Source organism: Cynocephalus volans, chromosome 4, assembly GCF_027409185.1.
Source record: "Cynocephalus volans isolate mCynVol1 chromosome 4, mCynVol1.pri, whole genome shotgun sequence".
Lineage (NCBI taxonomy): Eukaryota > Metazoa > Chordata > Mammalia > Dermoptera > Cynocephalidae > Cynocephalus > Cynocephalus volans.
In genome coordinates, this window is record NC_084463.1 from 131333550 (window position 1) to 131405638 (window position 72089).

Consider the following 72089-nt stretch of genomic DNA (forward strand, 5'->3'; position numbering starts at 1 on the left):
AAAAGGTAACATGAGACATCACCTGCCTGATAATGACTGGTTACGAATGTTAAGAGCCCTGGAGTTCATGATTTCCTAATTCCTCTAAATTGGTTATATCTATGAACCAAATGGTTGTGTTTACCCAAAATTCATGTCAAAATCCTAACTCCCAACATGATAGCATTAGGAGGTGAGGGCTTTGGGAGGAAATTAGGTCCTGAGGGTGGAGCCCTCATGAATAAGATTAGTGCCCTTATAAAAGAGACCCCAGAGAGGTTTCTCCTCCTTCTTCTGCTGTGTAAGGACACAACACAAAGTCATGAGTCTGAAAGATGGCCTTCACCAGAACCTGATCATGCTGCCACCCTGATCTTGGACTTCCAGCCTCCAGAACTGTGCAAAATAAATTTCTTTTGTTTGTAAGCATCCTAATCTATGATACTTTGTTATAGCAGCCCAAACAGACGAAGACAGTCATGATTATCAAAAAAATGATGGGCCATAAATATAGTTTAATTAGCAACCCCAATCATTGGCCCTATGAAGAGCTTCTCCTTGAAATGCTCTGAGGTTGCCTTTTGAGCTGGGACCTGAGGGAAGATTGGCCTGGTTTAGCTGCCCTGGATGGGCCTCACAGTGTTCAGGGGGCTAGATATAAAGGACTTTCTGGAGATGGCAGTAGGAATGTTATTGCTGGCATAGGACCCTGGGCCCACGTTTATAGCACTGAGTCCTGATGAAAACCCCAGGTTCTCATGGCCTTCAGGAAGGACAGAGTTGACAGCTGGCCTAGTTTAGGAAGGAGAGGCTCTTACCAGAATCCCTGAGTACAAGGAAATCATGCCTTGGGGGGGAAAATTCACACCTAGGACTGGTGACCAAGAGAAGTGCTCTTAGAATCTTCAGGATTTTTTTTTTCATCATTATAAAGATTCATATGTCTTTAGGATTATGGAAAGTTGTCCTAATTTGGTTTTACCAACATCCTTCATCCCATGTGCTAGTAGAGAACATTATTGTCCTTGCCGCAAAATCACCTAGTTGAACTCCTTATTTTACAATGAAGAAACTGGAGCCCAGAGTCACACAGCAATATAGAAATAAAGGCCCAGAATCCAAGACCCCTGACTTCAGTCCCATTCTCTGCCATCTAAGCCACATTGCCAAAAGACAATTTTTTTTTTTTTTAACGATGACCAGTAAGGGGATCTTAACCCTTGACTTGGTGTTGTCAGCACCACGCTCTCCCAAGTGAGCCAACCGGCCATCCCTATGTAGGGATCTGAACCGGTGGCCTTGGTGTTATCAGCACCACACTCTCCCAAGTGAGCCACGGGCCAGCCCTCAAAAGACAATTGTTAAAATGTCTTCCTAAACAGATCATTCCTCTCTTTTACAAGGGCAGTGGGTCACCTGTCTGTAGATAATTCTATCCACAAACTAATTCAGAACACTCTGAAGCACGTATTGCCATGAACTAGAGCTTCTGCTAGGATGGGGAGGGAGGAATCAGTGTTGGTTTTGGGTCCCGAACTGATAAAAAGTTTTACTCAAACAATCCTGCTGATTCAGAATGACTCAAATGGTTGTTCTGAAGTATCTAATGCTTCTGCTCATGTTTATTGAAGAATGAATACATGGAACATTGAAATATAATACCAGAAATTCTATTAAATTTAATTCGTAATGAGTACGGATCACCACTTTGGAGAATTCAGTTAATGGAGAACAGGAGTTAGCAATCTTTCCTTTACCATATTTTTGGTAATTCACTTACCCTAATATAGAAATTCAGGGTGTCCAAACTTCTAGTAACCTGAGTCTCTGGTTGACTGGACAGTAGTTACCCAATCAGTAGGACCATCACACAGAGGATTACATCTTAAACATTTGCCCTGAATTCCCTGTTAACAAGGATGAGGACATGCTATGGGGCACTTGATTATTCTTACTTCATTTAGGAGCTTGAGTACTGAGGCCACAAAGCAGAAACTAGCCCACTGACACATCTAGCAACTAGACACAGAACAACTTGGTTCTGGGTTCAGGAAAAATGAAGCAAATTTTTAAAAATAATTTTAAAAACTTCAATGGCCAGTTATGCTCTAAACTATCATGTGTTTTGAACAGGCAATGAATTAAAACAAAATGAATAGAAATCAGAGAAGTATGTTCAGTAAATTAAATAACAGGGGCTTACAATGAAATCATTTTTGAACTTACTGATTCTCAACTTAAGTTTAATGTTTTTAAAAATTTCACTTATTTTTAAAGTCACAAATCGAGATTTATCTACATTCAAGTAGGTTCTGCTGGCTCATGTCCAAAAGTCTTGGTCCTCTTGAGATTAGTACTCTTTGTTCTTTTTTCACATACTTATTAACACCTTTTCGTTGTCGGGAATTATGCCACGTACTGAGGCCACCAAGTGGCATGAGACACAACTCCTGCCCTGTGGGGACAGGCATGGAGATTAAATTCTCAAATGTTTTCTCATCCTTACCATCATTTTCCTCCTTACAGTGCCATCAGTCTGAGTTTTGTAGATAATCTTCCTTACACATGAGATGGCTTCTCTGTAGAGTTTCTACACACTTGGTAATGACCCTCACCTAGTTCTCTTTAAGATGCCCATATAGTTCAGTTTATCCAGCCTCTCAAAATTTCTGCTGTGCCTTTTTTTTCTTTTTTCTTTAACTTGTTTTTTTCTTGGGTTCTTTCTTTGGTGCTAGCCAATAGTCTGACATAATGTGGAGCTAAACCAAGAAAAATTTTCTCATCTCTGATTCTTTACACTGTGCTCAGTGGTGAGGATTTTTTTTATATACCATCTTTCCCAAATTTGCTCTAGTCCATTTATCCCTAGATTGTTTTCTTCCATATTAATAAATTATCATTATTATCCACTGAAGTATTATTTTTAATAGTTAAATAATACACGGAAGTAACTTATATCTACATCTGTAAGGAGTTAGTTAAATAAACTGTGGTATATCCAGGCAATGGAACCCTCACCAGTCTTTAAAAAGAATGAGAGATCTGTATGAGCAAGTATCTATGATACAGTCAAGTTAAGAAAAAAAAAGAGAAGAAAAGTAACTTGCAGAACAGTCGTATATGTTATGTGACCCCATTTAAGAATACATATGTGAATCTGTATAACATGTACATCTGAATATGTATGTATACATATACATACAATGCTACTACAAAAAGTTTGCAGAAAAGTAAGAGAATACAAATCTTTCCATGAACTTTTGGAAGTTCCCTTGTATATATATATACATACATACATACTCATATATGTATATAGTTATATTGTATCTGAATGCAAAACGTTTTAGAAGACACAGTGTTTGAACAGTGAGGAGTGTAGCAAGTGAGTTGGAGAGGGGCAGATGAATGTCACTCATTCTATACTATTGACTGTGAATGTTTTGACAATGAATAGATACTCCTTTCATAAAAATTAATTAATTTCATAAATAAAACGGAAAATTGTATACTTATTTTCTTAGACATCTCAAGACTATAGGTCTAGAGTTGCATAGCTATGGAGTTTTCATTCATTTTTATTATGCACTTACTGCCTCTTTCATAGCTTTAGGGAATTAAGGCCCCAGACTGACAAGTGCGTGCCCCTTCTTCCCTAACTGCCACTTCTCCAGATTCCCTGCCCCTGGGATATTGAGCTATTCACAATTACTTCTAGCCCCCAGGCCACCTGTCAGCTTTGTAACCATTCTGCACTTGTCTGCTGTAAACAGTGTCATTGCAAATCATCTCCTGCATCTCCTGCAGTGCTCTGTCTGAAACATTCCTGCCGTGGACATGGTGTTAGCAGTGCTTCACTGGGCTCTGCAGAGTATATGTCATTCAGATTCATCATACAGTATTCTTGAAAATCTTGGTCACATGATAGATAGACTTGGCCCTGGAAAAGTTATCTACCACCCCCTGAAAAAAACCCAGAGAGGTATTATTCCAATCTCATAGACTGGGAAACTGAGGCACCAAAGCTTAAACTGATGGAGTTGTATGGAAAAGGTATTGGGATCAAAACCTAGAATTCCAAGTTCAAGTTCTTGCCATATTACATTTTCTTTAAGCAAAAATCTTTTTTGGTTAAATTCCCTGAACCCCAGTTTCCCTGTCAGTAAAATGAGGATTATACTACCTATCTGTCTCCCAGAGTAGCTATTACATGAGAGTACATAAATTTTTTGCATATTGTAAAGAACTATATATATATATATGTGATAGGAGCATCAACAACCAGGAAATTAAATATTAATATGTATATTATTATGGCTGCATATATGACTAGATTTGTGTTTGCTTAATTTTCTTATACACCAGACAAAACTTAAAATGTCTTTCAAGCCTTTTAGAAACCATCCGTTCACTCTGAATAGTCTTGTTCTTTTAATTCGAGTTTTATATTTTTCTGTACCCTAAATATTTCCCCAAATGGGGTTTCAAAAGGGCACAAAGTATCAGTTCCACAGAGAAAGCAACAATATTTTACCAGAACGCCTTGCCAAACTGGATAGTGCTCCGAAAGCAGATTAAAGTTGTTTCAAACACTTCAAAGAGGAAGAAAAATTTAATTCCCCAAGGCTTCCTTTAAATCCGTATTCCTTAATTTCAGAAAATTTTCCAAGTCTTCTAAAAGGCCCAAATATCATTTTACAGTTTGGAAGTAGTAATGGAGAATATTTCCAACTTTTTAGAACATTCTTCCTTCCTTATAAAAGAGTTCAGTAAAGCTGGGTTTCCTTTGTAAAAAAACTGGACCAAATGGATGATGGCCCTCCTGTCCTAGGGATGGAGTGGGGCAGCCATCCCTGGGGCCCTGCGCCTGGAATCCATGGCTAATAGCTACCTGGAGAATCCCTTAAAGGAGCAGAGTCAGGCATTTTCCCTGTTATTTCTGGGTGAGATTTGCATGTCTGTCATTGTGTGGAAGAACGCCCAGTCCCTCAAAGAAAGTTTCCAAACGAGAAGAAAAACAAGGCCAGTTGCAATAGAGACAAGTGGGACTGTTTTCACTGCTTCAGAAAACTGCTCTTCTGAAGCTGCCTTCCCCTGCTCAGAGATGCAAACTCTTTTATGATTCTTCTCTTGCTGCCACATGGAAACACAGTTCTAACAGCCCCAATTATAGTAACAAATATTTATTGACACTAAAAATGTGCCCAGCACTGTGCCAAAGGTCCTACAAGCAGGATCTCTTTAAATCCTCTCAACAGCCTGGAGGCAGATACTATTATTAGCCCTATTTTAGAGATGAGGTATAGATGACTAATTAAGCGGTTCAGTCTCAGTTAGTGCTTGAGCAGGACTTGAACACAGATCTTTCTGACTCTGAATATGCTTAAGCAGAATGATGCACAGCCGAAATACAGTCCCACGGCAGTGCAGGGGGAGGGCGCATGTTGAACACGTCTGTGTGCCTATGCTCTGGGGTTTCATTATAATTAACAATAGCTGCCTGTGTCCCAGCTCAGGGTGCTAAGTGGTTTACAAGCAAGCTCTCATTTAATGCTTTCCAGCAGGTTTAAATGATATAAACTACTCTGACCCTGGAAACACTTTGCCTCCTCTGTCAGCCTCCTCTTTTTTCCTTCTTCTCCTATTTCCCTTCCCCTCCTTCTGCAGCTCGGAGATGCTGAGTGTATTCTGTTTGCGTTTTGCCTGGCCTTCAGCCTGGCCTAAAATGCAAACCTTATTGTCAAGGAAGGTAGGTTAATCTTTTTGGGTGTTTTCTGTTTTAGTTTGAAGAGAAGTTACAAGTGTCCCTCTCTGCTCTCTGTCTTCAGGACATCTCCCTGTAGACACAATGCCAGAACAGTGACCTCAGACCACAGCTTGCACGCTGATTACAAGTAATCCAGCTCCAGAGGTGATAGAGTGTCCTTTCTTTAAAAAGGAGATAAAAATAGCTAAGAAACAACACTTTCCTTAGTTCTCTGAAAGGTTGGCACCCTTCCAGAGTAGGCTTATGTACTTTTTGTACTTGGAAGAAAAAAAGAGATGGGATTTAGTCCAAGAATGGTCCTGCGAACGAGAGAAATATGGAGCAGGCAGCTGGAGCAGAGCAGCCAAGTGGTACCACCAGCTGCAGGCCCATTAATTAACGTTCCCTGGTATGTAGTGGTTCCTGTGACCTTGATTCTTGTTGAATTCACAGAGATAATTTTTACAGAGCCTCTACTTTTCTCGTTGCGGTATATTTATCCAAGGAGTACCTTGCATATTTCCCCCCATCTCTCCAAGCAGTAAATTTATTCTAATTGCAAAGAGATATAGTAAAAGCCTGATTGAATGCTTGGCAGTTTATAGAGATTTATTTCTGGGGCTTAGGGGGTTTTTAGAGTGTGACTAGAGCAGGGTTGAGGGGAGCTGGGGAAAAGAGCCCAAGAGAAAATGTAGATTTAATGGATCTATAAAATGACCCCGCTATAGATAAATGCTTGTTCCCAAGAAGTTTAAACAGCCTGACCCAAACCAGGGCCTGTGACAGCCAGTCCAACACGAGGTATCTGTAACATTGCATATTTCTCTTTGGGTTTTTGGGTTTCCATATGAAATGTGTTATTCTCTAGGCAGAGGTTGGGGGGAGGTGGAATCCATCTCCAGTGGGAAGAAAGCGTATTAACTACACATTTCTAAGTACTAAAAGCTATGAAACACTTCCAGCACCTGCCCTTAAACTCACTCTGCCTTTTCTCTAACTCCTTTAAAGATGAATTCTTAATTTTAAGACTAGGATCCTGGAAGGAGGATCATGAGAACCTGCCCTTTGTATGAGGATTTCTGAAAAAGAATGGTGAGCCTTCTGAAGCCCAGTTATCCCAGGCACTTCCAGCTGATGATGAGACAGACAGACACTCTATCCCCTAACGGGCCTTCTGCTCAGAGCAGGCTTTGCATGTGCACACTACTGAACTTTCCCCCGAAAATCTTCTAGGCTTTTGATCCCACGAGTGACATTCATCTTTTTTGCAGCTGCTTTGCAAGTTCTGCCGAAGATGAACTTTCCGACTTTCAATGTTAAATTTGTTATACTGTAAATCTAATCACTGGACTAAAATAGAGAGATTCATTCTGGAGGAAGAGGGAAAACAGAAAAGGGTCTGAAGTGGATGGTAGTGGGGAGGAAGTCCAGAGAGGGAATGCACCAGTCTCTTTATCCAGAGGCCAATTGAGGATTGGTGAGCAGTTTGTGTGGTTCCCTGCACTTTTGTTTTTTTTCAGGAATTGGCATAAGGAGAACTTGGGGAAAATTTTTAAACTTTTTGATTGTGAAGTATAATGCTCATACAGGAAAATGCAGTTTAACAAGTTGTTATAAAGTGAACACCCATGTCAAGAAGTTTAATATGGACTAACTCTCCCCCAGAGCTTCTCCCACATTCCTGGAGATAAACCCTGTCATGGTTTTTTTGGGAATCATGTCTTTTTTCTTTTTTTCTTTTTTTGGTTTTTTTTAAAACAATTATTTAGCACCTAAGTGCGCATCTATGTAGAACATGGTTTAATTTGATCTGGTTTTGAACTTTATATAAATGGAATTAATGCATTGTTCTTTCATGTCTGGCTTCTTTTGCTCAAACTTGTGTTTGTAAGAATCACCCACCTTGTATGTAACTGTGTAGTTCATATTCATTGCAGCACGGTGTTTTTATTTGTCCATGTGCTGTTGATGGACATTCAGGTTCTTTCCAGTTTGGGGATGTTACTAACGGAGCTGCTGGGAGCATTCTTGTGCATGTATGCTGATGCACTGAGAATATGCTCAGCCTGCCTTGTTGAGGCCAAACGATCCTGCTTAACAGGAGCTGGAAGAGTAATTGCCAGTGTACAAAGCCTGGGTCACATCTTTGTGGGGACTATGCCAGGTGGGCTCTTGTGAGCTGCTGCTAAAGAGAGTGCATGCGATGGCCTGGCCTCTGCTCTGTCTCTGTGATTCTATGATCTGTCCTTTCTGGTTCTCCTGCTTCTCTATTGAATTTTCCTCTTGGAAGATCAACCTCCTCTGCAAGGCTCCTGTCTTGCCATCCTATACCGTGGACTTCAGTTTGCCTTTGGGTTACTGTAGCAGGTGTCATTGATGTCCTGCCCAGATTCTCTGGGGCACCTTAGAGTTTACGTTAGTAAACTAATAATATAATAGCAATAGTGATAGTTTCCCACAGATCAGCAACTTCCCACCACCAGCATCCACATCTCTCTGCCTCTCAATGAGCTTTCTTCTGCACCAGGGGAGCTTGCTGGGACACAGGCTGGTGTAGCTGCAACCAGTGAAGGTTGGGAGTCATTGAATAAATGTCCCAGTCTTCCTGTTCCCCAGTGGTTGTGTCCCACGTGGTTTCTCAGAGGCCTCAAGAGGGATTAAGCCACAATTTCCCAAGGTGATAACCTGCTCTTTAATGCACCTTTTATTGGCTTTTCTCCTTTCCCTGTCTCACTTTCCTGGGACCACTCTCAAATAAATTTCCTGCACTCACATTCTTGTCTCAAAGTCAGCTTTTAGGGGTCGCTTTTATGCGACCTTCCAGCGGCCACATTTTCTGACTCCTAGTCCCTATGACTTTCAGTTCAAACTTTGTTTTTTGTCAGTCAAGGGTCATGGGTGCATCTCTGATTCACTTAGCTCTACCCCAGGGGCAGGCTTAGTGTTATGTAGGACATGATTGACATCTCTAGCACACCTGACTTCTCTATGCCAGGTGTTATTCTGGGCAATGGGGCACACAGAGAACAAGACCCAATTCCTGCCCTTAGGGAATTTTGGTGGGAAATAGATTTGTAAATAATACTTACATTACAAAATGATAATTTCATTCTGTACAAGAGTACACATGTCATGAAAGCAGAAAAACCATAGGTTTGGGCATTAGAGGGCAAGTGGAAGCTTGCCAGGGGAAAGACTGCAAAGAGGACTTTCTAGGTGGAGGAAACAGTATAGGCAAAAGTACAAAGAGGTGAGAGGACGCACGCTACTCCTTGGTTGCTGACTATGTCTTAGCTCAGCACTTTCTCTCTATGTTTGGCTTTCTACCAAGGAGGCACCAAGAGAGAACCTCAGATGCTCTGGGTTCAAGCCTCCTGTTCTTATTTTCCATATTGATGAGGAAGGTGTCTGCATGTTTTGAAGGCAGGGAAAATACTACTTTATAGTAAAGGGAGAAAAGATTTAGAGGAGGTTAGAAAACGGAAAATTGGAGCACAGAGCCAGTGATAAGAAGTCAGTTTTATGTTGCACAAAGCAATTGCTCCTAGAGTCATCGGGAAAATATGTATAATCAGGATAAATCAATGCTTTGGACGAATTTCTGTGATTCTTCTGTTGCTGGAAAGCCAATTACTCTGTCTTCTGAAGATCTGCAAGAGACCTGTCCTCATGTGGAAGAGACCTGAGGGTAGGTAATATTCAAAATATTTAACCACTGAACAGTGGATGCCTGACCAATCAAAAATGACACAATCCAGAGACATTGGGGATGGCCAGACCAAGTGTGTTCAGGCTGAATCTCAAACCTGTTGAAGAGACCATCAAATTCAACCCCTTGTTTTGCAGAAGATCCCCCAAGTCTCCTGAGTTCGCCCTCCAGCCCTGTCCACTGCAACCCATGGCCTCTAAGTCCATGTAAGACAAGTGTAGGATTCTACTGGGAGTCCAAATAGTGTTGGACTTGGGTTCTTGACTCACACCCAAGTGTGCCCCTGGGGAGGATGTGTGATTCTTCAAGTGTCTCTGGATTCTTGGCTGCGGTGAATCCAGGGGGCTCCCAAGGGAAACCAGCTTTTGTGCCTCCACTCTGAGAATTATAGCTCTCACCCTGCTCATGAGTTAAGTGTTGAAAACGCTTTATCCACTGGTAAATAAATACCTACTATTTGTTTGCAAGACTGGATTATATAATGTATTCTAAGGGATGCAGGGAAATAGTCAGTGAAAAAAAAAAAAGGCTGTCAGTTGTGTAAGAAATGTCATTATTATATTCCACAAACCAACCTGAGTCTGATCCGAGTCCCCATCCTGCCTGGCTTTTGAGATAATTTTCTCACATTTCTCCTCCCGCCAGCCCACAGGCTAGTGCAGAAGTCCAGAGGTTGTACACAACATCAAGGCCCTGCCTTATCAACATCATTCATTTATTTAACAAATATTTACAGGACACTTACCACATGCCAGGCCCTGCTCTAGGAGCTGATTAGTAGCGATGTACAAAAAGAGGTGAAATCCCTGCCCTCTGTTCCAGGCTGAGCAGGCACTTCTGTACCTCGCCTGGGGCCAGGAGGGACTCTTTGGTGAGACTGGGAGCACAGGCAGCCCCTCCTCGCTAGGTACTGCCCATCTAGGCACTGACAAGAAGCAAGGGGAAGATTCCATGTAGATGATTCTGCACTCTTCCCCGATGGGGCATCTCTTCTCCTAGACTCATCACTTCCTCGGCCCGCCCTTTCCAGAACACCCTTTATGGTCCCTCAAGGTGCAAAGCTTTTCTCAGCAAAATAATAAATTCTGTTTATTTCTTGTTGTAACATATGTCAGAATCCTCACAACAAAATTATTTTGTATTTAATTCTAATTTTTTAATTATGGTACAATACGCATAACATAAAACTTATCATTTAGACCACTTTTAAGTATTCAGTGGCATTAAATACCCTGGGGCAAAACTTTTACCAGAAGAGGCTGCATCCAATTTTTTGCTCTGCTTAAATTTTCCAGGCAAAGCCTTACAAAGCCTAGATGCCTGTTTGAAATGAAAGGAAAGGGAACCAATTAAATATTTCAGTCAATCATTCCTGCCACATAAATGTCATATCTGTCAAACCAAGTAACAGTGCTGACTTGTCCATGTTGAGTTTTTATTTCAAATTAACACTATACAGATTTAGTAAAGACTTGTATGTGTGCATGTTCTGTGGCTGGGTCTCAGGACATCCTTAAAGCCCTCAATAGTTTGGTCTGCTACCAGACCCCCTTTTTCTAATTTCCTGAATAACCCTCAACCCCCAACACATCCCACCCTGATGCCTCCTCTGGGTTCCACCTCTGTCAGTTAGTGAGGCCATTCTCTGATAAGCCCAAGGTGGAGAAGGTATTGTCTGATCAAGTCCCAAGGATTATTTGGAGGTATCTGTATTGTAACTGAGGACACTGGAGACTAAAAAGCCTACAAGACGTAGAAGAATGGATCTGTAAGGATGGAGTTTCATTCGTTCACTGTGACAGGGCAAGACTTTGGATGCAGGAGTAATTTTATGCTTCACTCTCTTATTAGAACAATCCTGCGATTTTCACATGTTTATCCTGAAATTTTAAAAAAATATGACTTGGCAGCACTTTCTCCCTCAGCAATCTTGTACCAGTGGTGCAAGCCGTTACTGCTGTGCCAGGGATTCTGATTTCTGACTTCTCCTCTGAGTTCTGTTTTCATATACCCAACTCGCTGCTTGTTACTTCCACCAGGATATACTCATGGAATCTCAAATTCAACATGTATACAACCAGAGTTATCATCTTTCCCCTGAAACATGCACTCTTCCTGATATTTCTTTTTTTAAAAAAAAATTTTTTAACATTTATTTGTCTTCCTGATATTTCTGTTTCTATTAATGGTATTATTCTTCCTGTCCCTCATGTTTACAACCTTCAGATGATCTCTGGGTCTTTTCTTTCCCTTGTTCTCCATATTTGGGTAATTGGAACATTCTACAGATTCGACCTCCATGAGGCCTCTCAATCTACTCCTTCCGGTCGAATCTTCCTAGGTATATTTTCAATCATGTTACTAGATGGCAAGCTACTTGAAGGCATGGACGATGTTTTATCTTTTAACCCTAGTGCCTAACACAGGTACTCCTGGTAGACAGTAGGTACATTATTTTTCTGCTGAAACTTTTTCACTGGCTTTCTATTCCCTACTGAATGAAGTTCACTCTGGCATTCAGAGCCCTCTGTGCTATGGTAGCCATTTAAATTTCTGTGCTCATTTGTCATTAGTACCTCATACGCTGGCAAAACAGAACTACCTGCTTTTCTGCAAACATTCTCTATACTTTTATACCTCACTATCTTTGCTGGTACTTTCCTTCTTCTTTGGAATGCACATCTCTTAAAATTCTAGTCATTCTTAATTTTTTTCCATATTAAAGAATTTTTAATGATATGTATATATATTACCTTTACAATAAAAAAGCTCTTGACATTTTAGCTTTAGTATTTATGAAATATTTAATGATAAAATTTGTTTGAATCTTCCCTATCTAGGTTACTAGGCAGGCATTTAAAATTATAGTTATGGGTGTTTATTATATTATTGTTTTACATTTTATATGTTTGTGATTTCCTTAATAAAACTTTAAAAAAATATATAGTTACTAATTCTACATAAGAACCTAAAAATGTTTATCACGTTAGGTGAAAAAAGCATGTGGTAATTGTTAGTGATTTCACGGACATTTCCAGTTCTCCTTCCTGAGCATATTCCCCTAACTCTTTGGAAGTAGACATGGCTCTGTGACTTGCTTTCATCAATTAAAACTGAGCAGAAATAATGCATTCTACTTCTGGATGGAAGCCTATAAAAACCAAGGTATGAATTTACCATGTTTCATGGACCAATGATGTTCCAGATGTTCAAAACTCCATCAGTCTGAGTCCCCAAGTGAGGTTAACATGGAGCAGAGGTCCCCCTGATGGACATAGACATGTAGCATGAGTGGGAGATAAACTTTTGTTTCTCTAAGCCACCAAAGTTTTGGGGTAGTTCGTTGCTGCAGCTTCAAGTTGCCCATCCTGACTAACACAAAGCAGGGGGTAGCTTCTGCCAGTATTAATAATTAGATACTCTGAAGGCCTTCCCACTTTTAAATGCATTGCTGGGCTTGTAAGCAGTAAGAAAGTTGTCTAAAGCCAGCCCTTCTCCCAAAAAGTGAGCTGAAACAAGAGCTGGGAGCCAGTAATGCTAAGAAAATTGAGTTGTCCTGAGGGCTGGTGTCATTAGTAGCACTGTCTGAAGCCCTGAAACATCAGAAGGATGAGGAAGCCAAGATTGTGAGACTTCTGCATTAGGACAGGACACTCTAAAAGGGCTAAAGGGTCTCAGGTTGTTATATTCCCCCTGCCTGTCAACAGAAGCAAATGCAAATCCTCACAGTAGGAAAGCCATTACAATCCACCAGGTTTGACTCGAATGAAAATCACCAAGCACAGAAGGAGGCAAGCCACTGAAAGATAAAGCGAGCCAGTGGGAAAACTACCATCCAGTTTAAACTCCAAGAACTTTAGATATTTGAATTCTCGATATAGAATTGTTTTTTAAATTTATGAAAGTATATAGAACAATTATTATGTGCTAGGCACCACTGTAAAGCCTTTAAAATTTTTTAAACTTATTGAAGTCTCATAACTCTATGAAGCAAGTACTATTATTACCCCCATTTTGTAAATGCAAAGGTTGAAGCACAGAGAGATTAAGTAATTTGTCCTAGGTCAACTTCTCTTAAACAGTAGAGTTACAATTTGGATTTGCACTCTTCACCACTACACTTTGCTGCCCTTCTAACAAAGAATGGTTCCATATGAAAAATTTAAAGAAATAAGGAGTGAAATCCCAAAGGTAAGTAAGCAAAAAAAGACCCTCAGGAATCAATTGGAAAAAATGAAAAAACTAAAAATGAAAACTAGAATTGTTGAAATTAACATTTAATGAACATTTAATGAGCACTTAATTTCAATATCTGAAGAGATAATTAGTGAACTGAAGAAATATTAAGGAGAATATCCATAATGTGGCACAGAGAAAAAAAAAGGAAATGAGAAGTATGAAATATGAAGCAGAAGGTTAAAGATATGGAAGACAGAATGAGAAGTTCTAATTTACATTTAATTGGAGTTTTGGAAGGAGAGGATAAAAAGAATGGAGATGTATTTGAAGCAACAGTAGCTGAGAATTTTTCAGAACTCCTGAAAAGACCTAAGTCCACAGATTTAAGAAGTACAACATATCCCTAGCGAGATAAATATAAAGCAGTTTATGCCTTAAACATGTTGTATGAAAAGTAAAGAACACCAAAGACAATGAGAAAATCTTATCAGCACCACACTCTCCCAAGTGAGCCACAGGCGGCCCAAGACAATGAGAAAATCTTAAAAGCAGCCTGAGAGAAAAGAAAGATTGCCTACAAAGCACTGACAATTAGACTGTCAGCAGACTACGCAAAGCAATGATGGATGAAAGGAGACAGTGGAATTATATACTCAACATGTGGGAGGGAAATAATTGTCAATTGCATGTCCAGAAAAGCTATAGTTCATGAATGAGAGTAAAATAAGTAATATTTTCAGATAAACAAAGACTATCATACCCATCTTTTAAGATTTATCTCAAATGCTGTTTCTTCCATGGAACTCTGGCTTGATTCCCCTCTTTAGAACCCCAATAGGATTTTATTTGAGCCTTTCTCATAATACACATCAAATTCAGGCATAAACTGAAGTTCTATGTACCTTTTCCTAACAACCCCCCACCCCCACCCACCACCTCTACCACTACTCTTACTCCTCTCTCGTTAAAGGCCCCAGAAGCACTTTTGTGTCTAGCTCACCACAACTTTATTTACCTATTTTTTTTTTTTTTGGCAGCTGTCCAGTACAGTACAGGGATCCAAACTCTTGGCCTTGATGTTATCACACCACACTCTAACCAACTGAGCTAACTGGCCAGCCCCACCATAACTTTTTGTTCAGTCCCTATCATAATATTTGCATGGATTAGGTGCTTAATAAATATTTGTTGAAGCCAATTGGTCAGTCTTTTCCCATGTGTTTCACAGACCATCAATCCCAAAAGATACTCCCTTCAAAAAGGGTTTTATGGTTAAACTCTGTTCAGAAATGCTGCTTATAGGCATACAGTACCATATCTTCTTCTTGGAGATCCACTGTTTATTTAATTCAGCATTTTCCAAAATTATTTGACCACAGAATAACTCCTTCCACTCTCTACTGCATGAATATCCCAATATCTTAGAAACCTTACTCCATGAATATTCCAATATCTTAATATCCAACATCTTAGAAATGTGTTTCTAAGAACACATTTTGGAAAAATACTACAGAAGGCAGTAACTTATTTGAAAGTGCTCAAGCCTGGGAGCTGACTTCTTGGATCCTGGATCTAGTAACAGCTGACCACATAATTAGTTTTGTCATTTATCCTCAGGTTCCTTATTTGCGACATGAGCAGACAACCCCTTCCAACTATAAAATTCTGTGAATTAAAGAGCCTTCCTTCTTATATTCAATCATTCAGTCACTTCACAAATATTAAATTCCTACTGTGTGGCAATGTGCAGAATGCTGGTCATATAATGGTGAGCAAGACTGGCATAGTCACTGCTTTTATGGAGCTACCAGTTGAGAATGGTTTTCTAGAGCTCACTGTCAGAACATTATCTTTGATTCCCAGAATCAAATTTCTTTGGTTAAAAATTGGTAATTTACTCCTTCATTCACTATGTGTTTCAGGCTATGGAATGAATCTTTAGAATCTAAACTTAGTCTATCTAGGCTTATGATTCTGTTTCACCAAAGAGTTGCATTGTAAGAACAAAAAATTTAACGTGATCACTCAGGTGTATCCAGTTTTTAAATTTTCATCTTTAACTTTCTTTATAAAAGTTCAGTCCTTTAAAAAGCAAATTCTAATGATATGGCATCAACTGAGCATTCCTGAGTGCAGGCACCGTTCTAAGCACTTTGCATGTAGGACCTCATTTAATCCTTATGATAACCACAAGAGCCAAGTACTAATACCATTCCCATTTTATACATGTTACTTTAGTCACACAGCTGGTGAAGCTGGCCTTTGACCCCAGGCACTATGGCTCCTGAGTCTGTGCTCTGAACTCTAATATTAAACTGCCACCATTATTAATAGACAGATATTGTCCAATAGATTCTATACTGAAAATTTAAGGGTTAACATCTCTGAAGAGATGAACAATCATATGGGATTTTTAAATGTCTAACTCCAGCCAGGAGGTGTATTAAGGAGGCAATGAAAAATTAAAAGCTTTTTTTTTTTTTTTTTGGCTGAGCACTAATCTTCATGGTTATGGATATATCTATATGCCAGAGAATATTGAACTTTAGATAATAAGTTAACCTGAAATTGGTGGTACTGTTTAAAACCCAACAGCTCTATATGTCTGGCATGTTTTCTGAAAGTATTTCAAAGATAAGACTTTACTCTCAAGTATGAAATAGGTTCTTTATAAGGATTTCCAGCATCATATAGTGTTTAAGTAGTTGTATCAAGCATATGGGGAAAAACTACAGTGCTAGGAGTAGAGAAGTATTTTAATCATAAAATATTGTATTGTCAGAAGAGAAACAAAATACAGTCAAAAAAATGCAAACCACCCACACCATGTCAGTGAGAATTCTTGGCACTGAGTTTTAGAAGCCATTTTGCATGGAAATGAATAAAATATAAACACAGTACTTTATCTTCGATTTGACAAGAAACTTCAAGATTGTAATGTGCATTAAGATAACATTCCAAACCTATCCTTTCAAGTTTTCAGCCAAGAATTTGTTTTTATAATTTCCTTGCAGTTGGCAAACAACTAACCTCTACTCAAGATATCAATTTTCATGCTTATGGTCCCAATCCCATTGTGTGTAACTATTAACTTGCTGTGTGACCTTGACTAAAACACTCCCCTCCACCCCAACCCAGTGAAGGGGTTGGATTGCTCAGCCTCCTTCCAGTTTTAAAATTCTGTGGTTCTCACCTATGGATTATGACATACACTACAAAAAGTATTTGCTAAAGGGACTGGATTTTTTAAAACTTGGGCTATTTAAGCGTTTTGTGAATGATCCATATAACCAGCTATACAGAGAACATAAACTGTGGTGGCCAGGGCCTATTGGTGATTTACTGGTTTCTGGTGTTGGTTAGCAGCTGCTGTGTTGTTTCAAGTCACCAAGCACTTTCTGTAGCTCACAGAAACAGCAGTCCACCCATGAGCTTTCTCGACTTCTTGACATGAATGAGGTCTGGGAGATTCTGGACAAAAAGAGCAGTGATCCCAACCCCCATGGTCCGAAACTTGACCTTGAATACCCTCCTCCTAAGCTGCAGGGAGGTGTGACCCTGTGATACACTGCCCAGTTCCCCCTTGAGATTGAGGTGCTTATGCCCCCAGCTGCTGGGGGCTGCCCAGGACAGTTTTTAGCTGAGACCTTCTCTGGAGCTAGCCCTTGGCTAAAGGGAGCTGCTTTACCCAAAGCCACACACCCTACATCTAAGGCCTGGGTCAGTGAAAGAGCTGGCTAATGGCGGTCCCTTGCCCCAATGCGTTCAACTCTGAAAGGCCATGCCAGTGCCAGAGGTCCTTCAGGGTGAGCAGAGGCTTTTGCTGTCACTACCTCTACTGCATCGCAGGTCAGCTTCTCCCTCAGCCCATACATGTCACCCCTGAGTACTCCCCAATAAACTTCCTGCACTGGGATCTCTGCCTCAGAATCTGCTTTCTGGGGATCCAGACCTGCCACAGAGACATACAGACCTGTCTGAGTTCCAGATGGAGCTCTGCTTATTCCTAGCTGTGAGACCTGAAGTAATTTCCTCTTCAGGAAAATGGGAAATAACAATAACTATCTCATAGAATTGTTTATTATAAGGAAATAAGGAAATGAATCCAAAGCACATAGTAATTGATTAGTAACAATAACTTAATGTGTATTGTGTACTTATTGTGTGTCAGGTGCTATTTTACGTACTTTACCACACAAGAACTCTGTGAGGAAGATAATATTCCTACTTTACAGATGAGAATACTGAGGCACAGAGAAGTTAAGTAACTTCTCCAAAGTCTAACAGTTAATAAAACGAAGTCAAGAATTCTAACCCACGTGGCTGACTGCAAAACGAGCATTCTTCACTAAAACCCTACTGCTTCCCATTAATAAAGAAAATTTTAAAAATTTGGATGATGATAAGCAAAAGCCCAACAATGTCACCTGATTCTAGAAGTAGCTTTAAAACAAGGAAGTCACTAAAAAATTTTTTTTACAAAGAATTTCTGTCCTCCTATAATTTATATTTGAATTGCTGTGGTTTATGTTTATTTTTGCTACAGATCAACCCTTTTTCATTCAAGAGGGTAAGTTGAAATAGTGGAAAGTAGTTGGCCACTCCATGAGATCCAACTAGATTTATACCATAATTTTTCTCTTAGGGGAAGATGCGATAACAATGCTTGTTTAGACCCTTACTATACTTTTAAAGACAGAGAGGTCTCCTTTACTCTCTAAGGCTTGACAAGTCTGTGAAAGTTGTTATGATTTGCAAATGAAGTGGGGTTTTTCATCTTCTGTTACTAGACAGCTAAGGTATAAGAGAGTGCCTTCTACACCAAATAAATTAAGCATCTAAATAATTTACAGCTCCAGATACGTTTGCCAGACTAGCATAACTGAATAAAGTCAACAGATTAAATGTTCCATTGGCAATCGGCAAGGGTATAAGATACAGCACCTGGACCGCCCCATTGGGTCTCGTCATTAAATTACAGGCAAGAGCTCAGAATTCCAGTGTCCCTGTGACAGGTAGGAGTTGATTTTGAAGAATGGAGCTTTTGTTCCCTTCTAGGTGTCATAGCAGTTATTACCCTTGATCTTAGGGAGTGGAAAACTCTCAAAACAGTGGAGAAAGAGAGAAAGAAAAGACAGGAGGGAGGAAGGGAGACAGGGAAGCAGAAGAGTCTTCTTTCAATGTGGGAAGACTTTGTTACTGGGAATTCAACAATATAACAGTGTATATTTTCACAATCTCAAAGCAAAAGACAAAAAGAGGAATATTTTGTGTACGGAACCAATATTTATCACTGTTAAGGTTAGAATAAGAACTAGCCAGAAAAATAGTGAATATTTCCTTCTTCCCAATTTCCAGGTTTTGATCAGCACCTGCTTTTGCCTAGAGAAGGAAAGTGTGGTCTGTAGAACTGACAGCAACAGCAGAAAACCATCAGCGTGCAGGCTCCAGGGACATATGCGTAATATCCAGTCCTCTTCTTGGGAAGGTCTTAAGTGCCAAAAACCAGTCATCTGATCTTTTAAAAATGGAATTTTTAAATCAGAATACGGTCTTAAATTTTCCCATTTAATGATGGGAGAGTTCAGTGGAAAGTTGGGGCAAGGAGGCAGCAGATATATACATTTAGTCAGTGAAAATCCTACTTTCAGATTGTATTCATCACACCCTGTAGAAAAACAGGGCCCTCTTTCTACTCCCTCAAGGTCTCATAGAAATCTAGGTACTTCAGGGAAAGCGCGAAAGGCAGAACTATGCTTATAATTCTTAACCATTGTTGGCACGACTTCTTTGAAGATGAATGGGATCAGGAAAAAATAGAAAAAAAAAAACCCACCTCATTTCAGGTGTGTTGCATATTGACATTTGTAGTAATTACCAGACTCCGGTCCTGTGATAGTGGGTGAGAACTGGGAGAGAGATGATGAGGGTAGTGCTGTAATGATTTGGAGTGTCTGACCCCGAAAGCATCTGAATTTAAGGCGAAACCATGAAAATCACTTCATTGCTGAATTCTTACCGGGCACACTAACCTTTTCATTTTCATTTAGAAAAAAAGGGTGGAAGAGAAGCTTCCCATGCCTGGTTGGTGAATACAGCCTTGAAAATGTCAACAGACATACTGTTGTCTTGTTGAGTCTGCAGCTAGGAAGGCAGAAATCAACGGCTGCAAGGCAGGTGTGAATGTCCCCCTACTTCAGAGGCAGTTCACTTTGAAGCTGGAAAACCAAGGACACTGGTACCTTCAAGGAAACGATGATATATTTATCACAACATCCAATTTGCCAGTGACCTTCTATTCCTCGGGACCGCCCTACTCCCTTCGCTGGCACCCACCCAGGTCCCTCACAGACTGAGCTCTGTGTCCCAGACCGCTCAGATGGAGGAGCAAGCCACCCAAGCACCCTTTGAACGTGTTCTTAATCTTTCTACTACACTGCTTTTGCTGACATAAATCCGCCAGCCCAAGGGGCCTCAGACCCCTCCACTGAGGGAGGCCCACTCAGGCCAAGTGGAGTTGGCTAAGAAATTTATGCTTTCTCTCACCTGTGCCGTCTGTCTGTGGCCTCAGCACAATCTGTTTTTGAAGGTTTGAGCATGACCTCCCAGCTCCTTGCCAAGTCTGCCATCAGCACCTCGGTCACAGAAGCAGGTTTCTCAAGGCCATTGGAAGCTAATAACAGTGACTCACAACTTTATTATTATACTTGAAATGTTGAAAGCAGAAGCCTAATAAAATGAGTTCAGAAAAACAAAAAGAGCTATAAATTATCATTTGAAAGGAGAGGCTAAAAAATTTATCTACTCAGAATACCCAAGGGCTGTTTCTCAGTTACAGCAATAATCTAGTATTTGGTTTCCCTTCCTTTACTGTGCAAAAGCCATGGCTGTCTTCTTATATTATTTTCTGCTTCTAGGAGTCAAGTGTCCAGAGTCAAGAGTTACACAGCACTCTGTACTCAACTCCTTCACACACACACACACGTGCACACACACACACACACATGCCCAAGCCTTGGCCTGAAGGGTGCACTGAACTGTACTAATTCTTTTAGATCACCAGGAATTTATTCTACATTATCACCAAATAATACTCATGGCAAATTTACATTTTATTTCATTTAAAATAAGAGTAAAATTCTATTTACTTTACTTCATAAAGACTGTCTGTACTTAACTGATATATTTAATGGAAAAACTCTAGAAGCATTATTCCCTGTAAAATCAGAAACAAACTAGGTATGCTCATATCAATGTTATTATTATATAATGTTTTAAAAGTTCTAGACCAGTGGGTCTCAACTGGTGGAGATTTTGCTTCCCAAGGGACACTTGGCAATGTCTGAAGCCATTTTTGGTATTCACAACTTTAGGGATGAGTGTTCTCTTGGTATCTAGTGGGTAAAAGCCAGTGACGCTGCTATGCATCCTACAATGCACAGGACAGTCCCCTACAACAAAGAACTATCCAGCCCAAAATGTCAATGGTGCTGAAGTTGAGAAACCCTGTTCTATGCAATGCAACAAAACATGAAACATAAATAAGAGAGATAAAGTTTAGAAAACAACTCATTTCCGTTGTCATTAATTGCAAACGACAAGCATCACCTAGAGAAACAAATCATTAAACATTATTAAAATTCAAAAAATAGTAAATAAGGTAGCTAAATAAAATATTTTCAATTTTGTGACACACTAAGAGTCTTTTTCCTATGGGCTTATTTATGAATTCTACAAAAATTTTCTGAGGACAAAAGGATTAGTTTTACAAAAGAGTACTTAGTAGGTTATAAGATTACAGCTACAAAGTTATAGATTACAGTTATATAAAGTTATACAGTTATAAGGTTATAGTTACATAAAGCTTATAATGCATTTCAAAACAATGGAAACAGTTAAAAATTTTTAGTGACCTAGGCTACAACACTGAAATACAAAGCATTATGGGAAACCCAAGTAGACATAGCTTCCCAAACCATAAGTTGGATTTGAGGACTTTTTTTAAAAGGTTGTTTAAAGCACCAAAAAATTATTTGGGGTCAGTGAATGGACATATGTATGTATATGTGTGTCTACACACACACACACATACACAAACACACATGTACATACAAGTATAGGGCTAGCTGGTTAGCTCAGTCGGTTAGAGCGTGGTATTGATAACACCAAGATCAAGAGTTCAGATCCCCAACCAGCCAGCCACCAAAAACAAAAAGGAAAAAACACACAAAAAAACCATACAAGTATATGTGCACACACACACATAAAAATCCCTTTTAGATGATAATTTTCGCTGTGTTTTTTAATGAGGTTAGTATTCCAACACATCACTGGAAATCAAAAGCCAGTCTACAACAATAGATTATTATGATCCAGTGGATATAAGCTTCTTAAGGGGAGGGGCCATATTTTGTTTATCTATCTTGATAATTGACAGAATCAGGAACCCAATAAATGTTCATGAGTTAAAGAAATAAAGAAAACATTTAAACAGTGAGAGATGACCTTTTAGCTCAGTAGTCAAAAGTTAACTTACAACCCTCATAATTGTAATTCAGCGTCTAAGAACCCACATGTAAAAGGCTGAATGCATAGCCAAGGTTTTAATAGAAGGTTTTGCCTCATGTTGCAACTATAACATATAGGCTAAAAACAGAGTGAATGAACAGGAATCAACCAGTGATATTTTACTACAAGCAGTAAACTCAATTTTAAAATGTTGAAGACTTGAAAGAATCTATAAATAAAGAATCTATATGCAAATAACAAGTATATCGATGATTTTCTGATCTTTCCATTCATTTCATGATAAGCCTTTGAAACTTGACAGAAGGGAGGGAGGAAAGAAACAAAGCCAGGTGAAAGGTAATAACAATCAGGAAATAATCAAAAGCCTTCACCTTCTTTACCCTTTCCATCCAATCTTATACACTCTCCCCAGAACGCCTAGTCCTCAATGTTAAAAAGCATTCATTTCGTGGTTTCAAGGGGCTGAAAACCCCACAATTCAGTTTAATAGAAGATCATCTGAATGCTGTACTTGGTGGGTCCAGGAAGTCTCAGACAAGCTCACTGGGGAACACATTCCAAAAGTTCATTGTTCTCTGTGATATCAATTTAGAAGCTTAGGGACAAGAAAAATAATACCGTTCATTGAGTGAGCACTTACTATGTGTCAGACATCTGCTCAAAGCACTTTTTGTGCTTTCTGTCAGCCGATGCTCACTACAGCCCTCATCTCCAAAAGAGGAGACGGATGGTGAGGTCCACACAGGAACTGTCAGAGCCGGGATAGGAATCTACACCTGTCAGCCCCCAAATGCAGGCTTGTGAGTTCCATACCACAGCATCAGATTTCTCTCAATAACCCACTCTTCACGGATTAGTCATAGCATCTTCAAGTCAGCAAGAACTTGGTGGGAAAATACTGGTACATCCAGGGAGAAAAGGAAAGTAAAAGGAGTTACATGAAACAGTCCTTGACTAGAAGGACACGCTGTCTTCTGGGAGAGACACGATTGGACATAGGCAGTGAATAACACCAGCTGTAACATGGAAAGTTAAACCACATTTCAAAATAGATGATATAGCCAATAAACATGGATGACCAGGATGCAGAAAGATAAACACTGGATGGCATTGTTAGGCAAAATCTCATGGAGGAGCCAAGATGTGATAGGATTATCACAGGATTAGGACAGAGAGAGGAGGAAGCAGAGGTTATTCAGGTCAGCCCACCTGGGCTGCTAGATCAGTGGTGGCTAGGCATGGGTCTGTGCGGCTGCAAAGAAAGGAGCAGAACTTGGTCAAGAGCACCCAGGGGTGACCCCAAAACCACAAGCCAGGAGGATCATCCTGGCATGTCCAAAGGCAGGATGCAGGAACAAGACAAAAGGTAGAAACTGGGTAGCTCAGTCCAAAGCCAGAGAGTTGGGGATGGAAGTAGAAGTGACCTCTGGAGAACTTACCCAAGCTGCTCCATCCTTACGCTCCCCGTGGGGTACGGCGCCCTAGCTATGAATAGGAAGCACGCCCTGAAGGGTGTTGTGGAAGGCCAGGCAGGGACGAGTGTGTGAGTATGGTCTGGGGACAAAGAGGAGACCGGCTAGCCTAGAATGTAGGGTGCGTGCTGGGGGAGGAGGACCAGTTGGGTAGGTAAGATGCTGGGGGCTGGAGGGCCATAGGCAAGAGCCAGCTTATCAGGACACTAAAGCTCTAGAGCTTGATGAACAAGTGTATATTCATGTGATCAATACGGCTCAAAGAGACTCATTGCCATATTCCTTAAAGTCAGATTGTCACCTGCCAAGGTGTGAACCTCAGTTCTACCACTCACTAACTGTATGACCTTGGAAAAATTACTTAACCTCTCTGTGCACCAATGTCTTCATCTGTAAAATGGGGATCATAATAGTACCTACCTCCAAGGATAGTTGTGAGGATTGAATGGGTTAATGTATGTGATATGCACAGCCCTGGAGCCCGGCATCTGTAAGTGTGATGTAAGGATTTTCTGTCTGTTATTCCTTCTGTATTGTCACCATTCCAAGCTGAAGAGTCACAATTTGAAGGGTGGGGTGGGGTGGGTGTCACATAGCAATTCTTTCTTCCAATATTCATGATTTTAAATGCCTTCCTTGGATACTGTCCAGCTCCTGGATATCTTTCTTGTATCCTCCAGAATGGCACAGAGAACGTCACCAAGTTTACTGTAAAGATTACACCTTTATAACATCTTTGAATTCTAGTATTCCTCCCTGGCCTCTTTTCCCAACAGCAGTATACTGGGCTGATTTCTGTTTTAGTGAGCAAGTCCCTTTTCTAGGTTCTAACAATTCTAACTCCTAGCTTAGAGTCCATCCGCCATTCTTTCCATGTAGTGTGCATTATTTTAGCAACCTTTGTAAGAGCATTGATGAGGATGACAGATAAAAAGAGAAGAGGAAGAAGATGAAAAGTAGAAGAGAAGCAAAGACAAGAGGAAGTGAGAGAAAGAATTTTCTTGAACTTGGCTGTCACTTTAGCATCTCAAAAGGCTTTTTGCCCTTACTCCAGTCGGGGGGCAAATATTTATTAAATTTACTGTGGGCCACGCACAGTGTCATGTATTTCACACACTCAGAGAGGTTAAGTATCTTGCTCGTGCTCACTCAGCTGTCAAGTGGCAGAATCCGGCTTTCGACCCAGGTCTAGCTTTAATTCATTTCAATAAATACTTAACCCCTTCATAAGCCAGGTACAGTTCTAGGTACTGGGGATACCACAGTGAATGAAACAGACAAAAAGCCCTGCCCTCATGGAGCTTACGGTCTAGTGGGGAGACAGACGATAAACCACATAAGTAAAACACAGTATGTTAGCAGTAAGCATTAAGAAGGAAAAAAAAATGGGAGAGAATAGGTTGGGAAGCGGGTGTGATGGTTAATTTTATCAGTCAAATTAGGCATCACTAGGTCTCAAGGCCCATGCTGTAGCTAATATCTTCAGAACTTGGAATTTGGGGATTTGTACCTATTTTTAGGGCTGGAAACAATAAGTTTCTAGAAGTTACAAGAATTAAAAAAAAAATTAGAAAATCTCAATATCTCATTTGAGTTATGACTTTCAAACTCCTGATCCTCCCAAGCTGTTTCTGATTATGTGGGCCCTTTTCCTACCCTAACTGTTCCCTGCCATGTGCCTAAGCTGGTTCTGGCATAACAGCAAGGCCATCACTCCCAGGGGGACTGAATGTACTTTTTCACAGTAAACTTTACAGAAACAGTGGTTCTCTGTCTCTTGACATTTTCTTAGGACCACCATGAACTCAGGCACTTCTTCCACTCATCAGGTTGTTGAGCTACTGGCTGCCTTGGACCTCTTGGTCATTTCAGAAATTCTCTAGGTTGGAAAAGGAGGAAGACTGTGGGTTAACCTCATCATTCAGATAACCCTGCACTGTGTCAGGAGATTCATCAGAGTCCTCACCACTTAGGTTTTCTTATCTTGGTTTTAAGTCAGGGTCACAGTGATTTTTTTAGACAGCATACGAAAGGGGAGAGGCAATTGATCATTGTAGGAATAAAAGACTGAACTATATCTAAAAGCAGATGTCTTTTCTCATTAATGTAGGAAGTTTTATGTGCCCAAATTCTCACTAGTCATTGCTTGGGAGGTGGGTAAAAGATGTGGGTTCAATGACATCTACTGATCTTCTACACAGCACAGGTTAAGTGCTCTTGCTTAAGCTAATCTCATTTAATCCTCACAACCATATTGAGAGGTGGTATCTTATCTATCTATCTATTTATTTATTTATTTATTTATTTATTTATTTAATTTATTTGGTGACTGGCCAATAAAGGGAGCTGAACCCTTGACCTTGGTGTTATCAACACTGTGCTCTAACCAACTGAGCTAACCAGCCAGCCCAAGAAGTGATATTATCATCTTATCTTATAGGAGGGGAAATTGAGGCTCAGAGAGTGTGAGCAACTTTGCCCCAGGCCACACTGCTTGTGAGCGGCAATAGCCTTCAAATGCAGGACTTCAGGGGCTCTTACTCTTGTGTCATATTTTAAGCTCATAATATGAACAAATAATGAAAGATTTAAGTGTGAAACAGATAGTTTCTAAGCCTACTGTTAGCTAAAGATTGCCTGTCTTCTCTTTAAAAAGGAAATATCCATGTGGGAGAAATTTCACCTTTGAATATGGAGATTACACTCTTAGTTGCCAGGAGAAAGTGGGTAAACACTTTAGTCAATGCCTAAAAGATGTGATAATGGAGACAGGAATTCTCCTTTTTAATTTGCCCAAGAGAATGTCCAAATCCACACCCATAAGACAGACAGACAGACAGACAGACAGACACACACACACACACACACACACACACACACATAGAATGAGAGAGAGGGGGAACGACAGAAATAATACTCATTAAATGCTTAGTCTGGGTAGATACTGTGGTAAGTGCTTTCTATGTACAATTTCTCTTAATCTTTGCATCAATCCTGAGAGGTAAATAATATTATCTCCCTGTTCACAGATGAGGAAACTGAGTCCTTAAAGTTAAGTCTGACCCACAGCATACAAAGCTTATGGGAGGCAGACCCAAGATTTCAACCCAAGTGGGCTTAATATCCACTTTTTCTACAACCCAATACACACCATTTGAAAACAGTACTCCTGTTGAAATGGCTACTCTCAGACTTCACTCATGGTCATATAAATTGGCAGCTTTCAGGCTGACACCTCAGCACTTTTGATCCAACCATAAAAATAGGCATATTCTTTTGGTGCAGAAATTTCATTAGAAATTTTTCACAAGGAAATATTCGGGTTATATGCAAAGGATTAATGTGCAAATAAGTTCTATACATTTTTATTTTGGTTATTTATTACCAAGTTATTAACATTGTTACTAAGCTATTATTTAAGTTATTAGACTCAAATTTCTAATAGGAGATAGGCTAAATCCATTACAGTACCTCCATACTGGAAATTGTATGAAATCATTAAAAATCATGTTGTAAAAGAATATTTGATGCCACGGGGACACTTCTGTGACACATGAAGTGAACACAAGAAGATGGCATCCCAAATGTGTAAGGTACATACAGGGTACATAATATGCATTGAAAAAATATTCAGAGAGATACACTAAACTTTCCCAAAAGATATGAGCATGTTTAATTTGACTCAAGGCTGACAAGAGGCCTTCTTTAGCCAGAAGTTCAATGCAGGGTCTCTGTGAGGTTCTGCAAGGGTCAACATGTCTTCCCATTGCTCATGGAACAAAATCCAGACTTCTTAACATAGGCTGCAAGGCCCTAAATGGTTCCAGCCTTCTGACCACCTACGCTCCTCCACATTGCTCACTATGCTTCACGCACACAGGCCTTTTCTAGCTCCTGGATCACACCCACTCAACCCCACTCCCATGCATATGCAGGGCCTTTGCACATGCTGGCCATTCTGCTTGGAATGCTTTCCCCCACTCTTCTCCTGGCTGCCCCCTTTCTTCATGTCTGAGCTTAAATGTCACCTCCTCAGGGGATCCTTTTCTGACTACCTACTGTCATGTAGACATCCCCTTTTATTCTCTCCCACAGTTTCCTATTTTTTTCTTTTTTAGCACATATCACAATTTGTAAAACACATGTATGTTTTACTTGTTCAGTGTCTGCTTTCCTGCAGAACCTAAGCCCGGGAGGGTAAGATCCACGTCTGTTCCGTTCATCACTGTATACCTGTGGTTATCAAGAGGTTATGCATGGTACACACTCAAAAAATATGTGTTAAATGAATGGACGAATAAACAAAATTAATAGGACGTTATTAGGCATTGACTCTGTACCTAGCAGAGTGCCATGGAAGGTTTAGAAACTTGTTGGAGAAAGGAGGCAGGCACCAGGCAGCAGATGGCCGTATGATCAGAATAACACACGGACTACAACAATTCATACGAGGAAATGCTTCACTTCTTTCTAAACCATTTTCTAAGAATGGCTCATTGGGTCTGAACTGCATCCTACATCCTACAAGTAATATGAACTCAGAAAAATATCACTGAGCACAGGCCTCCCACTATTCTGAAAGTACCTGGGGCCAGGCACAAAGACTGGTGGGGAGCCAAACCGTACCGTCTGCATGTACTCACAGCTTCTTTGTCCCAAGCAGTCCCTCTAAATCTGCCTCCCTTCTCCGAGGAAGGGGACAGAACGGTCTATATTACAATCTGAGGGCTTTTCCAAAATCACTGGGGCAGCAGTCCTCAAGAAGTCTTCATGTCCCCCGAAGAACCACATGAAAAACCAAAATGCTAGAGAAAGAAAAAAAGAACAAACCACTTTTGTGCTGAAAGAGAAAACATATGTAAAATCTTATAGCAGCGTTAACAATTATGGGAAAAAATAGAACAGATAATGCTACACATAACTTAAGGTTTTTCCCCTTTTTCCCATGCAGATTGGAAAGTGGCAACCTTTATCTGACTCTAGAAGCAGAACACTCAGGGCTAGCTTAGGGCCCATCAGCCTTCCTAGGGAATGTTGTCCTCGGACATGAAACTGGGTGTGTGTGGTGGGGGCTGGGGGTGGCATAAATATTTTCCAAGCCCTATTCAAACAGCAGCTTCTATCTCCTACCATGCACTCTGTGCCGCTATCAATTTTTCCAACAGTTGATGGCAAATTCACCTCATAAATCAATCTGTACAAGAGGTCAGAGGCCAACCACAGCCAATTAAAACCTCTCCGCAATAATTCATTCAAAATCTGAGTAAGGATTTTTTTTCTAAGTCCTAGGAGGCTCTTGTTTATTCTAATCAGATCAGTAGAGGAAGAACTAAATTGGGTAAGAACCCACATTTTTCTCTTATCCCAGAGCACCAACTTAGATATTTTTATAAAGGAAGGAAGAGGAAGAGGAGAAAGATATGAGGTAAGAGGAAGCTGAAGAAATAAAGGCACTTTTTCTGCATAAAGTAGTGTTACCGAGGCTCTCCGCAAAGAGAAGAGAGCCTCTCTCTGCTTCTGACTGCCTCACTCCGGAGAGGTTCTAATCTCACCTGCGCATGGTCTGAGTCCTGTCAGTGTTGTGTCCAACAAATACAACTCAGCAACTATTTAGTGAGTGCCTGCAGCATGTAAGGCACTGTGGTAGGTTGAAGTGAGTCCACAAGTTTGTTGCTTTTTAGGAGACTTTAGACTAGAGAAGGTTACCCAGGTGTGAGAAAGTGCTAGAAAAATTAGGAGGCTATGTAGCATAGACCATAGCTATATAAATACATTACTATATACTCACACATACACATAAGCACACATATAATATAAAACTCTATGACTGTGACTGTATTTTCACTGTAGACCTGTGTTGACCATGGACAGATTAATCAGCTTTCTCCTTCTGTTTCTCATCTGTAAGATGGGCAGTCATCACAGCACCAACTCATAGGCATATGGTGATTAAGAGAGTCCTAGCATGCTCTCTGGACCCCAGAGTGCCTGCTCAATACTGGCTATAACTTAAGACAATGTCAGTAAATGTAAAAAAAAAAGAAAAAATTGCATAAGCCTTGAATTTTCTATGGCATTAAAGTGGAAAAAAAAAAAAAAAAGACATTAGACTCTAGGCCCAGCTGCCGCCTCCCCAGTTATCAGCTTCCCCCTCCAGCCCCAGGTCTAGCCAGACTCTTGATGGATCACTCCTGGTGCCTGTAATGACATCTACTGGAGGTCGGGCTGAGGAACTGCAGGCTCCCGCAGGCGAGCTGCCGACAGCGGCCTCCGCTCCTCCCTGCGGCAGAGCAGCCCCCTGGCAGCTCCTGCCCGCCCGAGGGGCTTGGTCTGGCCCACCACACTCCCCGTTGATAGCAAGGCTCTGATTTAATCTGCCTCTCAGACAGACCCAGGCACACAAGCAGACCTTCCAGCTACTTTTAAAAACAACATGCTTTATTTTTTTCCTAATTATAAATATAAATATATATAAATATAATTATAAATATAAAAAATGTGCATTATAACGATTTGAACAGATTTGAGTAGTATAAAGAAATAAAATTAACAGCGTGTCTATCTTCACCCATTTTACTCTTCTCCCCACTCTGCTGCCCCCATCCTGTGAGATAGTCCATGGTAGCCATTTGAGAATATCTTCTCATGACTTGTAAATACTTTTAGAATACTTATAAAGTGTTCATACATGCACATGCAATCACACAGCATATGGTAAATGTGACTCTGCAACTTGCTTTCTTTTCCACCAGAGGCTTGTTGTGGACGTCTATACACTCGTGTGTATGTAGCTGGTATTTACAACTCTTGGAAACGCTGTGAGGTCTTTACCCAAGTTCTACAGGAAACTCAGTGACATAAATAGAAATATCAGCATTGTCTTCCTCATTGTTACTGTCTTTTTTATTTCATTCATAGAGGTCCAAGGCATTAGCTTTTGGCATGAGGAAGTATCAGAGAATTTATAATTGTTTCATGTTTCTGTAACACCAGAGTAGCAATGGTTATTTATGCTCTGTTTCTCTTTCCTAGGACATTCTCTTTGCTCTCAGCCTTTCCCTAGATTTTGAGATGTGTGCAAAGGTAAGCTGGCAGCCAGAGACACTGTCTGCCTCTCAGGAGTCTCTCTGCAACTGCCAACACTGCATGGCGCCGAGGATGAGGACACAGTGTGTGTGCTTGTGCAAATTTTGCCCACTCTGTGGTTACTGTGTGCAGGATCACCAGGCCCTGAAACACACCAGTCAAGAGCACATGGCCCTTCAGAAAGTACATCACAATAAACAGGGTACACCCAAGATGTTTAGCTATTGGAACAGCTAGCATTTTAGTGAAACTGGCTGGGGTGAGTCCAAGAACAGACTTAGAAGTCAACTTTCTCCTTAAGTCCTAGGCAATTCCTGAGAAAATCAACACCAAATGGGAATCCCGTCCCACACCCAGGACTCCAAAGAGACAGGAAGGAGGGAAGAGTGGACATTCACAGCGGTCGCCCTGCTGTCCTCTTCTCTTGTTCTGTATTGATCACCTGCAATGGCGGGGAAAGAAGCTGCCAGGGGGATGAGGCTGTTCTTGGGATGAGGCGTTCAGGTGTCTCTCTCAACTCTGCCAGGAAGCCAAGATAACAACATGCCCTCGCACCCACCCTGTATTGGTACAAGCACATAAATAGACACCACTGAGTGAATCGAGATAAGAGTTAGAAAAAGTAATGTATCTTGGAAGAGAAGAGAGTCCTTTGACACCAGTCACAAGCCCCTAAAGGCTGTGTAGCACTAACAAGGATAAGGGAGCTCCTTCCAGCTGGAAACAGAACAGCCCTCATAGAGTTATTTGTCACTCGCCCACCATGTTTATTATCATCTGAGAGCCAGAGAAAGTGGCCGTGTTTACGGTAGGTTAAAAGGAAATCAGAACCCTTTATTCGTGAGAGTCCTGGAGCCTGATGGAGACTAAACAGCAAAAGTCACATGGCATGGAGACCCTCACCGACAAACACACATACACGTTCTCTAATCACGCTGTGTACATGTTGTCACTAGGCTGTGAGCTTCTTGAAGACAGTGGTGGTGTCTTATTCATCCTTACAGGAAATGAGATTTATGAAGCAGAAGCTTGATAAATATTTGTGAAATGAACTTCAATCAGAGAAGAGAATCTGTTCTGATTGTCAATTTTAAAAAGCAACTTAATCTTCCCCTAATACTGTTCAGAGTCTAGAGTATTATGGGCTAGACTAGCCAGGGACAAGCAAACGTTAAAGATCATGTCATTCCAGCCTTCTCAATGGGTTGGGTAGAGCAGCTATCACAAAAAGCTTCACAAAATGCATGACCCCATTTGTTTATTTTATTATTATTATTTTTTTTACTTTCTCACTGAAATTCTTATAACACAATGGTCAAATCTCCTCCATTCCTCATTTTAAACATGAGACTTAGAATATTTTTTAAAAGGAATGTATGTAGATCCCCCAACCCAGCACCTGGTATGTGTCCCCAAATGCAGTTTCCTTCTTTCCCCCACCCTGTGAGATTTAATTCATGAAAGTTGGAGTAAACTATGCAGATTCTTTCTTGAAAGCATGATTTGGCAGGAAAAGGGAGCATGAGGGGCAATGAGGAGTGTAGAGAGGAACAGGGGGAGAGGTACTGTTCTGGTGAACACCCTAGTTTGCTAGCAAACAAGCACACCTGGAAACATCTGCAACAGCAAGGCCACCTGATGCTTAGAAACCAGGCTGAGCAGAGCACGTGCAGGACAAGTCCAGCTGACGGGAATCTAACTCAGGACTCCCCTCAGAAAACCCTTCCTAGAGTACAGCTTTTTATTATTACTTTGTATCTAGGTCTTCATTTGCCCACTGTAGTGAGGAAAACATGTTTACAGGCTTTATGAAGAAGCCTATGTTTACGTACTTTAGCAATAAAGTATATAAAGTAATAAACAATAGCAAATAACAGAAAGAGATGAAACATTCTACCAATCCTCCAACCCCGCCCCCATTTTGAACAATGAAATTTCAATTGTTTGCGTCAAACTATGGCATTAAAGAGAAACATGCAGATTTATTGTGAGATAATTAAATGTGTCCCTTTATTTGAATGTTCCTTAAATTCTACAATGAGACATAGGAAATGGATAAAAGACTCCTCGCGTTCCTTAAAAGTAAAGAAACATGAGGATAAGAAAATGGTATTATGGGTAACTGCTTTTGGGCTAACATAAAGTCTGATATGGGCATTGCCCAGTCTTAGAGAAGTCTTTGACAAATTTGGCATTTCTCAAATTTGTGCAAAAGTGCAAATTAATTAATACTAATTAATTTTTTTCCCACATTAGAATCACCTGGGAAGCTTTCATTTTTCTCCAGCTTTATTGAGGAATAATTGGCAAATAAAATTGTATAAACTTAAGTTGTACAATGTGATGATTTGATATATGTATGTATACATTGTGTAATGATTACCACAATTGAATTAATCAACACAACCATTACCATAAAGTTGCCATTTTGTGTGTACTGGGAGAAGGGTAAGGATACTTAAATTTCAAGTAGGATAGTAAATTTCAAGAAAATATTCGTTAATTAATTATTTTATTCAATAAATATTAATTGAATTGCCAAGCACTGTACCAAGAACTAAGTTTTTTAAAGTTAATAGCATCTGTAGGTCTATCTTTTCATATGGCTTTGCCTATTAAAATCATAGTAGTATTTTTTTTTTATTCCCTAAAAAATAAACAAAACCAATCGGGATATAGAGGGAACTTAAAGTGGTTACAAACACTAACAAATGAATAACATGAACACCCTGAAGGGGTAGGAATGAAAAGTACTGACTTAATAACTGTGGAAAACTGTATCTTGACTGGGTACCATCAGCCTAAAGACAAAAAGAACTATTCATAGATGCTATACTCTATTTAGTGAACGTGTGTCTCATTAAGTGTTTACTAGAATTGAACAAATAAGAAAATAGGTTGTAGATGATCGCAACCAGGTTTCTTACTGTTGGAGAAAGAAGTTACAAATAAGGACGGGGAAAGTTTAAAATGAAGTCTGTGGTGTTGGATTGGAATCCAAAGCATCAATATGAACTCATAACATTACATACATACACACACCACATACACACACACGCACACAAATATATATATATATATATATATATACACACACACAGAAATATTAATGGGTATAGATAGTATTTATGGCTATATATTTATAATATAGTTTATAGAAATATAATTTTCTATATTATAGGAAGTGTAGGGGGACCTAGAAGCAATAACTACTTTCAAAGAGCATATCTGGTGCCTAGATCTTGGTTTCTAAACAACAGCCTTCACTAAAAGGAACCAGGACTCCTGGAGAAGTGACAAGGCAGGGACAAGGAATAAACAAGATGAGTCTGGAAAATTTTGTGCAGCCATAAAGTAGGAAAGTACTTCAAATAAAATGGGGGCATGTCAAGGCAAAACAAAAACCAATCTGAGTGTAAATGTAGAAAACTCCCCACATTCGTGTATACACTATAAACTAACTTTGTTTTCCCTTTATAGCTACCCTTAATGATTAACTAAGATTGTATCAAAAGCAGACATCCTGACTCACCCAATATATCCTGATACATATTTCAAAGCATCCTGTCTCACAAAACAGGAAGGAGCTGTCCATCATGCATGAAGACATCCTATATCCTGTTCGCATCTCTCAAAGCATCTTGTTTCATCCAATACATTTACCTGTATAAACCCCAGCCCTCAGTCAATCATGGAGGCAGCTGGGACTTTACCCTCTGTCTCCCAGTTGACGTCTTTCAAAATAAAAAGGCTTTCCTTTAAGATCTGTCTGACAAGCGTGATTGGTGATCCTATAGCGGTGAGCACTCGGACCTACACAGATCAGGGGTTCCCCCAGAAGGGGAATCCTATGGGGCTCATGTTACCACTTACTTATTGTATTTATTGTTTACTGTAAGCACCCCAACTAGAAGACAAGTCCCCTGAGGGAGGATCTGCATTTTGTTTACTGGATTGTCCTGCGATCCTAGAAAAATGTCTACCACAATGTAAGCAACCAATATACAGTGTTGTAAACCAATATATATGTGTTTGATAAATGAATAAGTAAATATTTGCAAAAGAATAAATACAAAAAGCAGCATAATGTATAGAAGATGCTGCAAACTTAAATGCCTCTGAGGCTTGGCCAGGTAACTTAAATATATGAAGTGGTGTCTGTTTTGTTCACTGACACATCTCATGTCGCCCAAACAGTGCCTGCTATGTAGAAGATACTCAATAAATCTTTGCTAAAAGAATTAATACGAAATACTTTTTAATTAATTGGGTGCAAATTATACATCTGAAATTTTACTAATGTTTAATTGTGTAAACATCACTATATTGACTTATACAACATTAAAGGTAGATAAAACTAAATTTAATGGCCAACGCAAAGATATTCTGCATTTAATACTACTATCTACTCCACAATAAAAATTTCACTTCCTCTTTGATTTAAAGAAAAAGTTTGTTGCAAGGAAAAGATATTTCTTAGAAATACTGTACTGAGATGTAGCGATAATATCATGTATTGCTGGTGGCAATATTAATTGCTATTGCCTTTCTAGAAAGCAATTTGGCACTCTACAGCATTTGTTAGCACTGGAGTTAGTATTATGATGCCACTTATTTGCTTTGTGAATTGAACAAGTCATTTCACTTTCTTTCATGAACTGAGCAAGTCATAAAACTGAACAAGTCTTTTGTGAACTGAACAAGTCATTTCACTTTCTTTTTCAGTGAAGTGAGGATTTGAAACTCTGTGCTATCCGGGGTCCCTTCCAGCTCTGAAGGTGTGATTCTGTGACCCACAAGTCGATCTCTCACTGAAAAAGCCAACCCAACATAAAATTCATTACATCAAGGGCCTGCAAAGAGAAAGAGATTCCTAAAAATATTTTTTTTCTTTTTAGATAAATTGTGGTAATAGCACTTAACATGAGATGTACCATCCTAATAAGTGTTTCTGTATACAATTCAGTATTGTTAACTATAAACATAATGTTGTATGGCAGATCTCTAGAACTTCATCATCTTACATAACTGAAACTTTATACCTTTTGAATATCAACTCCCCATTTTCTCCTCTCCCAAGCACTTCATAGAACACCTAATCATTTAAGATCTTTGATCTATCCCTTGTGATAAGTCCTGTCCTACCATACAGTGCCGGAAGTTGAAACACTTTGGTATAATTTTATCCCCACAATTAATCTAGGAAGAAAAACTCCAGAAAGACATTCTTGGTAGGAATGGCTCCTAAATTCTCATAAGCAAGTGAAAACTGAAACAAACTAATGTCAAAGAGTTAAAAGTTATTTCACAAGAAATAAAATGTTTAGTATCCAGATATTCCCTAATATTTTAGTTAAATATAATTTTTTTCATTAGTTGAACTTCACAGTAACTTTTTGGTAAGTCAGTTTGTCATATCTCTCACACACACACACACACACACACACACACACACAGACATTATTTAAAGAAAATGACTATAGTCTTTTATTTAAACTTCAATAGAGACTCTATACGCTCAGAAGGAACATCTATAGAAATTATCTGCTTAATTCTCCTTTTATTTGGATACAATTACATTTTATCACAATCGTTCACGGGGTCAAGCTGTGTGTGTGTGTGTGTGTGTGTGTGTGTGTGTGTGTGTGTGTGTGTGCGCGCGCGCGCGCGCAGGCAATAGGAAGAATGCTCTTGTTGGTAGCAGCTGTATTATTCTTAGGATATTCATTCACTTCTTCATTTGATTCACGATTATCAAGGTCCTACTACGTGCCAGGCATTGTACCAGGGCCTGGAAAAGTAGTGCTGAGCAGCACTGTGTTGCCTAGTGGGAGAGACACTTGGTTGAAAGCATGATTAGAATCAGCCCAAGATGTGCTCTCAGAAAAACTCTGTCCCCAGCTGCTCCTGAGCATAGTAGACATGTAGGCTGTGGACCAGAGTCAGAGACTGGAATGGGTGGGGAGAGATGAGCTTTGCCCCAAACGTGTGAAGAGATACATCTAGGGTCCCCAAGACTGTTGTACCATTGGCTTATGCTTTAGGGAAACATTGCAAAATCCAGCCAGAGCTGGTGGCTCTCCTTCTCGGCTCTCATCATTTGGCTCACCACCTCTCTGAGATTCAGTTTCCTTTTTAGCAAAATGGAATGAGGATTTAATAAAATGAAATAATGAGAGTAAAGTGCCTGGCAAGCAGCTTAGGCCAAAGTGAGGGAGAGAATCAGTATTTATTTCTGAAAGCGTTTAGGCTAATTCCAACCATACTTTTATTTCATTTATTCTTTACCACCACCCTATGAGATAGCTACTATTCATATTATCTCCATTTTACAGATAGGAAAACTGAGGCTCAAAAAGTTGGGGAAACTTGTCTGGGGTCACGCAACTAGCAGGTGTGGATCAAAAATTCAAACCAAGGCTGTCTAAGCTCAAATATTATGTTCCTGATTTTTATGCCATGATGCCCAAAAGTCTGAAAAGGAGTCTTTGTTCCCTGACCCAAAGGAATGAGTTGACCTATAAAGCCCTTCTTTTGATAGTCTGAGTTCGTCACCATTTAAGATTTCTTAACATTATTTCTGTAAACTAGGAGTTGCAAACTGTACCTGTAGCAAATTGTTATAGTCCCCACCACTCCCTTTTGTCTTATACCTGGCCTGCTTCCCTCATTTACATTACCCGCTTCTCCCCTTTGACATCTGAATTTATGGCCTTTGCATAAACCTTTTAGATTTCTTACATTTGTTCTTTTAAAAAAGAGCTGGTGTGTCCACACAAAGGCTTATAGCAGCTTTATTCAAATAACAAAAATGTGGGAAATAACCAAATGTCCATCAACAGGGGAGCAGATAAACAAAATTTGGTAGACCCATACAATGAAATACTGCTTAGCAGTCAAAAAGAACAAACTACTGATACACATAGCAACATGGATGAATTTTTAAAAACATTTTGCTGAATGAAAGAAGCCAGACACAAAAGAGTACATACTATATGATTTCATTTATATGAAATTCTGAGCTATAGTAACAGAAAACAGATCAGTAGTTTCAAGGGACTGGAAAGTGAGAGGGTTGGTGGGAATTGGCCATGGGGACACTGGGAGGTTTTGGGGGTGACCGAAATGTGCTATACCTTGATTGTACTGATGGATACACAACAGTCTGCATTTGTCAAAACTCATTAAACAACACACTTAAAATAGATGCACTTAATTATATGTAAATTATACTTCAATAAAGTTGGATTTTTAATAAAAGCCTTCTGTGTCTTTTTTTTAATTACTCTTGCTGCCATAACTATGTGTGCAGTTTGTGACTAGTGTGTTGTAAAGGTGTTCTGAGGAGACTGGGCATTAGAGTTGCCACATCCTACAACCCAGATCTTTCTGGGAAAGATCACATGGGTCTGTTTGGAAGTCAGGTCTGTTTGGAAGCCAGCACAGTTTTTCCATCACCAACGGATTGCTGCAGAACACCGCCCCCAAAGTTCATTATCTCAGCACTTAATGTTTTGTTTTTGTTTTTTCAAAATACAGAAAAGTAATTAGAAGACATGATGGGCAATAACCTCTGTGCCAAATAACCTTGTTTTAATTTGATGATGCTTTTGAGTTGTTCAAGCTCAAATAATTAATTTTAAAACTGCCAGTCTCTTGATAGGAGGGTTTTTTTTGGAATGTGCATGCCAAGTGTTACAAGGAGTGTTTTTTTCATGGTAAAATCTTAGCCCCCTAAGACACACAGTGACCACCGGACCACTGATCTGCTTCAAATATTCGAAATATAATAAGCCTCAAGTTCACAGGAGGAAATTATTGCCTGGCCAACCTCTAGCAGTTGAGGTTTGACTATTTCTTTAGTGACATTTATAAAACCCCATTGCTTTAATCAGATCATAAGAAGACTGAATCAGGTTTCAGATTCACTCGGGGTTGATAATTGAGCTCATTCCTGAAAGGCCTCAGGAGCACTAAAGCACTGAAGTGAAACGATGGAAATTAGGGATTTGAATAGGAGAATCATGAACTTTGGTAAAGAAAACATTCTCCATCGGGTGTGCTCATGGAACAAGCTTTGCTGAAACCTAATACAATTAATGAAGGTAAATTTAAGGAAAACACGATGAATCTTGTTTTCTACGGGAGGAAAGAAGAGGAAGGTGGAAAAAAGATCAACCTCCCTTACACCCTTAACTATGTCACTATGGACCCACGTGGAGGGGCCCAGCACTATGTGCCTTTTTGCTAGAGAATACAATGTCCATTTCTTTCCTCCACTGCTGATAGGGTTTGTCTGTGGAATAGTTGCCCTGACTGAATGAAACCAGAGAAAAATTCCAGGCCATCTTTTGTAAATGTTTGTTCTCCACAAGGGCAGGGCGACTTCCTAAGTGTGTAAGCTGGCTGAAGATCTGAGCAAGCTTAGAAAAGAGAGCCGGCCTGCCCTTGAACTCATGGAGCTGTGCACAGCAACACATACATGGTCCACCCTGGCTTGTGGCCCTGATGCGGAGCCCAAGACTGCTCCAGAAAGGTCACGGTGCATCCAAAGCGCAGGCCTCACATCTACCTCTAAGTCTCAGCCATTTTGGTAAGGGCAAGTTGCCTTTTAAAATCAGGTTTTTGCTGATGCAACGTTAGAGGATGGTTTCACAAACCCTGGACCCCACCATTAACTGAAAAAGTGGCCAAGTTTTAATCTCTACTATAAGTTGGCTGACAACCTCTGGGGCATTATGTGGAAAATGAATCTGTAAGCCACATAAAATTTGTTAAACTTTCAGACTACTCATTTATGTTTTATACCTTGCACATGCCTGGCGTGAAGTAGGTGTTCAATCAGTGATTGCTGAATACGTAGATGTGGCTTCGGATGCCATGGACCTATGCCCTCATGCCATGACTTCCTCTCTTCTCCAATAGCATTTTTTAAAGCCTAGATCTAGTACGGTTACTAAGATGTAAGCTTTGGAAATTGTTTATTGTGAGAGTTGGGGTTCTCAATAGAAAGTTTAGATAGCCACAGGGCTTTGAGGCAACATATGAATGGGATGGAAGACACTGGTTCATCTTTTGGTACTGGCACCTTTGCCCAAAATCTGAGTCTTTCTAACAATGGATACATTGATGTCAGATAAGGAAATCATAAGGACTTTTAAGAACAGTACTACTTATAATAGTCTATCCCATTGTTAGATTATTTTGTTTAGTATGGGGTTCAAAAATCTGAGACATATTACTTCACAAAATCATAAAATCCACTAGGGTGATAAAAATCACAGAGCTGAATGTCTTTTATGGAGTCAGCCAGAATTGAGTAAGGAATCTGCTCATTTATTTAGAGTCTCATCAAGAGTTATCTATCCCTTAGTTCTAAATCCTAGATCACTACTGGGTTTCTAGTGGCAGGTGACCATGTGTCCTACCAAGACCTCTTGAAATCATGAACTGAGCTTTTGTCAGTTTTCATGTTAGGTGTAAGAATGCCTTAATTAAAAAAGCACCTCGGCAAGATGCTTTAATACTCTTATTCTTGGTTTATGTTTTTAATGTCTTCACTTATTTAAGAACTCATTCTGAACATTTGGCTTTGATTACTCTGCACTGCCAAGCCTACCAGTTTTTTTAGATTCGTCAAAAAAACCTGGGAAAGCCCATGCTTTCATTGATTCGACATTATCAATAGGTAAAGAGGCATTAAAGTATTCTGAAGCTGACCACATTCTGTTTTCTATTTTTTCTATTCATCTTCATTAATTCTGAAAAAGCTAAGTTTAAATGGCCCTTGTTGGCTTGATGGTCTTGGAGTCTTCCCTGGCTTGTCCAAATCATCAAGCCTGTCCCTTGCTATTTCACCAAGCACCACTGAGCTTCTTTTTTGAGATATGGACAAGTCTGCTCAGACAGAGTGGACTATCATAGGTTAAATCCACCCCAGTGGGGTCCAACAGAGGCTCAGCTAAACTGGGGATGGAAGAGAAGCAATGTTAGATGGGGTGGTTTCAGGAAATGACATTTGAAGACCCAAGACAAAGGAATTCTCTGGAGTGGGAATAGCATGTGCAAAGGTCCTGAGAAGCCAATATGCTTTATACAAGGGGTCTTCAAAAAGTTCGTGGAAAGACTCACATTATCTTTTAATTCCATTTTTCCACAGATTTTTTGAAGTACCCTCATATGCACAAAAAATAGAAAAAGACCAGTAAGACTGGTGTATGATGAGTGAGAGGTCACATGGAACAAACCAATCTAAGTAAGTTTTATTCTTAATACCCAAGTCTGTCCTCCGCAGCTTGGTATAAGTGACGACACCAGCAATGGGTCAAAATCCTATTTCTGGACTTCCTAGACTGACTTATCCTGAACTGGTGGTTGTTTAGATAAAGTTTCTCTATGCTTGGTTTAACTTCTGTGTAGTCTCCTTCTAACATCTGCCTTCCCTTTTCCATCCTTGGCCACCATGGGCTTCCAGCATGCCTACAATGTCCACATTCCAGAACCATTCAGGCCAGTTTGTACCTCTCTCCTGACCTGCCAGAACTTCTTGATTTATGATTTAGCGAGTCATCTTCCTGATCATTACCTCTCCTTATCCCTAATCTCTGTTAGTTTCTACCCTCTATCCAGCTTCCACTTCTGCCTCTTTCTCTCCAGCTGCACTTCTCTGGCTGCCCTCTCTAAATTCTCTCCTGGTCCAGGTTGCTTCTAAATACATCTTAATGGCGGCCTCATGCCTGGAGCTCACTTCCCCACCCTTAGGACCAGACAGATGGCAAGACACTCAGAGAACCAATGTTGACTTGAAAGCACTGCTGGAATCAGGATAAGGAATTTGGGTTGCAAGATCTGCATATGTCCTCAGAAACAACCTACATGGTATTTGCTGACAAATAAATACCAACCACCTCTATGACAAAACTTTTTTGGGCTCAATTTCTTCTCTGAACTCATCACGTTATTCTCAGAACCACAAAATTCAACATTGTGCTATTTATAGAGTTTTGGATTATTTTTTGTCTTGTATATATTTTAAATATTGCATCAAAAAAAGATTTAAAGTGCTTGAAGAGCAAGAACAGTGCCCTGCATTTTATTTATAAATTTTGTAAGCTTTTTGAGAGTGTTGGACATACATGTGGTGAGTGCCTAATAAATAGTGGTTGGTTGATATTTTATTGTTTTAATTCAGCTATGAGTTTTTGGCGCAAGAGCAGAGGTTATGGAAAGTGTAGTCTTTGTGGTAGATTCATGTCACTGGAGCTAAATACGACCTCTCAAGTGGTAGCTAAAGTTAGAAAACTGGGAGGCTGAGCAGTACAGCACTCCCACATCCCTGGAAGGCCTGCAATCTCACAATTTGGACAAAAGGGCAGCCCTTCCTGCTTTACATGATGATTAGATTGTTCACTCATTTGTTAATTGAGTGAATTATTTTTGAGTCATGAGCACGTACTGTGGGTGAGGCGATGTTCTACACATTATGGAGAACACAAAAAAATTCTGAACCACGATGTCTGGGGTGCCCCAGCTCAGCCTGAATTATGATCAGATAAAATCCTGGCTCTTCCTCATGGAAGAACCTTGAATAGACAGGATCTGCAAACAATGGGCATCCCACGTCAGTATCTGGCCTCCTGGCTAGACCCCCACCTCCAGGATAGAACAGGTTGTCCTGGGGGAAGGAGAAACCATGATCAGGACGTTTGAATCAGGACACTTAAGAACTTCCCTCTTCTTTTTGTAGCACATAGCAAAAGCATTCTAATAAACCACAAGAAATCAGGAGTGAAAAAAGAATGATTTTTAACTACTTCAGGGACACAGACCTTATCTTAATTTGCATTTGAGAATTTACCAGTGATCACAAATCTAATTTCAAAAAGTACTCAAAAATCTGTTTCACACACTGGCCAGTTAGCTCAGTTGGTTAGAGCACAATATTATAACATCAAGTTCAAGGGTTCAGATCCCCATACCAGCCAGCTGTCAAAAAAATTAAATAATAAATAAATAAATATAAATAAATAAAATCCTTTTTAAAAAGATCTGTTTCACTACACCATGGGAACCAATAAATCAGCTGCAGTGGTAACTATGTTCAGCACCCATGCTAAACAGAGGTATCTTTCATTCATTTATTCAATTTATTGGTTCATTTGTTCATTCTTTCACCTACCTATTTAACAAATGTTTATTGAGTGCATACTATGTGCTAGGCACTGTGCTAGGAACTGTGGGTGATATAAAGGTGAACTGGATATTACCTCTGGCCGTAAAGCACTTGGAGGAAAGAAGAATAAACTTAAAGAAATACAGATAAAATATGTGATAAATTATCCAAGAGGAGATACCTGGGGCCTTGGAGGATGGGTAGGAAACAGGTACGTGGAAATGGGAATAGAGTTGAGTATTGGCAATTAACATGATTTACAATTAACCTGAATGTGGAAAAGTGAATTGTTGCCTTTGACTAGAGCAGAATGTGTATCAGAAAGAAAGGAGTGGAAACTCATAAATACCCAACTAGGGAAGTTTGAGTCCCATTCATAGGTGAGGTGACCATATAATTTATCATCCAGACCAAGACACATGTGAGAATGAGAAGGACCATAAAAATAATTAAAATTATATACATTTTTGAAATATTTATTGACCAACACATCTGTATTATATTGGTAAATCTTTGTAAAAGTTCTATTGAAAACCTATTTTTAAAATGAAATTATTTACACATACTAAAAAGTATCTGTCTATAGCTAGATAGATCCCTGGGGCCATTCAAGCAAAATTTTTAGTTCTTCCTCATGTTGACCATCTGAACATTTACAAATAACATAACTGGAACAATCATCCTTGGTGCATATCCACCTACTTGAATCAGTTTCTTGGGTGGATCTGTCTTTAATACTATGGCACTAGGAATTTTCGGAAGAAAGTATTGTTTTCAAGTTTTTTATAAATTATCTGTTCTTCAAAGTTGCATTTTGAAGTTAGTTTGAAATTTGTGATACTTTTCATTGATTATTTTTTGTACTGTACTTTTAAAATAACATGTTCACCCTACATGTCCTGAGGTGCCTGTGTAGTTCAGAGGAAATTATACTGAATGGAAGATATTATCAATTCTATTCAAAAAAATAAATCTTGTAAATATCTTAGTGCAAATAATTTATAAAATGTCTTTTTAATCAACTTCATTGAAGTACAATTTACCTATAATTACCCATTTTAAGTGCACAGGTTATATATAGAGTTTCGACACGTACACACACGTCAGCACCAATACAATTCAGCTATAGAATACTTATATTGCAAAAAGTTCCTTTGTGTCCCTCTGCAGTCAGTCTCACCACCCCACAGCCCCTGACCCTGTAGAACCATTGATTTACTTTCCCTTACTACAGATAAGTTTTGTCTGTTATAGAACTTCATATAAATGGAATTATACCATACATAATCACATAATCTTCTGGATCTATCTTCTTTCACTCTGTTTCTGTAGTTTGTTCTTTTTTATTGCTGTGTTATATTTCATTCTATAGATATACCACAATTTGTTTATCCATTCACTTGTTTTCCACTTTTTGAGCAATTATGAATAAAAGTGCTATGAATATTCATGTATAAGTTTTCGTGTGGACATATACTTTAATTTTTCTTGGCTAATATCTAGGAGTGGAATTGCTGGGTCAAGTGGAAAATGACATTTTAACTTTAAGAAGCTGCCAAACATCTTCCAAAGCAGCTGTACCATTTTACACTCCCATCAATGGTGTATGAGAACTCCAGTTACTTCACATTCACTCACACTTGGTATTCTGAGTCATTCTAATTTTATTTTTTTATTATTTATTTACTTAGGCAGCTGGCTGGCAAAGGGATCCGAACTCTTGGCCTTGGTGTTATTAGCACCACACTCTAGCAAGTGAGCTAACTGGCCAGCCCTGAGTCTTTCTAACTTTATCCATGTTAATAGACGTGTAGTGCTGTCTCGTGATTTTAATTTGCTTTTCCCTGATGACTAAAGACGTTGGGTATTTTTTCATATGCTTGTTGGCCATTTGTATATCTTCTTTAGTAAGGTTCCTGTTAAAATATTTAGCCCATTTTTTTGTTGTTGTTGTTTTCATATTTATTTTATTTTTACTATTATTTTTAATTGAAGCATAATTGATTATATCTATTTTGAGGGTACAGTGTTGACTACCATTATTCGTGTACAATATGTAATGGTCAAATAAATATTATTAGCATGTTCACTCTTACAAATCATAACTATTCTTTGTGTCTCTTACCCAATTTTTCCCCAGCCTCCCTCCCCCTTTTCCACCTCTGGTAACCATAGGCCTGTTCTCTCCTTCCAAAAGTTCAATGTTTTACTGTGGTATTTTCTTTCTTTCTTTCTTCCCTTCCTTTTTTCTTAGTTCCCACTTATGAGTGAGGACAACATGTGGTATTTCTCTTTCTGTGTCTGGCTTATTTCATTTAGCATCATTTTCTCCAAGTTCATCCATGTTGCTGCGAATAGCAGAATTTCTTTTCTTTTTTCTTTCTTTTTTTTTTTTTGTGGCTGAGTAGTATTCCATTGTGTATATATACCAGATTTTCCTTATCTAGTCATCTGCCCAAGGACATTTAAGTTGGTTCCATATCTTGGCTATAGTAAATAGAGCTGCAATGAACATCGCAGTGCAGGTGCCCCTTCAACATGATCATTTCCATTCCTTTGCGTATGTACCCAGAAGTGGGATAGCTGGATTATATGGTAGTTGTATCTGTAGTAGTTTGAGGAACCTCCATACTGTTTTCCAGAACGTCTGTACTATTTTACAGTCCCACCAACAGTGTAGAAGAGTTCCCCTTTCTCTACATCTTCAACTGAATTTGTTATTCCCAGTCCTTTTGATAATGGCCAGTCTCGATGTTGGAGGTAGGGTCCAGGGGGCCCTGTAGTAGGCCTCAACCCACCCAGTCCTCTTACCAGGTTCTTGACTCTGCCACAGGAAAGAATTCAAGGGCAGAGTCACAGTAGAAAGTGGGAACAAGTTTAATGTAATAGATAAGAAATACAGGTTCCACGGGAGAGAGTGCAGCATGCTCCAGAGACTGAGCAGGGCCCACACCAAGTTTAACACAAAAGTTCAGTACAGGCATCATCTAACACAAAAGCCAGAAAAACATACTTAAAGTCCAGTACAAAGTGCAGGCTGGCTCAAGAGAACAGAGCAGCTGCTTGCTGAAAGTAAGCTAGATACAAAGTAACATATACACACCTTAGCCAGGGAAGTGTGGGTCACCTCCAGGAAAGTGAGCAGCAACAACCCTGCCTTTGGCTGGGATTAGGCTTTTATAGATCTTCTATCTAGTGAATATTCAATTATGGGGTGGTTCCCAGTTATATGTACCAGAATGTTCTGTGTTCTCTATTGAGCATGCCCAGCCACAGGATTGTATAAGCTAGCCCCCTGTTGTCTCATTTTCCCAGAGTTAGTACTAAAAATAGGTCTAACTGGCAACAGTAGCTTTCCTCCAGAAGACAGCTCAGAGGAGGGGGGCCAAGACCTCAGGAAGTGTCTGGAAACATAAAGCCATGTCCTGAAACCCCAGCCCAGGGAAACTGAGCACATTCTGTATCAGTCTGATTGGGGTGAGATGGTATCTCAACATGGTTTTGATTTGTATTTCCCTGATGATTAGTGATGTTGAGCATTTTTTCATGTACCTTTTGGCCATTTGTATGTCTTCCTTTGAAAAATGTCTTCTCAGCTCCTTTGCCCTTTTTTAAATCGGATTCTTTGTTTTTCACCATGAAGTTGTTTGAGTTCCTTGTATATTCTGGATATTAATCCCTTGTCTGATATACTGTTTGGGAATATTTTCTCTCATTTCCTAAGTTGTCTTTTCATTCTGTTGATTGTTTCCTTTGCTATGCAGAAGATTTTTAGTTTAATAGAATCCCATTTATTTATTTTTTTCTTTTGTTGCTTGTGTTTTTGAGGTCTTATTCATAAAAGTCTTTACACAGTCCTACTTTCTGAAGTGTTTCTTCTATTTTCTTCTAGTAGTTTTATGGTTTTGGATCTTACACTTAGGTCTTTAATCCATTTTGAATTGATTTTGGTATATGGAAAGAGCTACAGGTCTAGTTTCATTCTTCTGTTTATGGATGTCCAATTTTCCAGCACCATTTATTGAAGAAGCAGTCTTTTCCCCAATGTATGTTCTTGTTGCCTTTGTCAAAGATCAGTTGGTTGTAAGTATGTGGGTTGATTTCTGGGTTCTCTATTCTGTTTCACTGGTCCATGTGCCTGTTTTTATGCCAGTACTATGATATTTTGGTTACTGTAGCTTTGTAGCATAATTTGAAGTCAGATGGTGTTATGCCTCTGGCTTTATCTTTTTTTTTTTTTTGCTCGGGATTGCTTTAGATATTCAGGGTCTTTTGTTGTTCCATATGAATATTAGTATTGTTTTTTTCTATTTCTGTGAAGAAAGCCATTAGTATTTTGATGGGGATTGCATTGAATCTGTAGATAACTTTGGGTAGTATGGACATTTTTCACAATGTTAACTCTTCCAATCCAAGGGCATGGAGTACCTTTCAATATTTTTGTGTCCACTTTAATTTCTTTCAGTAGTGATTTGTAGTTCTCATTGTAGAGATCTTCCACTCCCTTGATTAAATTGATTCTTAGGTATTTTATTTTTTTGATGACTATTGTAAGTGGGCTTGCTTTCTTGATTTCTTTTTCTGCTAGTTTGTTACTGGAGATTTTTGTGTGTTGATTTTGTATCCTGCAACATTACTGAAATTGTTTACCAGTTCTGGTAGTTTTGGGGTAGAGACTTTAGGCTTTTCTATATATAGGATCATGCTGTCTGCAAAAAGAGACAGTCTGACTTCATCCTTTCCAATCAAGATGACTTTATCTCTTTCTCTTGCCCAATTGCTCTGGCTAGTACCTCCAATACTACATTAAATAGGAATGGTGAGAGTGGGCGTCCTTGTGTTGTCCCTGTTCTTAGCAGAAAAGCTTTCAGGTTTTTCCCATTCAGGATGATATTGGTGGTAGGTTTGTCATATATAGCTTTTATTGAGTTGAGATACTTTCCTTCTGTACCTAATTTGCTGAGAGCCTTTATCATGATGGGATGCTGAAATTGGTCAAATGCTTTTTCTGCATCTATTGAGATAGTCTTATGGTTTTTGTCCTTAATTTTGTTGCTGTGGTTTATCGCATTTATTGACCTGCATATGTTGAACCATCCTTGCTTCCCTGGGATGAATCCCACTTGATCATGATACATAATTTTTTTGTATTCTGGTTGCTAATATTTTGTTGACGATTTTTGTATCTATGTTCATCAGAAATATTGGCCTGTAGTTTTCTTTTCCTTTCTCCTCCCCTTCTGGAACACCCATAATTCAGATGTTTGTGTGCTTAAGGTTGTCTGTTAGCTGTCTTGGATTTTCTTAATTTTTTAAAAGTTCTTTTTTTCTTTTTCTTTCGTCCACCTGGGTTATTTCAAAAAGACCATCTTTTGAGATCTGAAATTCTTTCTTCTGCTTGCTCTAACCTGCTGCTTAAGTTCTTGGTTGTGTTTTCTATTTCATTAAATGAATCTTTAAGTTCCAGAGGTTTTGCTATATTCTTTTCCAAGGTATTAATCTCTTTATAAATTTCCTCCTTCATATCCTGGATATTTTTTCTCATTTCATTGTGTTCTCTAAGTATTCTCTTATCTGTTTGAGTTTTCTTAAGATTGTTGCTCAGAATTCCTTTTCAGTCATTTCAAGGGTTTCCTGCTGTATGGGGTCTGGTACTTGAGAATTACTCTATTCCTTTGGTGGTGTCATATTTTCTTGTTTATTCATATTTCTAATATCTCTACACTGATGTCTGGTCATCTGGTAGAACAGTTGCTTCTTCTATTACTGTGGAGTAGGCTTTGAGGAGAAAGACTTCCTCCTCTTTTTGCAGGCTCCACTGGTGATTCTCCCTGTGTCAGTGCAGTCAAGCATGCAGTGGGCTGCCTGCAGGGTGGTCTTGGCTGCTACTGTGGTGGTGATCCATCCTTGCAGTGGCAGTAGCTGTGGTGGTGGCTATGATAAACCACCTGTGTGGAAGTGGTGTTTGTGGTGCACTCCTGACTTCTGTTTGGGCAGACAGAGGGCTGTCTGGGGGCTTCCACCTCGGTCACAGGTTGTGGGTCACTCTTTAGCCCATTTTCCATCTTTGTCTCACTATTGAGTTGTAAAGGCTCACTATAGATTTTAGATACAAGTCCCTTGTCAGGTGAATGCATTGTGAATAATATCTTCTAGTCAGTGGTTTATGTTTTCTCTGTTTTAATGGTTACTTTGGAAGAGCAGACATTTTAAATTTTAACAAAACACAATTTATTCATTTTTCAATTTATGTTTTGTACTTTTTGTGCTATCTATGAAATGTTTGCTTTCCCAGAGTCACAGAGTTTCTTCTATGCTTTTTTTCTTCAAGAAGTTTTACTGTTTAGCCTTGGCATTTAGTTGTATGATCCATTTCCATTGTAATTATGATTCATTTTGGGGTATGGTTTGAGGTAAAGAATGAAGTTCACTTTTTTATGAATATCCAATTGGAATAACTCCATTTTCTGGGGAAAAAGCTATCTTTCCCTATTGGATTGATGTCTTTCTTTAAAAAAAATCTCCTGACAATACATCTGTGGGTTTAATTCTGGTTACATATTTTATCCATTGATCCATCCTTATATCAAATCTACATTGTCCAATTAATGTAGCTTCATCACAAATCTTTAAATCAGGTAGAGTAATTTCTCCAGCTTTTTCTTTTTTTACCAATTGGGAAAGCCAATTTGATTTGGTTTGATAACAACCTATTGATCAACAGCAACATCACACATGCAATTATGAGTTATATGTGCACCACAACCAAATTCCAAGTACATTTCTACTCCAAATTAAGTTTCTTAATTTAACACAAGCATTAACACTACTTCAACACTATGTACCATGAAAATTTATATTTGTATTATCACAAGAAACATAAATAATTTTTTATTCAATGATGAGCTTTTTAACTGAATTTACAATACAAAGGTACTTCACATAGTTAGTGGAAAAAGAGAATTAAAAGATAATTCAGATCTTTCCATGAACTTTTTGAAGTATCCTCAATGCATTCACAAATAATGGCAGATGTTTTGCCTTTGACCAAATCAACTTTCAAATATTTTATTCTGATTTGATGAATTGAATTAAAAGTGGAGCCACTGTTGAAATTTAATTGAATTTAATTGTGTTTCTATTGGAAACATCTGACATAATCCATATAAATCAGACACCATTTAACTGGTCGCAAAGTTCTTCTTCTGCTAATGAAGTCAATACATTAACAGTTTTTGTTGTGTATTTCTTGTAATTACACAAGAAAATATGTGTATTGGGTACCTGTTGTTTACCACTTCAATGTTCTCAGCCTCAACAGTTCTGCTTGGTTTTCCTATCAGAGCATCCTAACTGTCTCCTACCTCAGCTCTGCCCCTTTGGTTTGGGTTTCTTACTTTCTGCCCCAAAGCTTCCCTGTGGACAGATGGGCAGAATATTTGGCGTGCATGCATAGCCTGGAAGTAAGGGGAAGTAATAATGGCCCCTAGAAGGAATCTTTAACCAACAGGGAGTAGGAGCCAACTGTTAATGCTACCCCTTTCTTCATCTGGGGACTGTCTGTAGATGTATTTGATATGGCTCTTCAGGTAGTCCCATGGTATCAGATAATGAGTCATATGTAGTAGTGGTCAACTTTGATAACACTTTATGTCGACTCTCCCCCTTTCCCTCCTTTGCTCTTCCTGCCTCTCATTCCTGTTCCCCAAATCACACTCACAAATAAAATATTTGAACGTAAAGATTTATCTTAGGTGCTACTTTCTGGGGAGTCCAGGACAGATAACAAATCAAAATTAACAAAATTAATTTAGAAAAATGAAAAGTCATGCTTCAAAGAATAACACATAAATACAACTTTTACAGTTGTTTGTATTGTCTTTTTTTTGGTACAGTCTTCTTAAAATTAACTACTGACTTAATACTTCTTCAGATTTGTTTCTTCTGTTTTTCATTAGTCAATGATATCACTATGAACACAGTAATAGGTAAATATTCACAAACATTATGTGCAAGTTATAAGTTCATCAATTTCCTTGAAATATAAGAAGTTGATATGTAATTTTTCATAAAACCTACCTACTTTCCTTAATTCTTTCCTTCCTCTCTCCCTCCCTTCTTTTCTTTCATCCTCTCTCCTTCCTTCCTTCCACCCATCCTTCCTTCGTTCTCATTGCTGCTGTAGTGAATACTGTGGTGCTGCTCAGATTCCCCTGTAGGACTATGGCACAATTTCCTTAGCCGCTGGGAGTGTTGGCTGTTGGCAGCTCACAGCTGATTTCATCTCCAGGAGTTTCCCTGGGCTGAAACAAGTTGCCTTATCCAACATTACACTCCCTCCCTGGGGGAAGCCTTCATCTTATTATGGGTCAATGGAGAAAGGTAGGAAGTGGTGATAAAATATAAAGGCCTGGCCATTTGCCTCATTTTGGGATAACCCTATAAGACCACTCAGTTTCAGGACTCCAAGGAATTAGCGGAGGTCTCTGTTGCACCTGCATCATGATTCAGTTTCTCCCTCTGCCCAATCTGGCTCCACTCACTCTCTCACAGTTGTTGTTCCCAAGAGCACTCCCCAATAAACTTCCTGCAGGCAAACTTCCACTTCAGAGTCTACTTCTCATAAACCCAAGCTATGGCAGCTGCTGTGTTTATTGCAACATTTTAAAAAGCATTACCAAACAATGAAATAAAAATGCTATTTTTACCATGCAATAGATGACAAAACCTCTGTACTGAGAGTATTCAGACAACTCTCTATACATTTGTTGGTAGGACTTCTCAGCCTGTATTTTCTGTACTGGTTCACCCCACCTGTAACTTCCCCATCTCCCTCTGACTCAGCCCACTGACAGGTGTACCAAAAGATCAGCATGAGAGCTTTATTGACTACATTTTCCACCATCACTGCAGATGGAAGAAATTTGCTGTCAGTAGCTGCTCATGTCCAAGAGCACTTTTGTTTTAATCAGCAAGTACTCTGCACACTGTCCTTGAAAGGAAGGTGTTAATTGCTTCACATCTTGAAAGGGTCCACTAGACAGAGAAGGGTTAGTTTCCAGATTTAACCATGCATTAATATGAGGATTCTGTTCATTACACATACATCGCACATATGAGGAGGATACGTCAAAAAGTTCATGGAAAGATTCATGTTATCTTTTAATTCTCCTTTTCCACAAACTTTTTGAAGTAACCTCGTACTATAGAGATCATTACAAACAAGGATGTTCAAAGTGGATCTCTGTCTAAACCATCCCAGGTTTTCATTCCACTATTAATAAAAATATGCCGTTAAAAAGTAAAACACCTGGCACAAATGTTAGACAGGAGGCTGGGAAAACAGGCATAAACTCAGCGTGTCCAAGGCAATGAACACACACAGTCATCCTAATTTATAGGTAGTGGAATGCCGTGAAGCTGTATGCTCAAAAATATTATTTCACACCCTGTAACCTTGAATGAATGTGGGACTGCCCTTTGAGGAGATCAATTGAACCAAAAAGCTCAGAAGAAAAACTAAAATCCCCCACTCTATAAAATGCCCTTGGGGGATGTTGCAGATGTTGGTGGTAGCCCAATAGCATGGTCTTGATAAATATTTTGTATGTAGAGATCTCTATCAATACAGGATGTATGATAACCAAGATCTGAATGATGAATATCAACAAATGCAAACGGCTCAGGGTCCCCGGCCAATTTCCAGAGTTTCCGTGATTTGCACATGTAAACATTTCCTCTTGCAGGTTGAAGATGATGGCACCCATGGCCAATGTGAACAGACTCGGAGGGGTAGACGTGTAAAGCAGCCATTTTAGACAAGGTAGATTTAATTGAAGAGTTCAACGTGCCTGGCTGAGTCCTATTTATGCTGGAAAAAATGTAAATACTTCGAAGTGCCAAAGAAATCAAGCAGAGTTTGGTTTATTAACACAGCTTCTAGGCCTCTGCATTAAGGATTTGAATTGGTTGTTTAAAATCAAAGACCTCTGTAACAACTGTAGAAGTGTCTAATTTATACTCTTGGAGAACTAGGGATTAAAGTCATTTCCCGGTCTCAGTTACATTTAGAAATGTGTCAACTAAATCTTTTAACTTAATACTAGGTCTAGGTTATTAGTCAGGGTTCTCCAGAGAGACAGAACCAATAGGATATGTATATAAATATATGAGAAGAAGTTTGTTAGGGGAATTGGTTCATGCAATTGTGAAGGGTGAGGCGTCACATAATAGGCCATCTGCAAACTGGATGCTGGTAGCTTGGCTCAGTCCGAGTCCAGAAGCCTCAGAACCAGAAAAGCTGATGGTGTGATTCTCAGTCTGAGGCCAAAGGCCCAAGAGCCATGGGTGCCACTGATGTAAGTCCTGGAACCCAAAGGAAGAGTCTCAAGTTGAGATGTCCACGGACAGAAGAGAAGTGTGTATCCCAGCTCCGGTGGATAGAGAGAGAGATTCACCTTTTGCTCCATTTTTATTTTCTCCAAGTCCTCAATGGATTGGAGGATGCCTGCCCATATTAGGACAGGTCTTTCCCAACCAGTCCATTCAGGCCCACATGCTAGTCTCTTCTGGAAACACCTTCATAGACACATCCAAAATTAATGCTTTACCGGGTTTTTAGGAATTCCTTAAGCTAATCAAGTTGACAACTAAATTTAACAATCACACAGATGTATAAGAACTTCAAACACTTTTAATCTTTATAGCAACCCCATGTTGTTGTAAGAATTAAGTCAAGTTATACACACAGAACACTTAGAATAGTGCCTGAGAGCTGACACCTCTAATTTGCTGTTACTAGTTCTCTATTTGGAAGAGTTAGAAAGTTACAAGAAATTTCAAAAGTAGACACAGTTTACTGGAAATTTTTCAAACAACCATTCAGACATCTGTTTGGGATTTTCCTATTCATTATTCACTTACTCAGCAAGCATTTGTTGAGCTCCTGCTCATTGTACCTATTCAGATTATTTGAGGCTGGTTGTCATGTAATCAATATAATTTAATCACATCAACGTATAATCAATGCAATTCTATTGCTGTATCTTGCTCTTTAATCAGTCTTAACTGAATTAGATAAACCATACAATAACAAAAATTTAATAAGAAATTCGTTTTTAGATTAAATGAACTCATTCTGATGTTCAATTTCCAGACAGTAATTGCCCTTCAGAAATGCCAGCAGGACCCAAGAAGCTGTAAAGTCAGAGAAATGTGAACATTAACTGAATAGCCCAGTCAGTTATGATGTCATTAAATAAAAAACACACGCACATACCCAGAAGGCAAGTAGACCATAAAACAGCTGATTTCTTTCCGCATAGAAAGACCAAATGCATGTACCTTAAGAATGAGTACTGGTTTTACCAGTTAGGTTGTATAGTGAGTATTTTTCATAAATTGAATGAGTATAATCTAAAGCTCCAAGGATTTGATAAAAATGTACTTAAAGCATGTGGCAATATAAAATAATTTTAGCCAAAAAAAAAAAAAGCATTAACAGAGGAGTATTGAAATAAAAAACACTAGATTCCCAACATTTTCTTAATGTAATGGGTTAAATAGGATATATCATAAGTAAAACAGTAGCAAATATAATTAATAATCATTTGTTAATTTTTGGTTAAAACTTTGGGTTTATATTTCAGCAATTGAGAAATCAAATTATTCAAATAGCTGAGCACAAGTCCTTTTACAAAATTAAGAGGACATAATCTAGTTGTTAGCCAATAGAAAATCTAAAATATTTTCAGTACTAGATAATTATGTTATTTTTAATATGTATTTTGGAAGTTAAAAGTATTGAGTGACATCACCCTAATGAAACTTCTATTCTTCAATTTATGAGTGAGGTTTCTCAGTGCTTACATATAAAAGAAAAATTGGAATAGAATTGTTGCAGAAACCCTGTTTCATTCTACTAATAGGTATTATTCATCCATGAATATGTCAATTTTTTAAAGGTCCATCTTCCTCATTAAGCTTTTACATTTTATGATTATGAATATGTATCAGAATTTATAATATATTTTTTACTCTTTTTGGTCTTGTGACTGCAATATACTGTGTAATTGTGACAAAAACTTAACACAGAAGAAAAATTTTAACTTAAAATTTTATGATTATAGAAATTTAAAATTTTTTTAGTTTTAATTTATTTACATATTTATAAGGCAGAGAAATATGAGAAAGTGACCCATAAAAGATTTTCAAAAATAGGGCCGGCCCATGGCTCACTTGGGAGAGTGTGGTGCTGATAATGCCAAGGCCATGGGTTCAGATCCCTACATAGGGATGGCCGGTTAGCTCACTTAGGAGAGCGTGGTGCTGACAACACCAAGTCAAGGGTTAAGATCCCCTTACTGGTCATCTTTTAAAAATAAAAAAGGTTTTCAAAAATAAAATAATTTATACATGGATGAAATTCTGTGGGGGACGTAGAATGAAATATATAAATTCAAGAGGAAAGAGAAATGATACAAAATTTCTGACTAATAAGTAAGAGTGGGTTCATGTATTCTTTAAAATGGTACTGGAGGCAAAAGGCACACAATTACAGTTGTGTAGGATGACTAAGTTCTGGAGACCCAATGCACAGCATGTTGGCTACAGTTAATGGTACTGTATTGCATACTTGAAATTTGCTAAGAGGGTAGATCTTAAATATTCTCACAACGCGTGCACACACACACACACACACACACAAAGGTGAGGTAATATATATGTTAGCTGGATTGTGGTAACCATTTCAAGTGTATATGTATATTAAAACATCACATTGTACACCCTAAATATATACAAATTTTATTTATCAATTATACCTCAATAAAGCTGGTAGAAGAAAAGGTGAGGGAGGTCATCAAATCACTAAAGCCTCTAAATTCCATTGTATACTTTTTAAACAGTAACATAAAAGTTTTATTTTAACATGTCAATCAATGTTTATAATAAACTAGACAGTATGTCCTTTGCTGCTATTTAAACTTATGATAGGGCCGACCCTGTGGCTCACTCAGGAGAGTGCGGGGCTGGGAGCACAGCGACGCTCCCGCTGCGGTTCGGATCCTATATAGGAATGGCCGGTGCGCTCACTGGCTGAGTGCGGTGCGGACAATGCCAAGCGAAGGGTTGCGATCCCCTTACCGGTCACAAAAAAGGACAAAAAATAATAATAATAAAATAAATTTAAAAAATAAACTTATGATAACACTATCTGATGATTAACATAAATTGTGCAAGGAAGGGCATAGTTTTTCAAGATAAATTTGGTAGGTGTGAGAGCAAAAACACTGGAAGGTCCATGCTGTGATTCATAATATTCACACTGAGTCCAAAAGGATGAGGACAGGCTATCAGGGAAAAGGGGCTGGTAGCTGGGTGGCATCCCCTGCAGGGCCTGAGCAAAAGCTGGGAGTCTGGAGAGAGAGGCTACATATTTAGGGAAAAAGTATTTTAGTACAACTGGAGGGAGGCTCCAGGCAGGTAGCTGAAGCCATGGGAGTAGACAGATCATCTGGGTGAAATGTTAGAATAAGCAGAGCAGCAGAGTCTAAGGATAGAGCTCCGAGCCACCGGTGGAGAGGAACTCCAGAGAAGACCAAGAAGGTGATGTCCAAGGAGTAGGAAGAGACTGTGGAGGGGGGATCATGAAAACCAAGGAGAGAAAGAGTTTCAAGAAAAGGACTTGATGACAGTGTCCATTGGATTTAAAGGGAAGAAGGATTGCTGATGAATCTCAGAAAGTAAGCAAGAAAAGTGGTAGCTTATGAAGTTGGAGGAAGAGCTGAGCACCCAAGCAGGAATCAAGACAGCTGCAGGAACCTGCACAGCAGCCCTGAGCAAGCTCGCTCTTCAGCCTGCAGCCTTCAGCAACTCAGCGCCAACCACTCCCAGTCTCTGGATTTCTATTCAAGTTTCAAACTCTTGGGAGATTAGAAGTTACCTACTCTTAAATAATTAGCCATTGCCATGGGGTATGATAACAAAGTGCAGAAACAGCCAGTGTAGGGCTATTCTCCTGTATTGGGGCTGAATTAGAAAAGAGGGAATTTCTGTGAGCAGGGAGCCACCCAACTGAGCTCTACCACAGATGGCCTTAGCAAGAGAAGAGGTGGGAGCAGAAGGCAGACTGCAGTGCTCAAGGAATGAATGGGAAGTGAGAAAGTGGCTGTAGCAGGTTGAATTATGTCCCCCCAAAACTCACTGACGCTTGAATTGTGTCTCCCAAGTATTATGTATTAGACACTTGGCACCCACTGTGACTGTTAAGAGGGTGGAAAATCCTATGATGGTAATTGAAAGGTGGAGCCTTAAAGAGGTGATTGGATTGCAGGACTATGCAGTAGTGAATGGATTAAAAATGGTGGTCAGGGGTGTGGTTATGAGTGCTTTAAAAGAAGAGGGGAGTCTGTCTTCCTCTCTCTCTCTCTGCTCTCTCAGCTTCCACCATCTTGCAATGTGAGACCCCTGGGTCATTGTCATCACCACCAGATGGACTTTGGACTTTCCAGCCTCAGAAACTGTAAGCAATAAATTTTGTTTTCTTTATAAATTACCCAGTCTCAGGTATTCTGTTACAGCAACACAAAATGGACTAATACAGCAGGTTTTAAGAACTTGGCCGTGATGAGACAGACAGAGAGAAGGTGGTTACCAGGTGGAATGATTGGGTTGAAGGAAGATATCAGCTTGGACCACCAACAGAACATTCTATATTCATCCAGTGTGATCCCTCTTCCCCACACACTTAAGAATCTGGTCTTAAAATTCATTTTTTCTCAGTGTGCCTGAACTATAAAATAGAAGCCATAATATGATCTGGGGGAAAGAGCATGGACTTTCGATATAAAAGACACATATTTGGGCCCTGGGCTCTGCTCCTTAATAGATACATGCCTTTGGGCAAGTCACTTAGTTTCTCCAAGCCTCAAGTTTCTAATATGTAAAACCGGGATAGTAAGAACTGTGAAATAATCAAATTATAAAATGTATGTAACTTTTATGAACTGTAAAGAACCAAATAGTATTATATAACATTTACAACAAGCATACACATTAGAATTGGCACACATACACCAATAGCAGCATCATTCACACCCTTCAGAAAACTCTATGCACTTGTTAGTCTAGTAGTATTTTTGTTTTGGAGAGCATAAAACTTTAGAGTTGGAAAAGTCTGTAGTGATCATCTAATCAAACTCTCTTTTTATTAAAAAGAAGCTGATGCTCAGAGAAGTCTGGTGATCATCCAAGATCACAAAGCTAGTAAGTGACAGGATCAGGACTGATCCAAGCTTTCCTGATTCCTAATCTTGTACCCTTTCTACTTCATATGCTATTTTTCATATTTGATTTAGATATTGAAGTATAACATGATATTTCGGCTATTTTATACATGATTTTTTTTCGGTTTCCCATTGTTATAAAATCTACTTCTTCAAAAGTAAAGAGAGCTTTATACTACATAGTCTCAAATAGGAAGATAAATTTCTGTTAGATCAGAGTTCTTGCTTTCCAATTGTGGGGATAAAGAAATCGAACAGGTATAGCTAAAGGGCCAACAGCAGCCTCAAAATATGTAGCCTTCTTTCAAGCACAGGTCTGAATCTTGGCAGGGTCAACATGCAAGCTTAACCTTTTGAGACAGATAAATTGAGTTCTTGGAATGCCCCTGTTTAGTGAGCTCATAGGGGTCTTTTGGATGAGCCCCTTGCTAAGTGAAGCTCGGTCTGCTTTGCATCAACTTTACACAGTCTCAGGATAATCTCAGACTGGATCTCCGTGAAGCCAAAGCCAGCAATAGGAAATTCAGTCTATCAACTCTTTATTTGGCATGAGAAAAATTGCTATATTTTTCATTGCAACATTACTTATCATAGTGAAGTTTGGAAACTGCCTACACAACCAAAAAATTAAGAAATGTTTAAATAAATTATGATCTGTTTATAGGAAGGAATATTGTGCAGCCAATAAATATTATGCTTTCTTAGAATCCAAGCATCTTACATGGCTAATTTTTTTAAATGGCTAAACTTATTTTTTGACAAATGCTGGCACAATCTTGACACAGCCTGGGGAGATCTTGTATGAGTCTCTTTATAATTTTTCCATTTACCAAACACCATATTATCCAGCCCATCCTATAGCCTCTTAACCGTGACTACTATAGAAAACTTCTGGGTACCAGTGTGATTCATGAGGATAGGGGGTGCAGTTAACTCTAAAAGTGGGGTTTTAATCCTTTACAGTATACTGAAAAATGTGAAAACTCTTGAAAAGTCAAAAGTGCTCTATAAATTTAAGTGCTATATCTGTTAAATACCTTTTCTAATCTAATTAAATAATTAAATACTTTTTGTACTAAGTAAATACTGTTTTTATTCTTATGCTTTTTCAGTGTCTAATTCTGACATTGCAATAATGGTACAAATAAACTTAGAGAGGTTATAATCAAAAAGTCTGTAATAACAAGTTTTATCGGGGATGTGGAGAAATTAAAACTCTTCATCCAATGCTTGTGGGAACATAAAATGGTGCAGCTGTTTTGGAAAACAGTTTGGCAGTTCCTCAAAATGTCAAACATAGAGTTACCATATGACCTAGACATTCCATTCCTTGGTATATACCTAAAAGAAATTTAAACATATGTCCACACAAAAACTTGTATGCAAATGTTAATAGCAGCATAATTCACCATAGTCAGAACATGGAAACAATCCAAATTTCCATCAGCTGATGAATGGACAAACAAAATGTGGTATATCCATATAATGGAATGTTATTTGGCCATAAAAAGGAATGAAATACCAATACATGCTACAAGATGGATGAACCTTGAAATATGCTAAATTAAAGAAGTCGTTCAAGAAAGACCACATATTGTGTGATTTCATTTATGTAAAACTTCCAGAATAGGCAATTTAGAGATACAGAAAGTAAATTAGTGATTACCTAGGGCTGAGGTCATTTGGGAGAAAAATGGGAGTGACTGTTGGAAGGTACAGAGTTCCCTTCTGGTGTGATGAAATGTTCTGAAATTGATGGTGGTGATGGTTATACAATTCTCTGAATATTCTAAAAACCATTGAATTGTACACTTTAAATGGGTGAATTGTATGGTACTGTAGTCAGTCCCCTCTTTACTCGTGGTTTCTCTTTTCCTGGCTTTATTTACCCTTGGTCAACCTTGGTCAGAAAATATTGCGTGGAAGATTACAGAAATAATTCACTAAGTTTTAAATTGCATGCCATTTTTAATAGCTTGATGAAATCTCATGCAGTCCCATTCCATCCTGCAGTGGGGATTCATTTCTTTGTCTCCACTCTGTATCCGCTACCTGCCCATTAGTCACTTAGTAGCCATCATCACTATCAGATCCCCTGTCATGGCATCACAGTGCTTATGTTCAAGTACCCCTTCTATTACTTTTACTGGCCCCAGAGCATAAGAGTAGTGATGCTGACATCTTGTTATAATTGTTCTGTTTTATTATTAGTTGTTGGTAATCTCCTACGTGCCTAATTTATAAATTAAACTTTATCATAGGCATGTCTGTATAGAAAAAAAAAGTGTATATAGGGTTCATAACTATCTGAAATTTCGGGTGTCCAAGGAATATACACCCACAGATAAGGGGGGACTACCATCCATGAATTATATCTCAATAAAGCTGTTAAGAAATAAACTCAGAGACTGAAGTGCTCTTTCTATATGCACGCCTTGGGAAGTGGATCATTTGTTTCTTCTCTACTTTTGAGAGATTTGAGGTATCTGAAAATCAAGATTTCAAATGAATGGGAAAAGGTATAGCTGGAGGCACTAACGAATGGGGAAAATACTCGATCTAAAACTTAGATCAGAAGTGCAATATACCTAGATTAATTTTAAAGATACCATGAAATGGTGGATGACGAAGTTGATGCAATTAAACAAGCTGAATATAAACCAAAGCATTCACTTTTATGCCTCCCCCATAAAAATAAGCTATCACAAAAGTCAGTGGAAAACCATAATTTGCATGGTATTTAGTGATACCAACTCTGTGATTGCCTTAACCAATTGATCCTAATCTACCTATCAGAAGTGGATGCAATTTTGATATATCTTTAGCTTTAGACAGGAGGAGGAAGACATTCCCGCATAATAATCATGTCCTTATAGAAATTGAAAACGTATGTTCAAGCCGTGGTGGTCCTGCAAAAATATAAACTCATAATAGGTTTCTTGATTCATTGTCGTCATTCATTTTGTTCACTGGAATAACCAGTTTTACCAGCCTATACAATGACAGATAACTTTTTCATAAAAGGATATTTTACAAAATCTTGAAAAGTAGCCTATTTCTACCTGATAGATGCATGGACCTGTAAACTTTGAACCCTCATTGGCCCTTGTTGCTTGTGACCTTGTTTAAATGATTAATGTTCTTTTAACAACTGCAGATTTTGGAAGGCAGCATTATTCCGTGTGTGCACATCCTTTATTTGAGTCAAAATGAAGTTGTTCAAACACTAAACTGCTAATATGCATCCTAGTACACAGGAGGACCATTTTTTATTTTAGGGTTTCATAGGTTATGCATCACTGAGATGCACATTGTTTATTTTAAAAAGTTATAAAGGGTCTCTCAATTTTTCAGTTTATGAAAAAAACATGAACACTATGTTGACACAACTTATTCATCATCTCCAAACTCAAAACAAATGGATAATTAAGATTACCTTATTACACATTTTTAATTATTGTGGTTTTACCAATGTTTTGTAGCATTTTGTACCATTTTGCTATTATCATCAAAGTTGGTGAATTATATCATTATTGAACTATGTAAAGTCTCAACACCCAATTCTATCCGCATTAATATTTAAAACTTAAATATCAAAGGTCCACATTTACCAAAAGTCAATAGAATTACTTTCAGGGACCAAATGAAAAATGGGCTAGATCTTTTTTAACTAACATCACCCTGGAAATGGTGAAGACATAACAAATTCTCCTCATTGGCTTTACACCAGCCTTGAAAACCAAAGCCAAAAAAAAAAAAAAAAAAAAGAAGAAAGAAAGAAAGAAAGATCTACTGGCATACAAAATGTTTTATGAGCCCAATGTCCCCTGAAAAGTTCATAAGAAATAAATAAAATAAAAAGTCTTTAGCAACTTGCCTAGTATACATCATAACTCTCAGTGAGTAAAAGGATATTTGCAACTCTGAAAATGAATGTGTTTAATAAAATACCTTCTCTTACAACTATGGTAAGAAAGGTCCTCCTTTTTTAGGAATAAGGGGAGCAAGTGATGGAGAGAAGAAAGTGGGTTACCCCATCAGACCTAGGGAGAGCAGCTTTGTTTTAAAGAGCTCATCTACCATGAAATCAATGGGTTACTACACCAGCACTACAAACAAGGCATTTCCTACCTTGTCCAGGATCCACGTCACTCTATGTAGGGATTTTGTTTAGCAATTTAAATAAAATATTACTAGAGGTAAGTTTTTTTCCCCCTAATGGCTCCAAGGTTAAAGTTGAAAATACCAACTTGAATTTGTGCAGAGATGTGGCCATATTGAATGTCATCTCCATGTTTTCCAGTAAATCATTTCATTATCCATAATAATAATCTTCACTGGCTTTACAAATAATTGCTTTGCTAAACTTAAAGGAAGTCTGATTTTAATTTGCTATCTACATCTACATTCTCATATTCTTTTTATAGATTTTTTTAAACAAGTTATCAGTAGAATCTTCCTTCACTCAAACATAAGTGAAAGTTTTATCTATCTTGAGATATCACTAAAATAATTTATTGCTGGGGAAACAAAACCTTTTGTCTCAAAATATATTTCTTCCCGACAGCTGTGGTATTTCAGGGAAAGCACCAAAGCTATGATGGTCTGGACTGCAATCAACTGTTCTTAATAGGAAATTTTACAGACTTTTAATAAGATATCCTCAAATAATTTATGGGGAGAGGTTTTGAAGTGAAGAGGCATTGTTTGGCAATATGTTCCTCCCCTAATCTCAGGAAATTTAAATAAAAGAGTACTCATTTCCTCTGAACTCAGCAGTTCTCCTTAAAAAAAAAAAAAAAAGATTAAGAAAAACACCTGCTATAAACAGTCCCAAAATAGGGTTTACTTGCTTCAAACAAAATTGTGCTAAAACAAACAAACAAACACTTCAGGGCTGGAGTTCTCTCTGTGGACTTCCTGGTCCACAAGGACAGGCTTGCTTGAAAATTATCAGAGAAGTGTTCTCCATTTATAAAATGTATAGAATAATCCCTTAGTGTCCTGCTCCCTTTGACCAGTGGTTCTCAACCTCTCATATGAGGATTCCCAACCCACCCCTACTCAGCTGTTTTCTTGATGTTATCTTGATGCTATTCTTAATTCTTCCCATTAAAGCTTCTACATTCATCTTTGACTTCCCACCATTTTGTTGTGAGTTTTGTTTGTTCTGATTTTAGCTTAGAATGTTGTTTTTCTACTTAAAAATAGAACTTCAAACTCTCTTTTCCTATATTTATTTAATGATAATTTTATCACCTTAGGTTATACCAACATGCATTCCACCTGGTTGCTACATGGAGTAGCAGATGGACTAGATCTGTGCCTCTCATGCTTTAATGTACAATGTACACACAAATCACTTGGGCCACTTGTTACAAATGTGGTTCTGTGTTAGTAGGTCTGACCTGGGGCTGAAATTCTGCATCTCTAACAAGCTCCTAAGCTATGCCAGTGCTGCTGGTCCTTGGACCACAGTATGGGTAGCAAAGACTAGAAGATACCAAAGGTTCCTTCCAGCTTTACATGCCATATCCTCGGGTTCCAATGGCATTCTTGTGGAGGTCACTGGAGAGTCTATGAAATAGTCCAAAATCCTGATGAGAAAAGTTCAAAAAATTTGACAGCCATGTATATTGCCCTTTTTCAGGCAATGCATCCAGGGAAAGAAAAAGAAACCTAACATTAACTGATTACCCCAAGTGTGATATTGAACATATCTTTGTCTTGGGTAAAGAGAAAGTTATTTTGTTCATTTTTTATGCTCTTTCTCTCCCTCTCTCTTCTTTGAATAACCTTGACCCCTCTCCCCTGCACACATTCAGTTGGATATCTCCTGTTCTTACATAAATTTTGCTTTCAAGTCCTCACCCATCATTCAGAAACTCACAGCTGTACTGTTAAAAGAAAAAAGATATCAAGCTATGCCTCTGATAAGATATACACAAATTTACTCAAAGCTTAGCTATATTCTCAAAGAAGGATGGAAGGAAATGTGGATTCATCATGTGTGTTCCCAAGATATCCTCAGGCTTTAATCTCTAATCCAGGAGACTTCTTTCTCCAATACCAACTTATTTCTACATCAGTCACACTGTACCTGTAGAGAGGGATAAATGATTCTTAAATCTTCAGCCAAGATATGAATAAAAAATTCTCCCAAGTTTAAAAACTAATTGAGTAGCTTAGAATCTATTGTCGTGACTGGGTTTTGTGGATTTTTCTTCTTTTCTCTTTGGGGTAAGAGATATATTAACTTAGAAAGGCAGAAAACGGATATTTCACTTTTCTGATCTTTCTGTTTCCATTTTCTGTATCTTTCAAGACTACAGCTCAAGGGTAATGACCTCAATTTTCCACTTCACTCTCTAGATTAATATTCAGTTTGATGAAAGAAAAGACTTCAAGAACATTCATGTTACGTTGAGTAAATGTAAGGGGAAAGAATTTTAAAATCTTTCAAGAAATTACTTTTTGGAAAAATTCCAAACCATTTGCATAAGCTTTAGATCATATCACTTGAATTATTCAGAGAACAAAATAACTAATTCAAAGGCCCTCAGCAACAACAACAAAGCAAATAAACAAAAAGACGAAGGATGGGGCAGGGGACAAGGGAGGGAAGAACAGGCTAGGACTGAAATAGTTGTCTCTTTCTGGGAAGGTTTCCCTTTGGAGGAACATTTAGAGCTAGGTGGGAGAAAGGGAATATCTGCTTAGCCAGTATAACCAATCCAAAGGATCAACAGGTAGCAGATGATGCAGACAGATGACCCTCAGTTCCAGTTATTTATTGCCACATAACAAGCAATCCTGAAACTTAGTGGCTTAAAACAACACCTCTTTTTATTATATATCCCACAATTTTGTGGGTTTGGATTTTGACCAGGACTTGACTGTTCCATATGGTGGCAACAGAGGTCACTTGGGAGTATTTAGCTGGTGGGTGAGTTCATTTGAATGAGTGGGGGTTGGGGGTGAGAATCCAAGATGGCTTCACTCACCTGTCTGGTGATTTTACAGGGATGGCTGCAAGTCTAGGCTGTGCTAGGATTATTGACCAGAATGCCTTCCTGAGGCTTCTCCAGCATGGCAGCTTGAGGGGGAGGGCTTCTTGCAACAGCCAGTGTTCCAGCAAACAAAGGGGAATCTGCATGGCCTTTTATGACCCAGCTTTGGAGGTCACACAGCGTCACTTCTCTGTACTCTTTTTGTCAGAGCAGTCATAAGCCTGCCCATATTCAAAGGGAGGATACATAGATCCATCTCTTGAAGAGAGAAGTGTCAAAGAATTTGTGGCCATCTTAAAAGACTGTCATACCCGAAAGCCCATGAAATACTTCCAGAAATGGGGGAGCTCAGTAGTCAACTACTGGCTACCACTGTGAGTGTAAACTCACACAAATATACCTTTTTTCTCAGTCTATATATAAAAAGATGTATTTGAAATAAAAGCTGCATATCCTTTTTTAAAATTTTATTTAACATTTACTTGTACATATTTGTGTGGTACAGTGTGTTGTTTCAATACATGCATGTGCTGCACAATGATTCACTTAGGGTAGATAGCATTGTTTTGGTACCAGTTAGTCCACCACTTCTCCACCCCACCCCACCCCGAACTCCCTTCCCTTCTCAGCCTCTGGTAACCATTATTCTACTCTCTTTTTCTATGAGAACCACTTTTTTTTTTTTTTTCCATTCCACATATGGCTAAGATCATGCAGTATAAGTTACTTCACTTAACATGATGGTTTCCAGTTTCATCCATGTTGCTGCAAATGATAGGATATATTTCTTTTTATAGCTGAATAGTATTCCATTGTGTATAAATACCACAGTTTTTTTAATCCATTCATCCATTGATGGGCATTTAGGTCGATCCCACCTCTTTGCTATTGTGAATGGGAGTGCAGGTATATTATCCTTGTTCATATTATATTCAGCTGTGCAATAATCAAGTAATCCCATTGCTGGGTATAGACCCAAAGGAATGGAAATCTTCACATCAAAGGCATATCTGAACTCCCATGTTTATCACAGCTCTATTTACAATAGCCAAGAGTTGGAACCAACCTAAATGTCTATCTATGGATGACTGGATAAGGAAAATGTGGTGTATATACACAATGGAATACTACTCAGCCATAAAAAAGAATAAAATTCTACCATTCGCAGCAACATTGATGAACTTACAGAAAATTATGTTAAGTGAAATAAACCAGGCACAGAGAGAGAAATACCACATGTCCTCACTTGTAAGTGGGAGCTAAAAAATAAATAAATAAAAAAGAAAGAAATATACAACAATCACAATAATTCATTGAACTTTCAAAAGAAGAGAATGGAACTGAGGCCACCAGAGGTGGAAAAGGGGGAGAGGGAGAGGAATTTAGCAAGAAAATGGCAAAGGGCCACAAAATATGATTACATTGTATAATGTTGAATATACTAATTATCCTGATTTGAGCATCACATATTACACACAGGTATTGATATTCAACACCGTACCCCACAGATATCTACAATCAATCATGTTTCAATAAAATTAATTAATTTAAAAAATAAAAATATATTCAGATGTGCAAAATCAATTCCTTAAAACTTTATTATTCAAAAAAATATTTACTGGGAAAAATTTTATTATTGGCAAAAATTCAGATACTTTTTTTAAGATTACTCACTACGAGTATTTTTTTTCTATTGCCAGCTACTTTGTAAAGTATGCAAATATTGATATCCACTGTCAACTCCATGACAACAAATTGTAGCTCTTGCTAATAACAATATACTATTCGCTTATTGTATTTTACATGTTAGGATTTTATCCATTCCCCTGAAAAATAGATAGTGAGTAGATTACAAAGTGTTTTGATATCTATGAATTAAATATTACACAGGGGCACAAATTAGCATGTTAGTAACAGTAGTCATAGTTTGTTCAGTGGCTTTCTACCAGATACTGTCTTAGATACTTTACCGTTTCCAAAATCTTGCCCACAACTTTGCAAGTAAGTTATTAAAATTTTATTCAGGCCGGCCCGTGGCTCACTCGGGAGAGTGTGGTGCTGATAACACCAAGGCTGCGGGATCGGATCCCATATAGGGATGGCCGGTTAGCTCACTGGGTGAGCGTGGTGCTGACAACACCAAGTCAAGGGTTAAGATCACCTTACAGGTCATCTTTAAAAAAAATTTTTTTTTTAAATTCTTATTAACTAGTAAAATAAATTCAAATCCAAGGAAGATTTTTTTGGAAGGGAATGATGTATGATGAGGGTCTCACACTTTCACTTGTCCATGTTCCACATTGCTCTTCTCTGTTCCGGCAGCTGCTGAGATTTGCACACAATTAATAAAAACAAAAGTGGGAAAAATTTGAAAAATCAAGAGCCTAGAAAGGCTGGATCATCAGAAAAAGGGGCATCCATACACCGTTGTAAGCACCCGATTCTCATAGATGATGTATTCCTGGGTAGCCTCTCTCTAACTTTTTAAGTATAAATACACTTGGGGTGACTGCTAATCGGTACAAGGCTTCTTTTGGGGGTGATGAAAAATGTCCCAGAATTGGATAGTGGTGATGGTTGCACAGCTTTCTAGAAAAAAAACCCCACTGACTTGTACATTTTAAAAAGGTGATTTTTAACGTGGATTATATCTTAGTAAAAACATAAATATGCTACGAATAATACACGATCCTTATGGAAAAATTAGGAAGAGAAATGTTATTAAAAACTGAAAACCTTTAAAAATACTTGAACTAGTAAGCAAAGTTACTATACACAATATGTTTGAGAGCACAAACTCATTTATATTTTCTACCTCGTGTGTGGACAGTACCAGCAACAGTGAGGTATTAAATTCTGCAGTCAGGCAAAATGCATAGTGAGTTAATCTTTGCCACTTGTCCCACTTGCTATCACCACACCAGCCACCCTCCCTAAACTGCTCATTAAAATGTCATGGAAAGAATGTGACCCAACCGAATAAGACTACCAAATCAATATGTAAACTCACAACTCCATTTTTATCAACAATTCAAAGTAGTGTTTACTTTGATAATCATTTGAAGTCATAGCACCAAAAAAACAAACAAACAAACAAAAAAAACCCCACCAAACTGAAAACTACTGCTCGTGGTTATTAGGATTTGTTTGTTTGTTCAACATGGATAGCTTCTTTTGATGTCTTTTCTCCACTTAAATGGTTTTACCTGTTATTAAGGTTCACATGGTGTTAAAAATACAGGTTTTTATTTCACTGCAGAAAGGCCACAAGAATGTCTGCCAAGTGCTAGGACTTACAGAGAATATGACTTCCTAATAACGTACTGAGATAATACACAAAAATCATCTTTTAAATTCCAGGTCTAAATTAATAAAGACGAATTCCTGAATTGTCTCCAAATAGTAGGGTTGTAGCTCTCATGCAATAGTTTTCTCCATAGTCTTCCACGACAAAAATATCACCCCAGATTTTCACCACTGAATTTTCATCAATATATGCTGGATTTGCCTCTGAAGGGACCATGGTGCTGCTAGAAGCATGGAAGGGGTAGATCAGAGTTCCCTAGCAGGGCAGTAAATGGGGCAGCAGCAGAAACCTTGCTTTGGGGGATGAGGGGGTATGAGACACTGAAGTCATGAAGTCGTCTGGGCGTGCTCTTGTTTGCAGCACTCCCTCTTGGTGTTTGCAGGCCCATTGACCCTAAGTGCCCTCATGATGCTTGCAGCCCTCTATGTGTCCCTCCACTGAAGCTGTCACCTCTGACAACACCCTATGCTCCCAAATTAGTCCTCCCATATCTCTCCATCAAAGCTCTGATTTCCTCACTAACCCCTCCCCACAGATGTCAGAAATGTGACATGAAATATGTATGCCGTGATGCTTTGGAAATTGCACAGCTCTGTACAAATGGCCCTTGTTATTATAACTAGTATGTTAACACTCAGTGTGGTGTATGTGTGTATTAATAGAGACTGCTTGTGCTGATATCTTGACTCAAGGAATGAATCTACAATGGTTGAGTGATAAATGGAAGGAATGTTTTATGAAAAAGAGGTTTCCCTGCTAGCCAGCCATAAATCACATCATATAGGTGCTATCTCCTCTGTGATATTGTTAAATAAACATGGCTTATGGCTTCTGAATTTCATTAGCTTGTAGCTAGAGGCTGAACTTTGCATCTTTAATGCTAAACTGCTTATTGTTGAATGGATACTATCCACATGGCTTAGAAAATGTTGATCATTTCACTTCAGTGAGTTTCTATTTATCAAAAGCATCTTATTACCTTGGGGTGTTCTAAATTGTCAAACCCACCAGGCACAATGCTCCAGCTCTTCATGAGAAGACATGAACAGCTGAAGCCTTCTAGACCCCATGGAGGGCCTTTTCTCAGATTCTGTCATTGCCTGTGTTATCACTCGATGGTCTCAGATTCTCCACTCCATATCCTCACTTCAGTATGTGCCACCCCCACTTCTTTTTGAAGAGCCTCCCACATACCCCTTAGGCTCTTTGAACTTTGGATTTTCACAAGATTCTAAACTGCTCCTTCTCCCAGTTTTGGAATCCATTTAGTTTCAGATGAAAAACTCCTCCTGCATGGAATCCTACAGGGACAAGCCCAGTCTCCCAGCAAAGGGGCAGAGTAGAATTCACACAGGAAGAATCTTACCTTCAATACTAGTAGTTGTTATATAAGATAAAGACTTGTTATATACTGGCTTATTTAAACTAATTTTGCTGAGACAACTTGAGAAAATTATTCTTTTATTTTGTAAAACTTTAAGTTCTATTTAACCAAACTTACATGATGCCAGAAACATGACGTATTCTTGCATTTCCTAAATAGGATGCATATTCCACACTATGGTATTTAATGCACATCTAACTTCAGGAGGTATAATGTCGTGCACCACTAAAGTCTGCTGTGCAAACAGCAGTGGAAATAAAGAATGTCCAAGATTTTGTTTTTACATGATCTTATGCTTCAGAAATCAGGGAAAATTCAACCAATTTAGACTTGGCCCAAAAGTCTTTATACAACATTTTTGAAGGAAGAGGACATTGTTATTGGTATTGAACTTTATGTGTGCTTGGTTGGTAGCAATTCATTTAAAGGGTATACACATGAAGGCTAGATCTGTGCTTCTATACATGTAAACAAGGTGGCTTAACTTCAGCCATTACCAAACTGACGTGCTCAGAAGACTTCTTGTTCTATCCTGATCCATGTAACTTCCAACTTCCAAGTGGTAGACATGGTAGATTCGCACTCAGCAGCCATCCAGCTTCCTTCTAAGAGTATTCTTATACAGCCGATCCTGGAAAGCTAAAACAGCATTTCCCGGAGTCACTTGAAGCTAAGTGTGTTATTTCCTACGGTTGCCATAACAGATTACCACAAATTAGGTGGCTTAACACCACAGAAATGTACTCTCTCACAGTTCTGGAGGCCAGAAGTCCAAAATCAAGTTGTTGTCAGGGCTGTGCTCCCTCTGGGGACTCTAAGGGAGAGTGCTTCCTTGCCTCTTCCAGTTTCTGGTGGCTCCCGGCATTCTTTGGTTGGTGGCTGCATTGCTCCTATTTCTGCCTTTGTCTTCACGTGACTTTCTGTTCTCTCTATTTTCTCCTCTTCTTTCTCTATAAGATACTTATCATTGGATTTAGGGCCTACCTGGATAATCCAGGATGATATTATCTTGAGATCCTTAACAAAAACACATCTGCAAAGACGTTTTCCTCCAAATAATGTCACGTTCTCAGGTTCTGGGTGGACATATTCTTTGGGGAGCCACCATTCAACCCACGACACCAGGGTTTCTGGATGTGACCTAGGTTGTGTCCCTTAGATGGACTGTGTGGGAGCTGGAAGGCAGAGGGGAGGAGAAGACCATCTTTCCACTACTTTAGCTGAAGCTCGTGGCAATCATAGTTATGAAGACCTTGGCGTTTACTGAAGCCAGTCAGCAGGGGGACGGCCTTTAAATTTGTGAATGAAGGTTGAAAGTAGTTGCAGGGCTGTACAGCGGCTTCCTGATGTCTAGAGTGTATTTCCAGCCTGTGCTCCTGAAGTCAACAGGGGCCTCCTGATTCCCACCTTTCTGATCGGGGCAGAGGTAGCAGCTGTCTTGGTGAGTCAGTTCTTTGGTGATGTTCTGGTAGTTATTCTGGAAGTTCATTCTAGATCCTACAACTTAAGTATTTAATTCTCTGTATTAAATCATTTTCTGCTTAAAATAATAAGTTTGTTCTTCTTCCTGCAACTAAATTCTGCCAATACATTCCCTTTTTACAACTGAAAATAAATTTTTAATATTTAAAATAGTGTTTTAGATTGAGCTCGATACTATCTCTTATGTTTGGCTCATGGTGACTAGACTGAAAAACCATTTGAACAATGAAGCACAGAGGATTTTCTTTTTAGGGTGATGGAACTATTTTGTATGATAGAGTAATGGTGGATAAATGATGTCAAACCAATAGAATTTTACAACACGAAGAGTGAACTTTAGTGTATGCAAATTTTGAAATCTCATTTAGGAAGCTGGGAGATCCTTCTGAAGAATCTGACAAAATAATCCAACTCTATTAAAATTGCATGAAACAACCACACTGAAGGGGGCTGGTGGGGGTGGAGGGGAGAAGCCAACCTAAGTAACTTTGGAAATGAGTAGAGTCTGTAAGATTAAAGGCAAAAGGAACTTGAAAAAAAAATAAAGTATCCCTTCTGAGTGATTATTTTCCTTTTTCATTCTTACCTGGGACATTCTATGTAGAAGAAATAAAAGTCCTGCCATTTTCTTATAAGTAACCTACATATTCTCAAAAATGTAAAATTTGCTCCTAAGCTAATGCACAGGTGTAAAATGGTGGCCCAATTATCCAATTCAGCGTACAGGTATATTTTATTTAGTCTGCAGAGTGT